The sequence below is a fragment of the Callospermophilus lateralis genome, unplaced genomic scaffold (genome assembly GCF_048772815.1).
Source record: "Callospermophilus lateralis isolate mCalLat2 unplaced genomic scaffold, mCalLat2.hap1 Scaffold_116, whole genome shotgun sequence".
Lineage (NCBI taxonomy): Eukaryota > Metazoa > Chordata > Mammalia > Rodentia > Sciuridae > Callospermophilus > Callospermophilus lateralis.
The window spans coordinates 478,397-550,485 of record NW_027511893.1 but is presented as its reverse complement, the minus strand read 5'-3'; the positions used below and the strand labels follow the sequence as shown (position 1 = coordinate 550,485).

General features: G+C 42.6%; 1 protein-coding gene and 1 pseudogene across 1 annotated transcript; both read right to left on the bottom strand.

Annotated features, from left to right (window-relative positions):
- Positions 1–27,757: 27,757 nt before the first annotated feature.
- Positions 27,758–42,107, bottom strand: LOC143640102 (endothelin-converting enzyme 1-like). Its single transcript, XM_077108033.1, has 7 exons — positions 42,044–42,107; positions 37,526–37,668; positions 35,995–36,109; positions 32,330–32,440; positions 30,308–30,406; positions 29,501–29,578; positions 27,758–27,939 (listed from the first exon to the last, which is right to left on the bottom strand). The coding sequence occupies exons 3-7, from the start codon at positions 36,019–36,021 to the stop codon at positions 27,832–27,834; spliced, it is 423 nt and encodes a 140-aa protein (XP_076964148.1). The 5' UTR covers positions 36,022–36,109; positions 37,526–37,668; positions 42,044–42,107; the 3' UTR covers positions 27,758–27,831.
- Positions 42,108–61,139: 19,032 nt separating this feature from the next.
- On the bottom strand, positions 61,140–62,111 carry LOC143386533 (lymphokine-activated killer T-cell-originated protein kinase pseudogene; annotated as a pseudogene).
- Positions 62,112–72,089: the final 9,978 nt, after the last annotated feature.

Here is a 72,089-nt window from a genome sequence, read left to right as displayed (position 1 = left end):
TGGTCAACAGGATGAAATGAGGGCGCATCTATCAAGAAGGATACAGTCCCTCCAAGGTGAATCTGAAACCCTCAGATCACAAATAGCTGAAGCTAAAACAAGCTGGAGACTCTTTCAAGTGAATGAGGAAGAACTGAAGCTGGCAATCAAAGGGGTGCCTTGTTTCCAGTTGACCCAAGGAGTCAGTTCATGAGAAGAGGACCTTTTTTTTCCCTCCACCTCTCCGAGGAAACTTGTATGGGAACCTGGAGATTATTTTCCACCTGGCCCGCCACCCACTCCATTTCCAATGCGAAGTGTCTATGCAGGGAGAGGGTTTTCCTCTCAATCTTCCCCCAAGAGTTGGAATTCAGCCTCTACACCCGCATTCTGAAAGTACAAGTGATTTCCCTGAAGGGTTCCTTCCACCTGCAAATGAGCCTGTTACTCAACATCCAGAACCAATCAAGAAACCTCATACTGTTGCTCTCTCTTCAAATGTAATTTGACTTTTCTCTCATTTTTAGTTTTTAAGTAACTGCTTTTACTTCAGTAATTGACTATACTTTGGCTCCAATTGAAGCTCAATGAAACTATAATTCTTAAGATAGTATTTTGTAAATAAAGATGGTTTACATAGGAAGCTTATGAGTAAATTATTCCTATTTTGTTTTATTCAAGAGTACAGCATTTAATCTGATGAACTCACTATTACATAAACAAGAATGGGAATTCTAGGTACTTGTGATCTAGCTGATGGAAATATATTTGAAACTCCCAACAAAGAAGTGTATTTAGTATGACTGTAGCAAATGTGAAGTGACTTTAGGCTTAATGAAAAATTGTCACTGATTTTCAGACTGGTTGGGCATATCAGCTAGTTTTTCCATATCAGAATAACTAGAGCATGGGAGGACTAAAGGAGGGAACACAACTAAACATGTCACGGAAATAGGAGACCTCAACTACAAAGAAAAATGAAGACCTCTTTTTTATATTTGTTGCTGAGAACATTACATAGCTCTTGAGATATCATATTTCCCACATTAGATTCAAGTGAGTTATGAACTCCCATTGTTACCCCATATACAGATTGCACAATCACATTGTTTACACATCCACATTTTTACAAAATGCCATATTAGTAACTGTTCTATTCTGCTACCTTTTCTATCCTCTACTCTCCCCCCTCTCCTGCCCTCCCATCTTCTCTCTCTATCCCAGCTGCTGTAATTTAACGTTTGGGAATTGGAAACCACACTTTAAACTCACTCTGCTCCCCATTTTCCCTTCTGTCAAATTACTCATCATCTTCTTCTATTTCTCCTCCTCCTTCTCCTCTTCCTCCTCCTCCTTATACCTTTAATTCATTCATCATACACTCATGCATTGCTTCATTCATTCACATTCATTCAACACATATGGTGTTGGGGATCCTACTCAGGACCTTTGAAAGTGCGAAGCCAGCACTCTAGTGCTGAGCCAAAACCCCAGCACCTGTCTTTTTGATTTTATGACTGTTTATATGAAATTCAGAATTGCATTCTGCTATGGTTCACGGATATGTGGATTGACCTAGTCCTTGTTTTCTCAGAGACATTTGGAAAATATATATGAATTATTAGGAGATTGAAATGAAGAAAAAAAGTGGAAATTCCCAAATTTCTTATTCTTAGATTCCATACTCTGACGCTGCCTACCTACTATAAAAACTTTTAAACTCTTACTCCCCATTTCTATATCATTGCCAACAAGTGAACATTCACTGCCCTACAACAAACCAGAGAACGCACATTGAACAATGTTTCCCCAGTAGAGACCAAGGCACAATTCTTATTAAAAGAATACCTTAGTCATGAATTAATAGTGAAAGCTTTATTTGAGTGTTAAATGTGCTCTAATTATGTGTTTGTGTTTGTTGATGTGTGTGTGTGTGAGGGGGGGTGTGTGTTTGTGTGTAAAACATGCACTGAGGTGTAAAATAAATGCAGGATTGCAACGGCCTTCTTAAAAATAAGAAGCAGCTTTATCACATTTGAAGCCCAGGGAAGAATCCGCCTGATACTTGACCTACAATTAATTGAAATGTGAAAAATTCAGGCCTACAAAAACAAAGCCAACAAACAGAATAAATCTAATCAGTCTGTCTCACCTGATTAGATGTCCCCTGCCATGGGCTGTGTAAAATACATGGAGGATCCCGCACTGATTGTTATCTAGAATGACTTCTGCCTGAACTACTATTGGAGAATAGTTGCTGATATACTGTGGTTCTTATACCAGTAAACTGGAATGAAGGTAACTTCAGGCTGCAAAGGAATCAATTGATTTTACTAACTGGTTTTTGGAAAACACTGCCACGAAAAATTATCAATATGTTCATAAAGGCATCTACATGTCTCTCCACAGGGGTTTTACTTAATGGGGGAGGGGGGGAGGTCTGGATATAACTTAACTGTCCATTAGTAGGTAGAACAATATAATGGGAATCACAGTGCACATACCGGTTTGAACTCAACCTAGGTATCATGGATTCATCTTTGTGTTATAGGCCTGCTTCTGAAAAACACAATGTAGAGCTCCAAAAGCAGAACGATACTTTCAGAATACCATGTTATGTTTGTAAATAGAGAGACAGATAGATATACAGAAATCAAAAATCTGAAAACGGTCTGGAAGTGTACATTTCAATAACTTACAATGTCAGTAGTGGGGGATTAATAGCAGACCAAGAAGACTGTATCTGCATGCGAAATGGTTCAATTTTTAAAGAGTTTTTTAAATGACAATGGACAAAAAATTCAAAGGGTTACAGTAAGTGTTGAGGAGTGACTTGGTAAAAGGAGCACAGAGGTGAGAAAGGATTAAGTAGAGTTCAATAGAATCAGGTATAATATCTGTACACAGGACTCCATGAACAGGAGCAAAGGGGAAACTTAAAGAAATCATAAGGACTAAGGGGAGATCAGGATTAGGGGGGCTTGTAGGAAGAGCTGGAAAAAACCAAAGCATGCAATGGGCAGAAAATGTGGAAGAAAAGGCCTCACAGGTGGTAAACTGATCCATCTCTCCCTGGTAGTTCAACTGTATGAATAACAGAGAGGCCGGCTAAGTGGGAAAGTACTTGGAAACTCTGTTCATACAGACAACAGAAAGTGCCACCAGAGTGAAAAAAGTAAACCTAGTAAGGCAGCTTAGCCCCTTCCCCTTGGTGTTTTATGCCGGCTATCTTTCTTGCTGTGCCTCTGTTCATATACACTGATACGTGTTAGGTCCAAAGGCAGTGACAAACATTGTTACATGTATTGAGGAATCCTCCCAGTTCCACAAAGCACAGCCATTTTACTTAGTGTTCTCAATACCTTCTTTTCGACTCTCATCTCGTTTGAAGAAACACTTTCAGAGGAAAGAAGTTCTCCCTAAGCCACATGTGTCCTTAAGTAAACTATGAATTAAGTGGTATTTCAAGGTGTTTGGGCTGATTCCTCCACATGGCCCGTGAAACCTAGAAAAGTGTCATTCACCAACAGGCATTACATCTTCAATGAGTCCTGTTCTTTGCACACCAGGGTCACCTTATTGTCCATTTAATGGTCAGAAAAACAGTGTTACAGTGAGTATCCTTTTTAGTAGTAGGACTAAAGTGTTTTGGACTCGCATGTTCAGATACTGAAAAGGCTCAGGGAAGTCCACTTGAAAGCTGGTCATTCGATACCGGTGCTGGAGAGGAAAACAAGCTACTCTCATTTGGCAACTTTGAGGCAGTGATACAGCTCTGGCCATGTAAGTGTAAATAACAACAGGTCTAATCATGCATGGTGGCCTATGGGCTTGGAACTTGCATGCTTACAAAACCAGTGATGACTTGTGCATCTTCTCCTTCGAACCTCATATGTGACTCATCAACAAGTCAAGTGCTAACTTGGGAGGAAAACAATGTTGGGATGTCCTTTTGGTACATCAAGCCATGAACTCGTTGTCTTAACATCAACAAAATAATTCACGTTCATGATTTACATCCATTTCAGAGAGTCATATCCATCCTTCTCTTGGCTATATATTTATAAGGACCAGCCAGCTTCCTTAGATGTTTTCAAGCCCAAGAAAAGTCCAAAAAAAAAAAAAAAAAACATCTGAAAGAAGAGTTTGAAGAATTTTCAACAAATACTAGTCTAGAAATGCTGACCTGAAAACCAACTGACGTTTTCAATACCCTCTTTTTGGGAACATTTTCTGTGCCGTGCTTCTCAAAAACGACTTGTCATAACTGATTTGTGCCCATGTTAGCAACTCTTCTGAAATTACTGAAAGTAGACTAATGTGAGAATTTCTCTTTAGAGATAATTCAAATTACTTGCGTAGGAAGTGGCAGCAGGTCTGGGGATGTTGTAGCTCACTGGCAGTGACCTTGCCTAGCTTGGGGCTGGCCTGCCATGGATTTTCACCCCAAACACTTGCAAGAAAAAAAAAAAAGGGACGGAAGGGAGAGAAAAAGTTGAAAGGGAGGGAGGCAAAGTTGGAGGGATGGAGGGAGGTAGAAAAGAAGGAAGAAGAAAAGGAGAAAAACCAGGAAGGGAGGAAGGAAGCAAGGAACGAGGAAATAGGGAGAGTACAAGGGCAGGGAAAGGACTGAGTCACTAAAACTAAAGGCCAAAAAAAAAATAAATAAAATAAAATAAAATAAAATAAAACAAAAGGCAAGCGACACAAAGACCAATATAGGCCTTGAAAGCTGTTTGAACAGTTTAGACAGCTTTAGAATTTGAGTGACATCAAACTGAATGTTATGATGACTGGATGGAATCTTCCTACTAAGCCCCGCCTTGGCCTGGCCTAAACCAAATCAAGGGGTGTGTGGCATGGGGAGGAATTCTCTCTGGCTGGAGTGGGAGGGACCTAAACCTGTGGCACTTGAGGATGCACTGGGTAGGGAAGGGGACAAGACTCCCCTGATGGGCAGTTGAGCACAACAAGGCTCCTGGGAGCCCTTGATCATGGCTCCCACCAACATACTCCCACCACCTGCCATACGCTCACACCCTGAAGGGGATCACAGTGGTCTGCTCCGTTGCCTGGTTCAGGTTGGAGTTCCTGACCAAACACCTGAGTGTCCGCAGCCTGCGTTGGCCTGCCTGGGCAGGCTGTGGTTGTGGTGGCAAGAGCCAAAGCCGTCTTGGTGTGATGGAGGAGCCAAGGGCTGCCTCTCAGCCATACTAGTGGGTGGTTCTGGAAGAAGCACCAACGGTTGTGGCAGCATTGTCCGAAGACATGAAGCCAGGCCATCTTCCTTATGGCTTTCCTTGGGAGTTGGTGATGTGTACAGCTCTTAGATTTTTGGCTGTTCTCTTACTTTTCTGGAGATGTTTTCAGTCGGTTAGTAGCAGGCTTTACGTGGGAAGAGAAAAAAAGCTGGCTGTAAATCTTGCGGGACTTATTGAAAAAAATTGTGGACTTCTTGAAAAAGTGAGCCTTGTTGAAAAAGAACATGAAGGCTTAGCCTCATCTTTAAAGGACTGCAGGTTTGAGAAGGGTTCAAGGGAAGCACAACATCTGGAGGCAACCTACGAAAAGCTGCATTGGTCCGAATCAAGCCATGGCGTTGAAATGCTCTTTCTAGAAGAAGAGCTCAAAGCACAGAAGGCTAAACATGGTCAACAGGATGAAATGAGGGCGCATCTATCAAGAAGGATACAGTCCCTCCAAGGTGAATCTGAAACCCTCAGATCACAAATAGCTGAAGCTAAAACAAGCTGGAGACTCTTTCAAGTGAATGAGGAAGAACTGAAGCTGGCAATCAAAGGGGTGCCTTGTTTCCAGTTGACCCAAGGAGTCAGTTCATGAGAAGAGGACCTTTTTTTTCCCTCCACCTCTCCGAGGAAACTTGTATGGGAACCTGGAGATTATTTTCCACCTGGCCCGCCACCCACTCCATTTCCAATGCGAAGTGTCTATGCAGGGAGAGGGTTTTCCTCTCAATCTTCCCCCAAGAGTTGGAATTCAGCCTCTACACCCGCATTCTGAAAGTACAAGTGATTTCCCTGAAGGGTTCCTTCCACCTGCAAATGAGCCTGTTACTCAACATCCAGAACCAATCAAGAAACCTCATACTGTTGCTCTCTCTTCAAATGTAATTTGACTTTTCTCTCATTTTTAGTTTTTAAGTAACTGCTTTTACTTCAGTAATTGACTATACTTTGGCTCCAATTGAAGCTCAATGAAACTATAATTCTTAAGATAGTATTTTGTAAATAAAGATGGTTTACATAGGAAGCTTATGAGTAAATTATTCCTATTTTGTTTTATTCAAGAGTACAGCATTTAATCTGATGAACTCACTATTACATAAACAAGAATGGGAATTCTAGGTACTTGTGATCTAGCTGATGGAAATATATTTGAAACTCCCAACAAAGAAGTGTATTTAGTATGACTGTAGCAAATGTGAAGTGACTTTAGGCTTAATGAAAAATTGTCACTGATTTTCAGACTGGTTGGGCATATCAGCTAGTTTTTCCATATCAGAATAACTAGAGCATGGGAGGACTAAAGGAGGGAACACAACTAAACATGTCACGGAAATAGGAGACCTCAACTACAAAGAAAAATGAAGACCTCTTTTTTATATTCGTTGCTGAGAACATTACATAGCTCTTGAGATATCATATTTCCCACATTAGATTCAAGTGAGTTATGAACTCCCATTGTTACCCCATATACAGATTGCACAATCACATTGTTTACACATCCACATTTTTACAAAATGCCATATTAGTAACTGTTCTATTCTGCTACCTTTTCTATCCTCTACTCTCCCCCCTCTCCTGCCCTCCCATCTTCTCTCTCTATCCCAGCTGCTGTAATTTAACGTTTGGGAATTGGAAACCACACTTTAAACTCACTCTGCTCCCCATTTTCTCTTCTGTCAAATTACTCATCATCTTCTTCTATTTCTCCTCCTCCTTCTCCTCTTCCTCCTCCTCCTTATACCTTTAATTCATTCATCATACACTCATGCATTGCTTCATTCATTCACATTCATTCAACACATATGGTGTTGGGGATCCTACTCAGGACCTTTGAAAGTGCGAAGCCAGCACTCTAGTGCTGAGCCAAAACCCCAGCACCTGTCTTTTTGATTTTATGACTGTTTGTATGAAATTCAGAATTGCATTCTGCTATGGTTCACGGATATGTGGATTGACCTAGTCCTTGTTTTCTCAGAGACATTTGGAAAATATATATGAATTATTAGGAGATTGAAATGAAGAAACAAAGAGGAAATTCCCCAATTTCTTATTCTTAGATTCCATACTCTGACGCTGCCTACCTACTATAAAAACTTTTAAACTCTTACTCCCCATTTCTATATCATTGCCAACAAGTGAACATTCACTGCCCTACAACAAACCAGAGAACGCACATTGAACAATGTTTCCCCAGTAGAGACCAAGGCACAATTCTTATTAAAAGAATACCTTAGCCATGAATTAATAGTGAAAGCTTTATTTGAGTGTTAAATGTGCTCTAATTATGTGTTTGTGTTTGTTGATGTGTGTGTGTGTGAGGGGGGGGGTGTGTGTTTGTGTGTAAAACATGCACTGAGGTGTAAAATAAATGCAGGATTGCAACGGCCTTCTTAAAAATAAGAAGCAGCTTTATCACATTTGAAGCCCAGTGAAGAATCCGCCTGATACTTGACCTACAATTAATTGAAATGTGAAAAATTCAGGCCTAAAAAAACAAAGCCAACAAACAGAATAAATCTAATCAGTCTTTCTCACCTGATTAGATGTCCTCTGCCATGGGCTGTGTAAAATACATGGAGGATCCCGCACTGATTGTTATCTAGAATGACTTCTGCCTGAACTACTATTGGAGAATAGTTGCTGATATACTGTGGTTCTTATACCAGTAAACTGGAATGAAGGTACCTTCAGGCTGCAAAGGAATCAATTGATTTTACTAAATGGTTTTTGGAAAACACTGCCATGAAAAATTATCAATATGTTCATAAAGGCATCTACATGTCTCTCCACAGGGGTTTTACTTAATGGGGGATGGGAGGAGGTCTGGATATAACTTAACTGTCCATTAGTAGGTAGAACAATATAATGGGAATCACAGTGCACATACCAATTTGAACTCAACCTAGGTAACATGGATTCATCTCTGTGTTATAGGCCTGTTTCTGAAAAACACAATGTAGTGCTCCAAAAGCAGAACGATACTTTCAGAATACCATGTTATGTTTGTAAATAGAGAGACAGATAGATATACAGAAATCAAAAATCTGAAAACGGTCTGGAAGTGTACATTTCAATAACTTACAATGTCAGTAGTGGGGGATTAATAGCAGACCAAGAAGACTGTATCTGCATGCGAAATGGTTCAATTTTTAACGAGTTTTTTAAATGACAATGGACAAAAAATTCAAAGGGTTACAGTAAGTGTTGAGGAGTGACTTGGTAAAAGGAGCACAGAGGTGAGAAAGGATTAAGTAGAGTTCAATAGAATCAGGTATAATATCTGTACACAGGACTCCATGAACAGGAGCAAAGGGGAAACTTAAAGAAATCATAAGGACTAAGGGGAGATCAGGATTAGGGGGGCTTGTAGGAAGAGCTGGAAAAAACCAAAGCATGCAATGGGCAGAAAATGTGGAAGAAAAGGCCTCACAGGTGGTAAACTGATCCATCTCTCCCTGGTAGTTCAACTGTATGAATAACAGATAGGCCGGCTAAGTGGGAAAGTACTTGGAAACTCTGTTCATACAGACAACAGAAAGTGCCACCAGAGTGAAAAAAGTAAACCTAGTAAGGCAGCTTAGCCCCTTCCCCTTGGTGTTTTATGCCGGCTATCTTTCTTGCTGTGCCTCTGTTCATATACACTGATACGTGTTAGGTCCAAAGGCAGTGACAAACATTGTTACATGTATTGAGGAATCCTCCCAGTTCCACAAAGCACAGCCATTTTACTTAGTGTTCTCAATACCTTCTTTTCGACTCTTATCTCGTTTGAAGAAACACTTTCAGAGGAAAGAAGTTCTCCCTAAGCCACATGTGTCCTTAAGTAAACTATGAATTAAGTGGTATTTCAAGGTGTTTGGGCTGATTCCTCCACATGGCCCGTGAAACCTAGAAAAGTGTCATTCACCAACAGGCATTACATCTTCAATGAGTCCTGTTCTTTGCACACCAGGGTCACCTTATTGTCCATTTAATGGTCAGAAAAACAGTGTTACAGTGAGTATCCTTTTTAGTAGTAGGACTAAAGTGTTTTGGACTCGCATGTTCAGATACTGAAAAGGCTCAGGGAAGTCCACTTGAAAGCTGGTCATTCGATACAGGTGCTGGAGAGGAAAGCAAGCTACTCTCATTTGGCAACTTTGGGACAGTGATACAGCTCTGGCCATGTAAGTGTAAATAACAACAGGTCTAATCATGCATGGTGGCCTATGGGCTTGGAACTTGCATGCTTACAAAACCAGTGATGACTTGTGCATCTTCTCCTTCGAACCTCATATGTGACTCATCAACAAGTCAAGTGATAACTTGGGAGGAAAACAATGTTGGGATGTCCTTTTGGTACATCAAGCCATGAACTCGTTGTCTTAACATCAACAATATAATTCACGTTCAAGATTTACATCCATTTCAGAGAGTCATATCCATCCTTCTCTTGGCTATATATTTATAAGGACCAGCCAGCTTCCTTAGATGTTTTCAAGCCCATGAAAAGTCCAAAAAAAAAAAAAAAAACATCTGAAAGAAGTGTTTGAAGAATTTTCAACAAATACTAGTCTAGAAATGCTGACCTGAAAACCAACTGACGTTTTCAATACCCTCTTTTTGGGAACATTTTCTGTGCCGTGCTTCTCAAAAATGACTTGTCATAACTGATTTGTGCCCATGTTAGCAACTCTTCTGAAATTACTGAAAGTAGACTAATGTGAGAGTTTCTCTTTAGAGATAATTCAAATTACTTGCGTAGGAAGTGGCAGCAGGTCTGGGGATGTTGTAGCTCACTGGCAGTGACCTTGCCTAGCTTGGGGCTGGCCTGCCATGGATTTTCACCGCAAACTCTTGCAAAAAAAAAAAAAAAAGGGACAGAAGGGAGAGAAAAAGTTGGAAGGGAGGGAGGCAAAGTTGGAGGGATGGAGGGAGGTAGAAAAGAAGGAAGAAGAAAAGGAGAAAAACCAGGAAGGGAGGAAGGAAGCAAGGAACGAGGAAATAGGGAGAGTACAAGGGCAGGGAAAGGACTGAGTCACTAAAACTAAAGGCCAAAAAAATAAAATAAAAAAATAAAATAAAATAAAACAAAAGGCTAGCGACACAAAGACCAATATAGGCCTTCAAAGCTGTTTGAACAGTTTAGACAGCTTTAGAATTTGAGTGACATCAAACTGAATGTTATGATGACTGGATGGAATCTTCCTACTAAGCCCCGCCTTGGCCTGGCCTAAACCAAATCAAGGGGTGTGTGGCATGGGGAGGAATTCTCTCTGGCTGGAGTGGGAGGGACCTAAACCTGTGGCACTTGAGGATGCACTGGGTAGGGAAGGGGACAAGACTCCCCTGATGGGCAGTTGAGCACAACAAGGCTCCTGGGAGCCCTTGATCATGGCTCCCACCAACATACGCCCACCACCTGCCATACGCACACACCCTGAAGGGGATCGCAGTGGTCTGCTCCGTTGCCTGGTGCAGGTTGGAGTTCCTGACCAAACACCTGAGTGTCCACAGCCTGCGTTGGCCTGCCTGGGCAGGCTGTGGTTGTGGTGGCAAGAGCCAAAGCCGTCTTGGTGTGATGGAGGAGCCAAGAGCTGCCTCTCAGCCATACTAGTGGGTGGTTCTGGAAGAAGAATCAACGGTTGTGGCAGCATTGTCCGAAGACATGAAGCCAGGCCATCTTCCTTATGGCTTTCCTTGGGAGTTGGTGATGTGTACAGCTCTTAGATTTTTGGCTGTTCTCTTACTTTTCTGGAGATGTTTTCAGTCGGTTAGTAGCAGGCTTTACGTGGGAAGAGAAAAAAAGCTGGCTGTAAATCTTGCGGGACTTATTGAAAAAAAGTGTGGACTTCTTGAAAAAGTGAGCCTTGTTGAAAAAGAACATGAAGGCTTAGCCTCATCTTTAAAGGACTGCAGGTTTGAGAAGGGTTCAAGGGAAGCACAACATCTGGAGGCAACCTACGAAAAGCTGCATTGGTCCGAATCCAGCCATGGCGTTGAAATGCTCTTTCTAGAAGAAGAGCTCAAAGCACAGAAGGCTAAACATGGTCAACAGGATGAAATGAGGGCGCATCTATCAAGAAGGATACAGTCCCTCCAAGGTGAATCTGAAACCCTCAGATCACAAATAGCTGAAGCTAAAACAAGCTGGAGACTCTTTCAAGTGAATGAGGAAGAACTGAAGCTGGCAATCAAAGGGGTGCCTTGTTTCCAGTTGACCCAAGGAGTCAGTTCATGAGAAGAGGACCTTTTTTTTTCCTCCACCTCTCCGAGGAAACTTGTATGGGAACCTGGAGATTATTTTCCACCTGGCCTGCCACCCACTCCATTTCCAATGCGAAGTGTCTATGCAGGGAGAGGGTTTTCCTCTCAATCTTCCCCCAAGAGCTGGAATTCAGCCCTCTACACCCGCATTCTGAAAGTACAAGTGATTTTCCTGAAGGGTTCCTTCCACCTGCAAATGAGCCTGTTACTCAACTTCCAGAACCAATCAAGAAACCTCATACTGTTGCTCTCTCTTCAAATGTAATTTGACTTTTCTCTCATTTTTAGTTTTTAAGTAACTGCTTTTACTTCAGTAATTGACTATACTTTGGCTCCAATTGAAGCTCAATGAAACTATAATTCTTAAGATAGTATTTTGTAAATAAAGATGGTTTACATAGGAAGCTTATGAGTAAATTATTCCTATTTTGTTTTATTCAAGAGTACAGCATTTAATCTGATGAACTCACTATTACATAAACAAGAATGGGAGTTCTAGGTACTTGTGATCTAGGTGATGGAAATATATTTGAAACTCCCAACAAAGAAGTGTATTTAGTATGACTGTAGCAAATGTGAAGTGACTTTAGGTTTAATGAAAAATTGTCACTGATTTTCAGACTGGTTGGGCATATCAGCTAGTTTTTCCATGTCAGAATAACTAGAGCATGGGAGGACTAAAGGAGGGAACACAACTAAACATGTCACGGAAATAGGAGACCTCAACTACAAAGAAAAATGAAGACCTCTTTTTTATATTCGTTGCTGAGAACATTACATAGCTCTTGAGATATCATATTTCCCACATTAGATTCAAGTGAGTTATGAACTCCCATTGTTACCCCATATACAGATTGCACAATCACATTGTTTACACATCCACATTTTTACAAAATGCCATATTAGTAACTGTTCTATTCTGCTACCTTTTCTATCCTCTACTCTCCCCCCTCTCCTGCCCTCCCATCTTCTCTCTCTATCCCAGCTGCTGTAATTTAACGTTTGGGAATTGGAAACCACACTTTAAACTCACTCTGCTCCCCATTTTCCCTTCTGTCAAATTACTCATCATCTTCTTCTATTTCTCCTCCTCCTTCTCCTCTTCCTCCTCCTCCTTATACCTTTAATTCATTCATCATACACTCATGCATTGCTTCATTCATTCACATTCATTCAACACATATGGTCTTAGGGATCCTACTCAGTACCTTTGAAAGTGCGAAGCCAGCACTCTAGTGCTGAGCCAAAACCCCAGCACCTGTCTTTTTGATTTTATGACTGTTTATATGAAATTCAGAATTGCATTCTGCTATGGTTCACGGATATGTGGATTGACCTAGTCCTTGTTTTCTCAGAGACATTTGGAAAATATATATGAATTATTAAAAGATTGAAATGAAGAAAAAAAGTGTAAATTCCCCAATTTCTTATTCTTAGATTCCATACTCTGACGCTGCCTACCTACTATAAAAACTTTTAAACTCTTACTCCCCCTTTCTATATCATTGCCAACAAGTGAACATTCACTGCCCTACAACAAACCAGAGAACGCACATTGAACAATGTTTCCCCAGTAGAGACCAAGGCACAATTCTTATTAAAAGAATACCTTAGTCATGAATTAATAGTGAAAGCTTTATTTGAGTGTTAAATGTGCTCTAATTATGTGTTTGTGTTTGTTGATGTGTGTGTGTGTGAGGGGGGGTGAGTGTTTGTGTGTAAAACATGCACTGAGGTGTAAAATAAATGCAGGATTGCAACGGCCTTCTTAAAAATAAGAAGCAGCTTTATCACATTTGAAGCCCAGTGAAGAATCCGCCTGATACTTGACCTACAATTAATTGAAATGTGAAAAATTCAGGCCTAAAAAACAAAGCCAACAAACAGAATAAATCTAATCAGTCTGTCTCACCTGATTAGATATCCCCTGCCATGGGCTGTGTAAAATACATGGAGGATCCCGCACTGATTGTTATCTAGAATGACTTCTGCCTGAACTACTATTGGAGAATAGTTGCTGATGTACTGTGGTTCTTATACAAGTAAACTGGAATGAAGGTAACTTCAGGCTGCAAAGGAATCAATTGATTTTACTAACTGGTTTTTGGAAAACACTGCCATGAAAAATTATCAATATGTTCATAAAGGCATCCACATGTCTCTCCACAGGGGTTTTACTTAATGGGGGAGGGGGGGAGGTCTGGATATAACTTAACTGTCCATTAGTAGGTAGAACAATATAATGGGAATCACAGTGCACATACCAATTTGAACTCAACCTAGGTAACATGGATTCATCTCTGTGTTATAGGCCTGCTTCTGAAAAACACAATGTAGTGCTCCAAAAGCAGAACGATACTTTCAGAATACCATGTTATGTTTGTAAATAGAGAGACAGATAGATATACAGAAATCAAAAATCTGAAAACGGTCTGGAAGTGTACATGTCAATAACTTACAATGTCAGTAGTGGGGGATTAATAGCAGACCAAGAAGACTGTATCTGCATGCGAAATGGTTCAATTTTTAAAGAGTTTTTTAAATGACAATGGACAAAAAATTCAAAGGGTTACAGTAAGTGTTGAGGAGTGACTTGGTAAAAGGAGCACAGAGGTGAGAAAGGATTAAGTAGAGTTCAATAGAATCAGGTATAATATCTGTACACAGGACTCCATGAACAGGAGCAAAGGGGAAACTTAAAGAAATCATAAGGACTAAGGGGAGATCAGGATTAGGGGGGCTTGTAGGAAGAGCTGGAAAAAACCAAAGCATGCAATGGGCAGAAAATGTGGAAGAAAAGGCCTCACAGGTGGTAAACTGATCCATCTCTCCCTGGTAGTTCAACTGTATGAATAACAGAGAGGCCGGCTAAGTGGGAAAGTACTTGGAAACTCTGTTCATACAGACAACAGAAAGTGCCACCAGAGTGAAAAAAGTAAACCTAGTAAGGCAGCTTAGCCCCTTCCCCTTGGTGTTTTATGCCGGCTATCTTTCTTGCTGTGCCTCTGTTCATATACACTGATACGTGTTAGGTCCAAAGGCAGTGACAAACATTGTTACATGTATTGAGGAATCCTCCCAGTTCCACAAAGCACAGCCATTTTACTTAGTGTTCTCAATACCTTCTTTTCGACTCTCATCTCGTTTGAAGAAACACTTTCAGAGGAAAGAAGTTCTCCCTAAGCCACATGTGTCCTTAAGTAAACTATGAATTAAGTGGTATTTCAAGGTGTTTGGGCTGATTCCTCCACATGGCCCGTGAAACCTAGAAAAGTGTCATTCACCAACAGGCATTACATCTTCAATGAGTCCTGTTCTTTGCACACCAGGGTCACCTTATTGTCCATTTAATGGTCAGAAAAACAGTGTTACAGTGAGTATCCTTTTTAGTAGTAGGACTAAAGTGTTTTGGACTCGCATGTTCAGATACTGAAAAGGCTCAGGGAAGTCCACTTGAAAGCTGGTCATTCGATACAGGTGCTGGAGAGGAAAACAAGCTACTCTCATTTGGCAACTTTGAGACAGTGATACAGCTCTGGCCATGTAAGTGTAAATAACAACAGGTCTAATCATGCATGGTGGCCTATGGGCTTGGAACTTGCATGCTTACAAAACCAGTGATGACTTGTGCATCTTCTCCTTCGAACCTCATATGTGACTCATCAACAAGTCAAGTGCTAACTTGGGAGGAAAACAATGTTGGGATGACCTTTTGGTACATCAAGCCATGAACTCGTTGTCTTAACATCAACAATGTAATTCACGTTCATGATTTACATCCATTTCAGAGAGTCATATCCATCCTTCTCTTGGCTATATATTTATAAGGACCAGCCAGCTTCCTTAGATGTTTTCAAGCCCAAGAAAAGTCCAAAAAAAAAAAAAAACATCTGAAAGAAGAGTTTGAAAAATTTTCAACAAATACTAGTCTAGAAATGCTGACCTGAAAACCAACTGACGTTTTCAACACCCTCTTTTTGGGAACATTTTCTGTGCCGTGCTTCTCAAAAATGACTTGTCATAACTGATTTGTGCCCATGTTAGCAACTCTTCTGAAATTACTGAAAGTAGACTAATGTGAGAGTTTCTCTTTAGAGATAATTCAAATTACTTGCGTAGGAAGTGGCAGCAGGTATGGGGATGTTGTAGCTCACTGGCAGTGACCTTGCCTAGCTTGGGGCTGGCCTGCCATGGATTTTCACCCCAAACACTTGCAAGAAAAAAAAAAGGGACGGAAGGGAGAGAAAAAGTTGAAAGGGAGGGAGGCAAAGTTGGAGGGATGGAGGGAGGTAGAAAAGAAGGAAGAAGAAAAGGAGAAAAACCAGGAAGGGAGGAAGGAAGCAAGGAAGGAGGAAATAGGGAGAGTACAAGGGCAGGGAAAGGACTGAGTCACTAAAACTAAAGGCCAAAAAAAAAAACAAAAAATAAAATAAAATAAAATAAAATAAAACAAAAGGCAAGCGACACAAAGACCAATATAGGCCTTGAAAGCTGTTTGAACAGTTTGGACAGCTTTAGAATTTGAGTGACATCAAACTAAATTTTATGATGACTGGATGGAATCTTCCTACTAAGCCCCGCCTTGGCCTGGCCTAAACCAAATCAAGGGGTGTGTGGCATGGGGAGGAATTCTCTCTGGCTGGAGTGGGAGGGACCTAAACCTGTGGCACTTGAGGATGCACTGGGTAGGGAAGGGGACAAGACTCCCCTGATGGGCAGTTGAGCACAACAAGGCTCCTGGGAGCCCTTGATCATGGCTCCCACCACCATACGCCCACCACCTGCCATACGCTCACACCCTGAAGGGGATCGCAGTGGTCTGCTCCGTTGCCTGGTGCAGGTTAGAGTTCCTGACCAAACACCTGAGTGTCCACAGCCTGCGTTGGCCTGCCTGGGCAGGCTGTGGTTGTGGTGGCAAGAGCCAAAGCCGTCTTGGTGTGATGGAGGAGCCAAGGGCTGCCTCTCAGCCATACTAGTGGGTGGTTCTGGAAGAAGCACCAACGGTTGTGGCAGCATTGTCCGAAGACATGAAGCCAGGCCATCTTCCTTATGGCTTTCCTTGGGAGTTGGTGATGTGTACAGCTCTTAGATTTTTGGCTGTTCTCTTACTTTTCTGGAGATGTTTTCAGTCGGTTAGTAGCAGGCTTTACGTGGGAAGAGAAAAAAAGCTGGCTGTAAATCTTGCGGGACTTATTGAAAAAAAGTGTGGACTTCTTGAAAAAGTGAGCCTTGTTGAAAAAGAACATGAAGGCTTAGCCTCATCTTTAAAGGACTGCAGGTTTGAGAAGGGTTCAAGGGAAGCACAACATCTGGAGGCAACCTACGAAAAGCTGCATTGGTCCGAATCCAGCCATGGCGTTGAAATGCTCTTTCTAGAAGAAGAGCTCAAAGCACAGAAGGCTAAACATGGTCAACAGGATGAAATGAGGGCGCATCTATCAAGAAGGATACAGTCCCTCCAAGGTGAATCTGAAACCCTCAGATCACAAATAGCTGAAGCTAAAACAAGCTGGAGACTCTTTCAAGTGAATGAGGAAGAACTGAAGCTGGCAATCAAAGGGGTGCCTTGTTTCCAGTTGACCCAAGGAGTCAGTTCATGAGAAGAGGACCTTTTTTTTTCCTCCACCTCTCCGAGGAAACTTGTATGGGAACCTGGAGATTATTTTCCACCTGGCCCGCCACCCACTCCATTTCCAATGCGAAGTGTCTATGCAGGGAGAGGGTTTTCCTCTCAATCTTCCCCCAAGAGCTGGAATTCAGCCCTCTACACCCGCATTCTGAAAGTACAAGTGATTTTCCTGAAGGGTTCCTTCCACCTGCAAATGAGCCTGTTACTCAACATCCAGAACCAATCAAGAAACCTCATACTGTTGCTCTCTCTTCAAATGTAATTTGACTTTTCTCTCATTTTTAGTTTTTAAGTAACTGCTTTTACTTCAGTAATTGACTATACTTTGTCTCCAATTGAAGCTCAATGAAACTATAATTCTTAAGATAGTATTTTGTAAATAAAGATGGTTTACATAGGAAGCTTATGAGTAAATTATTCCTATTTTGTTTTATTCAAGAGTACAGCATTTAATCTGATGAACTCACTATTACATAAACAAGAATGGGAGTTCTAGGTACTTGTGATCTAGCTGATGGAAATATATTTGAAACTCCCAACAAAGAAGTGTATTTAGTATGACTGTAGCAAATGTGAAGTGACTTTAGGCTTAATGAAAAATTGTCACTGATTTTCAGACTGGTTTTTGCATATCAGCTAGTTTTTCCATATCAGAATAACTAGAGCATGGGAGGACTAAAGGAGGGAACACAACTAAACATGTCACGGAAATAGGAGACCTCAACTACAAAGAAAAATGAAGACCTCTTTTTTATATTCGTTGCTGAGAACATTACATAGCTCTTGAGATATCATATTTCCCACATTAGATTCAAGTGAGTTATGAACTCCCATTGTTACCCCATATACAGATTGCACAATCACATTGTTTACACATCCACATTTTTACAAAATGCCATATTAGTAACTGTTCTATTCTGCTACCTTTTCTATCCTCTACTCTCCCCCCTCTCCTGCCCTCCCATCTTCTCTCTCTATCCCAGCTGCTGTAATTTAACGTTTGGGAATTGGACACCACACTTTAAACTCACTCTGCTCCCCATTTTCCCTTCTGTCAAATTACTCATCATCTTCTTCTATTTCTCCTCCTCCTTCTCCTCTTCCTCCTCCTCCTTATACCTTTAATTCATTCATCGTACACTCATGCATGGCTTCATTCATTCACATTCATTCAACACATATGGTGTTGGGGATCCTACTCAGGACCTTTGAAAGTGCGAAGCCAGCACTCTAGTGCTGAGCCAAAACCCCAGCACCTGTCTTTTTGATTTTATGACTGTTTATATGAAATTCAGAATTGCATTCTGCTATGGTTCACGGTTATGTGGATTGACCTAGTCCTTGTTTTCTCAGAGACATTTGGAAAATATATATGAATTATTAGGAGATTGAAATGAAGAAAAAAAGTGGAAATTCCCCAATTTCTTATTCTTATATTCCATACTCTGACGCTGCCTACCTACTATAAAAACTTTTAAACTCTTACTCCCCATTTCTATATCATTGCCAACAAGTGAACATTCACTGCCCTACAACAAACCAGAGAACGCACATTGAACAATGTTTCCCCAGTAGAGACCAAGGCACAATTCTTATTACTAGAATACCTTAGTCATGAATTAATAGTGAAAGCTTTATTTGAGTGTTAAATGTGCTCTAATTATGTGTTTGTGTTTGTTGATGTGTGTGTGTGTGAGGGCGCTTGTGTGTTTGTGTGTAAAACATGCACTGAGGTGTAAAATAAATGCAGGATTGCAACGGCCTTCTTAAAAATAAGAAGCAGCTTTATCACATTTGAAGCCCAGTGAAGAATCCGCCTGATACTTGACCTACAATTAATTGAAATGTGAAAAATTCAGGCCTAAAAAAACAAAGCCAACAAACAGAATAAATCTAATCAGTCTGTCTCACCTGATTAGATGTCCCCTGCCATGGGCTGTGTAAAATACATGGAGGATCCCGCACTGATTGTTATCTAGAATGACTTCTGCCTGAAATACTATTGGAGAATAGTTGCTGATGTACTGTGGTTCTTATACCAGTAAACTGGAATGAAGGTAACTTCAGGCTGCAAAGGAATCAATTGATTTTACTAACTGGTTTTTGGAAAACACTGCCATGAAAAATTATCAATATGTTCATAAAGGCATCCACATGTCTCTCCACAGGGGTTTTACTTAATGGGGGAGGTGGGGAGGTCTGGATATAACTTAACTGTCCATTAGTAGGTAGAACAATATAATGGGAATCACAGTGCACATACCAATTTGAACTCAACCTAGGTAACATGGATTCATCTCTGTGTTATAGGCCTGCTTCTGAAAAACACAATGTAGTGCTCCAAAAGCAGAACGATACTTTCAGAATACCATGTTATGTTTGTAAATAGAGACAGATAGATATACAGAAATCAAAAATCTGAAAACGGTCTGGAAGTGTACATTTCAATAACTTCAATAACTTACACTTATGCCTTAACACAGAGGATTTCTTTCTTCAGGGACAGAGACTGTGACTTTCACCTGCACTGCTGTGTGGGCAGCACAGAGCCTGGCACATGGGAGATGGATGCTCCGTAAACAGTTAAGGAGGGAGGTTGATTGAGTCTTTGAATGTTCCTCTACCCTGTCAGATTTGGGAACTACCATCTGCCGGGGTAAGTGGGAGCCCTCTGCCACCTAAATTTCATTTTATTTGTTTGTTTTGGTACCAGGGATTAAACCCAGGGGTGCTTAACCACTGAGTCACATCACCAGTCCTTTTTATTTTTTACTTAGAGACAGGGTCTTGCTAAGTTGCTGAGGCTGGCTTTGAATTTACAATCAGCCTCAGCCTCCAGAGCTGCTGGGATTCTAGTCTTGCCCCACCATGCCAGTCCACCCAGGAGTTTCAGAGTGGCCTTTCCTGATCCTAGGGGAAATTGGATCCTTCTCCCTGACACTGTAACTGAGAAATGTGGGCGGAGGACTCAGTGCTGTCCTACTTCTGCGGCTTGGGCATGGGGTTTGGAACACAATAGATCTTGGCACAAATCCGAGTTCTGAGAACTTAATTGAATTGCTTCACCCTCTGGACCTCAATTCCTCTCCTCTGTGCGTAGGGCATGATGATAGTTCCAATGTTCCTACAAAGTTGCAAGGTGGAAAGATCCAGCACAGTTCTGGACTCACATTAGACTGTCATTCAATGGGAATCCCCCTCCCCCTTCAGCTCTTTCTTACTCTGATCCAGCTGAAGCTCTTTGGGGAGGGGAAATGCCACATGGCTCTGTGGTAGCAGCACAGAGCTCTAAATCATAGGCCAGAAGGGCACAGCGGTTAAGAGCCCCAGCCTCAGGGCCAGGTTACTTGGGTTCCCATCTCAGCTTACTAGCCGTGTGATCTGAACTTCAGTTTCTATCTGTAGTGTAGTCATGATGATGCCAGCCTTGATCTTCTAAGAGTTTATAAATGAAAATGTGGAAAGCACCCGTTGGGGGTGAAGGTCAGTGGTAGAGCACGCTAGGACTGCATGAGGCCCTGGGTTCCATCCCCAGCACCAAAATAAATCAGAGCTCCCGATAGATAGGAAGCTCTCAAGAAACCAGAATGCAAGCCAGCTCTTGTGTTGAAGAAGTCTCCTGCTAGACTTGGTCTGGTCAGCCTCGTAGCTGCCCCGTGACAGGACCTGCCACCATGACTTGAGGTCTGCAAGGACTAGAATCTCTGGATTACCATTCCTTGCTGACCCTCACTCCACTCCTGGCCTGGAGGTGAGGAGAAAACTGACTGCAGAGGTGGCTCAGTGTACTGGGTACCATGGTTTAAATAAGCCTCCAATGTTCTGGAAATCTCATCTCCAGAAATCTTGATAATGGTAATTAGAGGTGGAGATCAATAGATGGAGATCCCTTGCCTTGCAATGATTAGAATTAGATGAGGTCACAAGGGTGGGGCCCCAAGAATGGCAGTAGTGGCTTTATTAAAAGAGGAACAGAGACCAGAGTTAGCCTGCTTGCTCTGCCTTACTGTGTAAGGCACTCCGCCATATTCTCCTGCAGCAGGAGGCCCTCATCAGATGCCGGTGCCAGGCTCTTGGACTATAAGAAATAAATTTATTTTTCTTATAAATTACCCAGTCGGTGGCACTCAGTTGCAGCAATAGAAAATGGACCAGGACAGTGGACTGTGAGGTCAGGCTCAAACTAGGTCTGAATCTGTTCCACCTCTTCCTGGCTCCTTTACCCTCCAGATCCCAGTTTCCCACTAGGAAGGACAATGTCCCTCTCACAGAGCTGATTTGAGAATTACAGAGGATCCCACATGCAAAGCCCTGACAAAGGAGCCAGGCCCCGGAGTGGAAGCTCAGGGGAGAGTGGTTCCCTGCCCCGCCTTCTGGGATGGTGCTCTGCCCCTTCCTGGCTCTGGCACTGCCCACTGTGTTCAAAAGTGGCTGCTGCAGCTGTCATTTCTGAAAATATATTCCCTGGATGCTTTCTGTCTTTTCATCCAAGTCTTTCCCAAATCCTTCAACAATCTCAAATTGGGGGTTTCAAAACACACATACACACACACAAAAAAAAAAAAAAAAAAAAAACACCCCTCAAACTCTGACCTCTGTGTGCCACCAAGTTGGCAAATGTCCCAGAGGATCTTTCCACTAGTCACTGAGTTAGACATTCTGTTCCCTCGGTCAAATTCACTCATATCTGACAAGATCAATAAGGGAAACAAGCAGCAATGATCAAAAGGGCCCACACTGGCTCTGGAGGCAGCTCTCACAGCAGGATCTCACACCACACAAAAGTGCATGCAGGGGGTGTTTTATAAAAGCTCCTCTACTCACAGGCAGCCCTCATGCCCAGAGACACTGAAAAATATGGTTCCCATGACAACGTGCTGCAAATGTTCTATATAAATGAGTCTGTGTGCTCCTGTGTGTGTACATAGCCACACAGAGAGGCACGGAAATAAACTCTTGGCATGATTTTTTCCTTTTCCAAACACAAAATAACTTGCAAGGATTGATGGCTGTAAGGAAGAACAAAGCTTTTTGAACCAACATTTTTCCAATGGACTGGCTCCCAGGGATTTCCAACCGTTTTAATGTGGGTCTGTTTTGGTTCCTGCACCTGAAATATAGTAGATTGTCAATAAATGATTGTTGAAGGAATGAATAAATGATGGATAAATGGAAGAAAAGAAAAGAAAAGGAAGGAGGGAGGGAAAAGAAAAGCCTGGAATATCAGGGCTGGAAAGGCTCCTACTAAGAATCCAATCCCATCTTACTCCCTGTGTCTCTGTTGGAGAAACTGAGGCTCAGAAAAGAAGGATTCTTCCTTTCTTCTGCCCCAACAGAATTATTGGCAGAGGATAGTAGCATAGACCCAGGCCTAGAAATTCATTAAATACTTAATAAATATGAGTTAAATTTCTATAATAATACACATGTATTGAACAATTATTATCTGTCAGCCCTGCATTAACTACATGCAGACAGTATCTCATTTAAAATTTGCACCCACGCAAGGGATAGGTTAAAATTCCCATTGAATCCAGGGGTGGTGGTGCATGCCTATAATCCCAGCAGCTCAGGAGGCTGAGGCAAAGTACCAGGAGTTCAAAGCCAAAAGCCAATCTTAGCAACTTAGCAGACTCTTTATCTAAATAAAATACAAAGGGGCTGGGGATGTGGCTCAATAGTAAAAGTGCCCTTGGGTCCAATCCCTGGTACCAAAAAAAAAAAAAAAAAAAAAGCTCGTTTAACAGAGATGGAAACTGTTTATCCGAGAGGTGACATCACTTTACCTAAGTTATAGAGTCAGTATGCGGTTGAAGGAAGGGGGAAATTAAACTCAGGACACTCAGATACCAAGATTTGAGCCTCTCTGTTCAGGACCTCTCTCTAATTCCACTGCCAAGGATAATTAGCTGCCTTCTTGCAGAAGTTGAGGGCTCCAGGGGTAAAATAACTCGCCTAAGACAGGAAGCTGAAGAGGAAGGACTTGAACTCATATTTTCGAATATGTAGTCCAGGATTCCCTCCAGTTTCCTTCCTGCTTTTGAGAGTCAGCCATCTAATTGAGCAAAGGAAGGGGACCCCCTCTGGCTGTCTTTGCCTCCCAGGACTCAGTTCCCCCAAGGACTCTGCTGATTCTAAGCGTCTCTTTGGGTTCTTGCGCCGCCTAGTGGTAATATCTTAAAACTGCATCAGACCTAACTCCAATGAACCAGCCCAAGCCCTCTTGGGAACCAGGTGTTTGCCCTAGTTCTCTGGAATAAAATAGAACTGGTGCTTAGGTCCAAGTTTAGGCTTCTTGCTGCCCTGGACGTGCCACATTCCCCTTTTCTCCTCAGCTTCCTGACTGGCCTCCCTGACTCTATTCCAGACCTCCTCCAGTCTGTTCTCTGCATAACCAGCCAGCTTTAAAAACCCAAAATGGACCATGTTATTCACTCCATTCCCTGCTTATACTCCCCATAGTGGTTTTTTTTTTTTTTGGTGGTGGTGCTGGGGATTGAACTCACTGCCTAGTGCATGCAAGGCAAGCACTCTACCAACCAGCTATATCCTCAGCCCCTATACTCTCTCTAGTGTCCATTTTCTGAGGATGAAGTCCATCCTCTTATGGCCTGCAGGACACAGTCAACGGTCCCCACCTCTCTCTCTCCCTGCCTCCACCCTGTCTCTCCCTGATCTTTAGCCTCACTTGTCTTCTTCCAATTGCTTGTGTCTGTCGGAGCCACTTCCTAAGTCAGCCTTTACACACACAGCACCACACCTAGCCAATTCCCTACCCTGTACGTGGAAAATTCTTAAGTTCCTGCTTGTGAAGCTGAAAGATGACTGCCTCAGAGATGCACTGTTTTGAACCTAGGCCTGACCCTTGCTAGGCAAGTACTCTACCCTGAGCTGCACCCCCAGCCCAAGAACGCACTTTTGTATTCCCCTGCAATGCCACTCCCAGAGTGCTCTTTGGACTTGCAGTTACTTGTGCAATGACTGCCTTTATTGTAGTTAACAAAAACCCCATCTCACTCAATGGGGCACTCCCAGCATCAGGCACAATTCCTAGACATGTAGCTTCTCAATATTTGTTAATGAATGAATGGATTAAAATGAAGAAAAGGAAAAACCTGATAATTAGTAAGCTCTATATGCCACAAAGTACTCTAAATTATGTGTGTGTGTGTGTGTATGTGTGTATATGCATGTGCACAACTGGGGAATGAACCCAGTGGTGCTCTACCACTGACCTGCATCCCCAGAACTCCCCCTTTTTTTTTGAGTCAGGGTCTCTAAGTTTCCCAGGCTGGTTTTGAACAAGTGATCCTCTGCCTCAGCCTCCTGAGTCACTGGGATTACAGGCACAAGCCACTGTGTCGAAAGAAAAGACCTTATAACCATTACCTCACATGAGCTATGACATGGCCATTATTAGCTTCATCTTACAGGTGCAGAAACAGACTCTGAAAATTTAAACTGGTGGGGCATAGTGACATGTTCCTGTAGTTCTAGCCACTCAGAGGATTGAGGCAGGAGGATCATTTGAGCCTGACCAGGCACTGTGGCGCACGCCTGTATTCACAGTAATTTGGGAAGTTGAGGCAGGAGGATTGCAAGTTCAAAGCCAGTCTCAGCAATTTATTGAGGCCTTAAGCAATTTAGCGAGACCTTGTCTCAACATAAAACATAAAAAAGGTTGGGGACATGACTCAGTGGTTAAGCGCCCCTTGGTTCAATCCCAACCCTGGTACGAAAACAAACCAACAAACAACAACAACAAAAATCCATAATGCATCCATTGCTGGGCATGGTGGATCATGCATGTAATCCCAGTGTCATGAGAGGCTGAGATAGGAGGATCAAAAGTTTAAAGCCAGCCTCAGAAATTTAACAGGTCCCTAAGCCACTTAGCAAGACCCTGTCTCAAAATTAAAAAATGAAAAAAGGGCTGGGGACGTTGCTCAGTGGTTAAGTGCTCCTGGATTCAATTCCTAGTACTTAACAAAATAAATAAATAAAAACAAAAACCTTACTATAAGGCTATTAAAAAAAAGAATGCATACAAAAACTAGTGACATCTGAATAATGTCTGTATTCTGCTTAAAAGTATTATACTGGTACAGTTTTTTGAGTTGATTATATCCAGTTTTGACATTGGCTATATTTATGCAGGATAGGTGAAGGGTACATAGGAATCTTTATGCAAGTTTCTGCAACTTCCTGTGAGTCTATGATTATTTTATTTTTTTAAATTTGTTTATTGGTGCATTATAATCATACATAATAGTGGGATTCATTGTTACACATTCATACATGCACACCATAATTATTTTAAAATAAGGATTATATAAAATGAAAGCATTTTTCTGTATCCTGATTGTGGTTACATGATTCTATAAACATCTCAAAACTCATTAAACTATACATACAAAAAGTCAATATTATCATACATAAATTTTTAAAAATGTGGTCAAACAAAGACTTCTTCAGATTAACAAAAGCTGAGAGAATTCATTACTACCAGAACTGTACTATATGAAATCTTCTTTTAAAAAAATTTTTAATTGTAGATGGACACAATACCTTTGTTTTATTTATTTTTATGTGGTGCTGAGGATTGAACCCAGTGCCTTACTCAAGCAAGCGCTCTACCGCTGAGCCACAACCCCAGCCCCTATATGAAATCTTTTTTTTTTTTTTTAAAGAGAGAGTGAGAGAGAGAGAGAAAGAATTTTAATATTTATTTTTTAGTTCTCGGCAGACACAACATCTTCGTTTGTATGTGGTGCTGAGGATCAAACCTGGGCCACACGCATGCCAGGTGAGCACGCTACCGCTTGAGCCACATCCCCAGCCCCCTATATGAGATCTTAAAGGAAGTTCTTCAGGTGAAGGAATGATAGTCAACAGGCCCTTGTATCTACCGCAACAATGATTCACAGAAATGGCTAAAATGAAGCAAATCTAAAAGACAAGTTTAATTTTTTTTTTAAACTGGGCATGGGTGACATGTACCTGGAATTCCATCAAATGGGGAGGCTCAGGTGGGAAGGCTGCAAGTTTGAGACCAGCCTGAGCAACTTAGCAAGACCCTGTCTCAAAATCAAAAATGAAAATGGCTGGGAATGTGGGTCAGTGGTAGAGTGTCCCTGGGTTCAATCCCCAGTACCCAATTCTAAAAATAAAATGAAAATAAAGTAAATGTATTATTATTGGTTCATGGCCTTGGACATACTAGTTAATCATTCTACCACTGAGCTCTATCCTTAGCCCTTTTTTTTTTGCTTTTAGAATTTTATTTTGAGGGCTGAGGTTGTAGCTCAGTGGTAGAGCGCTTGCCTTGCACGCATGAGGCCCTGGGTTCGATCCTCAGCACCGTATAAAATGAATAAATAAAAAAAAATAAATAAAATAAATAAAAAATAAATAAATAAATAAATAAATAAATAAATAAATAAAATATTCAAAAAAATATTTTGAGATATGGTCCTACTAAGTTCCCTAAGCCTACCTTGAATGTGTGGTCCTTCTTCCTCAGCCTCCTGAGTAGCTGGGATTACAGGTGTGCTCCAACCATGGCCAACTCAAACAAAAATAATTTTTTGTTTGTTTGTTTGTTTTTGGTACTGGCAATAAAGCCGAGGAAGAGACCCAGAGGCTGAGCGTTGAATGGTGGCTTGATCATAAAAGACGGACTCCCCGACCAGGCCAGGTTGGAGGACCCACCTTCCAGACCTGGGATGAATACATTTGTTAAAGGAGTCCCAGCAGCTTCCCGGAGCCCTGGCTCTTCTCTGTAGTTCAGAATTTACAGGGGGAATTCCTGGATTTACGTGGAGCTGTGATCCCTAAAGCTAGTAAGACTGTGGAATCATGGGCTGGCAGGGGTCAAGCAGTAGCCCTTGACTTGCCAAAGATGAGGAACACACAGAGACTGTAAAAGACAGCATAGGTGAGGCTGAGATCAGAATGGTTGGCCTTCAGAGCCCCAGCACTGGCCGGCTGGCTGCAGCATCCCCAGAGAAGACAGTCGGCCAACTTCTTACTTGACCTGTATGGGCAGGAGAGTTCTAGGCCGAGTGAACACAGGTCTAACTTGACTCGCCAGAACGGGGAGCCATGGCCTCTGAGTCATTCCCAGGCTGGGGCCAGTTACAGACTCAGAGACCCAGCAGCCCCCGAAGGAAGGAGAGGGTAGGTCCCCCAGGAAGGACTCTGCTATGTTGCCCGACACTTACACCCTTTATCTTTCTCTTGGTTTCTCCCCAGGGACCTAGGACTGTGTATTGGGGAAAAGGAAACCATCAGACTCCCCAGGGGCTTCTGGAAGCCAGCTCTGAACTAACCCTCAAAGCCACTGTGCTCCACCACCCGTGCCAGGGCCGTGGAGGTCAGGTGACAATGACTGTGCTCCTCTGCTGGCCAGCCCAGCGGGTGCTCGGATCCACCTGTGGTGATTTCCCTAGTTCTGGAATGCGTGTGGAAGGGATGGACGCGCCACTGGCACAATCCCGGCCATGGTTTTCTGACCTGAGACATAGAACGGTCATTTCTTGCCTCAGCCTCTTGAGCTGCTGGGATTACAGGCATGTGCCACCACACCCAGCGGCTTTTGGTTTCTTAATTTGAAAAGAGGGCCTCTGTGACAGTCACACCTGGCACCTGACAGTGGGTGAGGAAGGCAAGCTCAGTGGGGTGCATCCCTATGGTGGGGAACCAAGGCCTTCCTGGCCGGGCCTGGGGGACTCACTGGTCTCTGTTGGGGGCTTTCCTGAGCTGGTCAGCGGTGACCCTCCATGAGAAGTTGAAAAATCGCATGGCGTTCTCGAAGTAGAGGTCTGGAACTGCCGTGTACTGAGGAAAGAAGCAGAGACACAGATGGGAGCAACCCCAGAGGAAAGTCAGAAACTCAGACCCCACGAGGTGAAGGGATGGGTAGGCAGGCCCAGGGCCAGAGTGTGGGCTCAGAGCTGCAGGCTCTGCCCCTCTGAGGCTTCTAACCTGCTGGGCCCAGCAACAACTGTCTTCTTCAGGCACCTGACAGTGTCACAGTGCTGCAGGATGCCCCATCAGTGGTTCCCTTGAGCAAGAAGTATCTCCATCACTGTCCTACAGGACTGTGATGATGGGTGTGTTCTCCGTGTGTTTTCCACCTACACTGGCCAATATGGTAGACTCTGGTGACAGGTGGCTACTGAGCATCTCAAATGTGCTAGTGTAATTAAATTTTAATTAACTTAAGTTTTGATTAATTAAATAGCCCCCCATGGCTGGTAGCTAACAAATTGGACAGCACAGATTTAATGAACTACACTGGAATCTGGCTCTGAAATGTCAGGGGACAGGCGTTATCACACCCCCCACCCCTGGGCCCGGCCTCTCAGCTCCTACCAGGTGCAAAGCCCTCCCTCAGGTCCACTCCAGATCTTTATGGCATACCCAAGGGCTGTGGTAAAACACTGGGCCCTCAGGGGCAGGCCCCTGTCTGTGGGCCCTGCCTGAGCTGTCTCCAGGAGACTCTGGGTCTTGCATCAGGATGACCCTGGGGTGTCTGAAAGTATTCTCAAGAAACATGGCTGCGGAATGAGTCTCCTATTCTCAGAAGTAATTTTAATAGTCTTAGGTTTTAAATAGAACCATGATGAGAGGTTATTATGATTTCAAAAATGCCTGAATTTCACTCATGAGAAGATAGCAAACTATCATTTGGGGCAAAATCACAACCCACTTAAAGGGGTGATGTGCCGAAGGTTCTGGCAGCAGGGAGGCAGTAATCCCCCTCCGCCTCAGTGGAGCTTCACTGTGCATTTGGGATGGCTGCCTCCTCTTTCCCATCCCCATCTCAAGGTCAAAATTTGAGTTCCAAGTTTTCTCTGAGGAGGTTGGGGTACGACCCTGAAGACAGGTGGCCGTTCTGGGGCAGGAGCGGGGGTGTGAGGGGCTTCACTTTCTCCCCCCACCACCGTGGTGTTTTAGGGCTACGATGCTGGCCAGCTGACCCCAGCCCTGTGGGCTCTGGGCTCAGGGTCAGGTACTGCACCTTTTAGGATCTGCTTCCCCAAGTCTTTTATTTTTTTTTAAATTTCTTAGTTGTAGATGGACACAATATCTTTATTTTTTTATTTATTTAATGTGGTTCTGAGGATTGAACCCAGGGCCTCATGTGTGTGAGGCAAGCGCTTTGCCACTGAGCCAACCTCAGCCCCGCTACCTCCCCCCACCCCATTTTATGCAGTGCTTGGGTTGAACCCAGTTGGAGTCATGATGCGAGGCCAGTGCTCTCCCGCTGAGCTAATCCCCTGATCGCTGTCATGATGCCAGGTCAGCCTCCCTGCCTCCAGAAGCCCTGGGCGCCCCGCCCACCTTGGACCCTCCCCAAGTGGGCACTTGGGATAGCAGGGCGTAAGCCACTCACGTCGTTGAACAATTTGTCCAGTTCCTTGGGGTCCATAATGAAGTTGGGGTAGCCTATCATGTTGTAGATGGCGTCCGCCTGGATGGGAGGGACACAGAGGACTGAGCACCCGCGATGCTGACCAGCTGGCCCCAGCTTTGTGGGCTCTGGGCTCAGGGTCATGCCAAGGGGCGGGGGATCAGGCTCCTCCCCACTTAGGGCTTTCACATCTTTTTGGAAACATTCCCCCCTTGCCTAAGTTATCTTTTTTTTAATATTTATTTTTTAGTTATAGGTGGACACAGTATCTTTTTTTTTTTTTTTTTTTTTTTTTTACTTTTATGTGGTGCTGAGGATCGAACCCAGTGCCTCACATAGGCTAGGTGAGCGCTCTACGGCTGAGCCACCACCCCAGCCCCCAGTTAATCTTTTGGGTTTCTGATTAAATGTTGCTTCCCCAAGGGAAGCTGCTATGGTCCAAATGTGTCCCCAAAGTTCAAGTGTTGGAACCTTTGGGAGGTGATGAGGTTCTGAGATTCTGAGGCTATGTCCCCTACTGCTGGGGGACTGGGAGCTGTGGAGGGAGCAAGCACCACAGTGGCTTGGTCCACCTCTCTTGTGCGTGCTCTCCTGCCTGTCCACCTTCAGCCAAGAGATGTGTGACACTGGACTTCAGGCTGTCCCCCCAGCCTGCTAGACTGGTCACAAGGCAAGACAGCATCCATGCGTGCCCAGGGGACAGGCTGGCCTCTCCTAGCCCTGCTCTCTCTCTGTTGCTCTTGCCCGGTGCAGGAAGCCTGGGTGGCCCGAGCTCCCGGGCGGCCTCACCTTCTCCTTGGCTGATTTCCGGGTGTCCTCATCCATCCACTTCAGCATGCTCAGGCTCTCCTCAAAGGCCTTCTTGATCTCCAGGATTATCTTGCTGGCCTGAGGAGACAGATGTTGCACCCTCAGCTCTGGGCACTGGCCCCCTGGATGCAACCAGTGCCCCAGGCAGGATGACACTGGACCCGAGGTCAAACTGAGGTTGGCTCAAGGCCTCGGGTTCTGCAGAGTGGGCTAAGAGGGTGGCCATGGCTGTGCTTCCAGACCATGTTCCTAACATGGACAGACATCCCTCGAGACGAGACGGGCCTTCCATGCACTGGTCTCTGTGGCCGAATGAGCTTGGACGTGCCTTGGGGAAGCGGAAAGGTCTGCAGGAGGACTTTTCGGAGCCTTTAGAGTGGTAGAGTGCTCTTTTGGAGCCGTCCAGAAGACATGGCCTCTCCCAGGCTGATGGGATCCTTTTTGATGGAATAGAGCTTTAACACCCAGAGAACTTGATCTGAGAGGCACTCAGAAAGGTCTCAGGGCACAAATGGCAGCTGTTGAGGGTGACGATGCAGGGCAGACCCGGGGGCCAAAGATAGAAGATGGAAGATTCTAGGGAAGGGGAAGGCAAGAGCCATGGGGCTGGGGCCAGACAGACCTGGACTCAGATTCTGCCTCAACAGATTAAAAAAACAAAACAAAACAAACAAACAAACAAACAAAATATATATATATATATATTAGTTGTAGTTGGACACAATACTTTTATTTTACTTATTTTTATGTGGTGCTGAGGATTGAACCCAGGGCCTCGCATGTGCTAGGCGAGGGCTCTACCGCTGAGCCACCACCCCAGCCCCTGCCTCAGCAGACTGGAAGTGCAATGCTGCCCCTTGACTACAGATACTAGTTACGCAAACAATACCATTAGTGATAAACTATCGCTGCCATTGACTGTAGCTTATTTTGGGCCAGGTGTTCTTTATGTGTAGCATCTCATTTTGTTATGGCCAGGCTGTGTGGGCAATGACCACACAGATTCCATTTTGCCCTGAGACCCCACATCATGTAAGAAAATCTTCTCCCGTGGGAAAGCCCCGTCTCTGCACCCATCAGTGAGCGGTTGCCTAGCACGGCATGTTAGGCGACACAGATGGCAATTCTTATACAACGTAAAAGTGTCCCCTCTTCAGTTCCCATTTTTCTTGGACAAGCTACCCTGTCAGAGGTGTAGATGTTAGTAGCCATTCTTTAACTTGTTCTCAACTAGGGACGTTTTGGCCCACCCTCTTTAGTGCTTATGATTTTAGATCTTATGATGTTTGCTTATGGATCTGAATCATAGCAACAGCCACTTATATGTTAATATGGTTTTGGACTACAAAAGGTGTGCTCGAACCCTGGGAGGGGTCGAAGGGTGTGGACTAGCAGCCTGGCCCTTGGCCCGCCAGCTGGTGGATCCAGACATCAACTGGTGAATAAAGGTTCCATCTCTTGCTTTAAGATCGACTTGGTGGTTTATTGCTGTCTCACCTTAACACCCCTCTGCAGAAGGGACAGCCCCACTTTCATGTCCCAGGTGAGGGGAGAACACCGCTCAAGTCACCCAGCCAAGTGACAGAGCCAGAATCTGAGCTGGGGGCTGGCTGTCTCCCTAGCACTCAGCCATGATGATCCTCTACCTGCTTGAATAATTCTGTCACCCTCAGAGTAAGAAAAATGTCACTTCCAGGTCAACATTACCTGGTGGGGTCCTTCGCAGACCCAGGAGGTGGAGATGGCTGTGGTAGCCTCATGGGGTCACTGGGAAGATCAAATTAAATAACACAAACAACTGGCCTGGCCTCAACCACGGAAGTCATTTAGCAAGTCACGCCCTGCAGCCTGAGGAAACGGCCTCTGAGTTAAAGAAGGCCCCGGGATCCTGTGGCCTGGAGCAGGAAAGGACCAGGGCAGAGCAGAGTGTGGGCTGTCAGGCTGGGGTGGGGGGCGCCCAGTAGATGCGATGCCCACTCTGTCCACAGGGGAGGTACTTACTATGTTCTTCCTGTCCTCGGCGAAGGTCGCTTTGACAAACATGGGGCCCAGGGCAAAGCCCAGGTTGTTTTCCGTGTCACTCACGCAAAACTTCCAGTGAGGAAGGCAGGTCTGGAAAACACGAGCGCAGAGGGTCACTGGGCACAGTCCTCCTTCTCCCAAGGCCTGCCTGGGAGGTGGCGCCATCGGGGGCCTGTGCTTCCCCCCAGAACTCCAGGGAGACAGACCTCTTCTGACCGCAGAAGTTACTTTAGGCCACCGACACCCCTCATGGCCACCACCTACTGTCTCCTGAGTGCCAGTCTCCATGATTGGCACTTCACGAAGGTCTGCCACTGAGCACCCCTAGCGGGCAGGGATGAGCCACTGGATAGACGGGAAGCAGAAATTTAGTAAGGGCAGTCACTGGTCCAGCAGGTGACAGTAGGTGACAGGGGTGCCACAGGGATGGGAACTCTGACATGCCTGGCCCTCCATCCAGGGCTCCCGCCAACTCCACCTGGTCCTGCTTCCTGGAGGACACAAGGAATCTTGGAGGCGCAGAACCTCGGGAAGCTGCCCATCCACCTGAGCAATGGGAACCTTCCTAGAAGGCCAGGGGCCCAGCCCCATTTACAGCCTCCTAGAGACAGAAGGCCACAGTGACATCGCAAAACTTCAATGTCGGCTTTTTTTTTTTTTTAATGTGCTAAGGATGCCAGGCAGTGCCTCACCACTGAGCCGCACGCCCACCCCAACCCCAGCTCTTTCCTTATATTTTATTTTGAGACAGGGTCTCTCAATGCTCACTGCGCAGACTGGCCTTGAATTTGCAATCCTCCTGCCTCAGCCTCCCCAGCAGCTTGGACCACAGGTGTGTCACTGCACGGGGCTTAAATTGGTTCTTCCTCAGTCTCACCCACAAGCAGTGCTAGCCCACAGGATGCCTCAGTATGAACCAGAAATGGTCTTGGGCTGCAGCTCCCCAGATAAAGAGCTGATAAAGAGCACTGGGAGGGTTTCAGCCCACTGGCCCCCTGCCTGGCCATCCCCCCATGGAGAGTGTGAATGACCAGGTGTGATGACCCTGCTTATGGAAACCGGTCCAGCTGCAGGGTCCTCTTAACCCTGAGGAACAGGCGTGACAACCAGCTTGGGGCAGCCTGCTTTACACCAGCCCTACTGCGAACAACCCAAATGCACATCGGCAGACAGATGAATAAACAAAATGTGGTGTTTTTCTACAGCGACATACCACTTGGCAGCACGGAGGAACCAGCTACTCAGAGATGCCACAACATGATGAATTCCACAGACTCACTGAGCCAGGCAGCCAGGCAGGCAGCGTAGGACTCGGCTGCCCATCTGCAGCACCTCGGGGAGACGCAGGGAGGGGCCCGAGGGCATGCCGGGTAACTGGGCCATGGAAACCTTCTCTGTCCTGACTGGGCTGGTGGTCACACACACGACTTCATTGTCACAAATCAACCAACTGTATCCTTCACCCACACTCTATGCATATGTGTGTGCATATTGTTTTTAAGTGCCAGGGGTTGAACCCAGGGCTTCACACATGCTAGGCGGGCTTTCTTTCTTTTTTTCTTAATGGGGTGCTACGGATGGAACCCAGGGCCACCCTAGCATCACACTAAACTGGTCTATGTCTCAAATTTTTATTTTGAGACAGGGTCTCCCTGGAATTACAGAGTGTGCCACCATGGCCAGGTATATTGAATACTCTATTGTATGTAAATTATGACTTAAATTTTTTTTTCTAGTCAAGAAGGAAGGGAAGGCCATTCTAGTCTAAGTGTAGCCCCTGGATTCTGCTTAGCTGTCGCAACCTGTGTCCGTTTCCAATGGCTGCTTTCTGCTCCCCTCTCCCTCCTGCCCGCTGCCCTGCCAGTCATTGGGCAGCCCACAGCTGGACACAGACTTGGCCTGGATATGCTGAGGCCGAGCACATAGTGGGTCACAGCTAGGGAGCCTCCAACTTTGAGGATGGGCAGAGGCTCTGACGGCTGGATCACGGGCAGATTCTTACTCATCTTCTGCCCGCGTCTCTGGAGAAGCCCATTCACTTTACACACATGCATTTGTCCCCTGAGTGACTCCCCTGCTCGGGGACTGTGCCAGTTCTCAGGAATTAGAGCTGAATCAAACGCAGGCCTGCCCTTGAGGACTCTGTGGAAATGCCCAGAACATCCAGCAGGAGACAGAGGTGCAGTAATGATGTTAACAGCCGTGACAGCACTGAGCGCCTGAGTGCCCAGGGTGTGTAGGCCCCACGCCTAGAATGCTCCAGGGAGACTAAGGGAGAGAAATGAAGCACAGAGAGGTTAAGTCACTGGCCCAAAAGGAGCACTCAGGGAGCAAGTGGCTGTGGTGGGCTTGAGCCCAGAGAGTCTGGCTCCAGTGACTTCCCGCAAAAAGGCCACTCTGACTGGCTACGACAAAGGTTTTGGAATGAGGAGAAAACTCTTTGAAAAAAGAAAGGGTCAGGCAGCATTCATCTGACATGGGGGCCACCTCCAGGCAGAAAAGGAGGGGCCAAGAGGCCCCTGAAGAGGCTGTGCGACTTGTAACTTCTTCACTGTAACCGGAGGAGCCCAGCAGGGAGTGGAGAGGGGTCCCTCCTCCCAACAAGAACTGTAGACTGTAGGCAGGTAGCACGAGGACAGCCGGCCAGGCACCCAGCAGAAGCTTCCACCTTTGGAACCGACTTTACGGCCTGAGGAAAAGGAGCCCAGGGATCAGTCACCCCTTTTCACAGATGGGAAGACCGAGTCCCTGGCCCATTTAAGTGGCCCGCCCAAGGCTGTGTGATAAGAAGCAGAACCTCCCATTCAAATCTCTGCCCAGCCTCCCCTGCTCTGCAGCCGGGGCACACCCAGCCATTCTCTGAGCCTTTGGTACATGAGGGAGGTCAGCCCTGGCACCTCCCAGGCAGGCAGGGCTCCTGGGCACAGACCCACCCCACCCATCTTGGTATTCCCACACTGGGCTTGGGGCCTGGCCCATGTGACAGTGCAGGAGTAACTGTTTGCTGGATGCATAAAAGAGAGGTGACGGCCTCATTCTTGGCATCAGAATTCCTACGGGAGGCAAGCTTCCCCAGCGGGAAGGAGGGAGGCCTGGGGCCTCCTACAGAAGGACCCGCAGAGGTTTGGGGGCACTCAAGATGGGTGGAGCTTACTGGGTCTGGGGCCTGGGACTCCTGCCCCGAAGAGAACCTGAGGCCTGGATCTGGACTGGGGTTCCCCCGACTACAAACAGGGAGGATAATAATCAGGGAACCCTCGTGAGCAGGTGTTTGATGTGTTTGATGCTTCTGAGGAAGAAGTCCCCACCTTTAGAGTCACAGTTACATAAGGAGAGTGCTGACATCTCCACAGCTGGAGTGTCAGAACAGAGACTACCTTCTCTGCAAACCAGCTGAGTTGCTAAGATTCCTCTTTGTGCTTGGCTTAACCACCTCCTTCCAGAAGCCTCTAAGCCACCTAAGTCCCCATCAGTGTTCCCATGACCCCAAATGGACCCTTCAGTGGCCTCTTCATTCTCCTCCTAGACTCAGCCCTCGTAAGTGCCACAGCCCTGAGGGTACAGTGGTCTTTCCAGCCCCCAACCCAGGGCAGAGCACACAGTAGGTGCTCAGCATGAACCTGGGAATCACTGTCACAGCTCACCTTCTTGGTCCCGTACATGACTTCCATGAACTTCTCATCGGCGTCCTAAAAGCGCTGGTCGAGGAAGGAGCTTGTTTTCCGCACCAGGTTCCAGATCATGTAGTTGTTCAGCAGGCTGGGGTGAGAGGACCGCTGGCTCAGAAATGCCCGGGGCTCCCGAACAGCCTCACCCCAGCCTCCTTCCTAGCCTATCTGGGTGCTCGGCTGGCGGCTGCCTTCCAAGCACATGGAATGTAACTCTCCGAGGAACGCCTGGCGCTCCACCTAGAACCCCCCAGTGTCCAGTGCAATCACTTGCATACCAGCAGTGCTCAACACATGCTGCTGCTTAGCTGCTTTGTGTCTGAACCTGTGAAGCTGCTGCCTAGAGACTTGCCTGGTGGTGTATGCTACAGTGGGGAGGAGGCTGCCATTCCCTGCTGAAGGCCAGACAGGAAGTAGAGGCCTTAGAGCAGCAGGGGCAGGAAAGGAAGCTCTGGCCACCAGGTTTCCATGAATGACCGTTCCCATGTCCCCCACCCACAGGACACAGGAACCTATCTGTGGCTGAGTCATGTTTGCAAAGATGTTACCTTAGTACAAAGATGTTCACTATATTGAACATCTAACCTCAACCGGAATCACCCTAAAAGCCTGACTACGGGGAGAGTGTGGCAAATATTGTATGAACAGTTGACGGAATACTATGCAACTATAAAAATGATCCTCACAGAGGGTTTGGGATGGCACTGGGAAATATTCATAATGAAAGTCAAGGCAAGGCTTGGAGCGGTGGCACATGCCTGTAATCCCAGTAGCTCAGGAGGCTAAGGCAGGAGGATAGTGAGTTCAAAGCCAGCCTCAACAACAGCAAGGCCCTAAGCAACTCAGTGAGACCCTGTCTCTAAATAAAATACAAAAAGTTTGGGGATACGGCTCGGTGGTTAAGTGCCCCTGGGTTCAATCATCAGTACTCCTACTACTAAAATAAAAATGAAAAGTCAAGGGAAAAGTAGATTATCCATCTAGTCACGTTAATGAGAAAGAAGAGCTATGGATTGGAAACCTCCCTTCCCTAACACCTTCTCTCCCTGATATGCACACACACAAACACCCCCCAAAATGACCAAGAGTAATATTTTGAATAATTTTACATTTTTCCTATTTTTCTGTAATTTTCAACATTTTTATAAGCCTTTGAAATAAAAAAATAAAATAAAATAAAAAACCCGTAAGTATTAACCAAAAATTATGGGTGGTATTGGCGGAGTCCTGTTCCATGACAGGCACGGTGTTAAAACATGAATCATTTTGAATCCCCTGCTTGGTAGGTGCTATCTGATCCCCATCTTATGGGTGACAGTATGACCCCGACAAAGGACAAGGGACATGCCACAGCTACACAGCTGGCTGAGGGCAGCAGGATTTGAAGCTGCCCAGGGGACCAGCACCCTCTGCTGCCTCTCAGGGAAGCTCACCAGGGTGCAGCACCCTGCGTCCGGCCGCCCTGCTGCCTCCTGCCCCTCCTGCCCAACAGGGCTGCCGGCCTCACCATCTGTCCGTGGCGTTGATGAGCGCGGAGGCCTGCTCCAGGTAGTCCTTGTCATAGACCACGATGGGCTCGGACGCGTTGATCTCCACGGGGTGGAAGATGGCGTTGAGGAAGGGCAGCCAGTTGATGGCCGGTGCCAAGGTCTGCGAGGGAAGGGGACAGCGTGAGGCTGGAGGGTGGCTTCTCCTCAGCCCCGTCTTTGGGTGTCCCTCAGAAGGTGTCATTGTGCCTCTCCCTGGGACCATGGTGCTGATGGAGCTCCAGGCAGAGGCAGCGTCCCCAGGAGCCAGAGGCAAACCTCATCTGAAGCGGAACCAGGGTGGGAGGAGAGGCTGCAGCAGCAGCAGGCACAGCAGCCGCCACCGTCACCACGCCCTTCCCATGTGGCATGTGCCACTGCCCAACTAACCAAGCAGTGGCCACAATTATCCCCATTTACAGAGGAAGAATGGAGCCTCAGACCCCTAACAGTTAAGAATCAGGAGCTGGACTGGGCTCCTGGTCTAGCTTCCTTGCTTATAAGCTGTGCAACCTTTAATAAGTTAATGTGCCCATCTGTGCCTCAGCACCTCATATGAAAAACAGGGATCATCATGACAATGAGTCCCGTGTATCTGGTAACTGGGAGGGTCACACACAGAAGCCAGCACTGTCCCACTCAACAAGAGTATCAGCAGCAGCAGTCTGCTGCAGAGGATCCAACATTCAGGAAGGCCAGCATTGCGGGGGTAAATTGTGGTCCACAAGTGAGGCTGCCGAGTGGGGAGCTGGGACAGCAAAGTTGGTGATGACTGCAACAAGAAGGGAGAGGCCTGCAGCTCAGCCCTGCACACACCAGGCCCCCGGCTATTTGCACTTGTTTGTTTTGGGGAGTTATTGGGGTCTGAACTCAGGGCCACTTTACCACTGAGCCACACCCCCAGCCCTTTTTATTTTGAGGCAGCTAAGTTGCTTGGGGCCTCACTAAGTTGCTGAGGCTGGCCTTGAACTCTTGATTCTCCTGCCTCAGCCTCCTAAGCTTCTGGGATTATAGGCATGCACCAGCATGCGCCAGCTCTGTTTTTTTTTTTTTTTTTAAGTATTTTTTGAGTTGTGGGTGGACAGGATGCCTTTGTTTTTATTTATGTATCTTTATGTGGTGCTGAGGATTGAACCCAGTGCCTCACCCACATTAGGAGAGCGCTCCACCACTGAACCACAACCTCAGCCCCAGCAGCTCTGTTTTAAGGTGACCCAAAAAAGACCCTGTACCCAAGGGCTTTCCAAAGAGAGACTTGGCTTTTCATAACTGTCAGCTCCCAACAGATCTCGCTTTCCCTTTGGCACCCCAAGGTGCCCTGCGCAGAGGTTTCTCCCCCAACACCTCCACGTCACGGCCAGCATCTCCTGCAGCAGCAGCCTCCAGCCATGCGAGCTATCCCTCTTGAGGTTGCAGATTTTTGTTATAAAGTCCTACAACATTTTAAAAATAAATTGTGGTAAAATATCTTGCACATTTATAATCCCAGAAACCCAGGAGGCTGAGGCAGGAGGATCTCGAATTCAAGGCCAGCCTCAGCAACCTAGTGGGACCCTGTCTCAAAATGAAAAATAAAAAGGCCTGGGGATGTGGCTCACCCAGCTGCAGATGACTTTTGCAAGACTTGAACTCTGTGCTTTCCACTTCCTACCCCCACCTGTCTCTGTGAGCCTGACGCCGGCCCAAGTGGCCCAACTTACGTGCAAACACATAGGATTCGGGCTTCAATGCTGGCATGTGTCCCTTGGTGTCACCTCCTCAAGCAGAGCTGCACAATGTGTCTGCTCTGGCCCTGTATTCCCCACACGCTCAGTTATTTTTAGTGTGCAGTTTTACAGAACATGAGGCTTTGGGCTGCATATCTCGTCTTTTAGCAAAGACGCCTCTATATGTCAGTCACTTGGATGGGCACCTGACTTAGCTAGCAATCCCAGAAATTACGATCATCGCTTAAGACCCACCAAAAGTGACCCTGGGCCTGGCAGATTTCAAACCCCATTCTCTATTCTCTTGAAAGGGTGAAATGTAAGACAAAAACGGGAAGTGAGAAATGCATTCCCTTCATACAGGAAAACCGTACCCATAAAGCCACCTAAGATCCACCCCGCCTGCTGGGACAGGCAGTCAGCCACAAGACCCCCAATTCACAGAGGCTGAGTTTGCTGATCAGGGAAGGTGACTTTCCTGAGGTTATATGGCTTACTGTGGGTGTATTTGGCGGGGTGCTGGGGATTGATCTCAGGGCCTTGAGCAGGTAAGCACAGGCTTTACCACTGGGCTCCACCCCAAGGCCATTGTTCCTGGGTTTGTTTGTTTATTTATTCATTTATTTTTATTTATTATTATTTCTTACATACATGACAAGGTTTATTTATTTTTATTTTTTAATTTTTTTTGGTTGTAGATGGACATAATACCTTCATCTATTTATATGTGGTGCTGAGACTTGAACCCAGTGCCTCACACGTGCAAGGCAAGCGCTCCACCACTGAGCCACAACCCCAGCCCCTGCTCCTGGGTTTAAGTGGACATCGTATCTATTGGGGAACAAAGATCTCAAAGGACAAATGAGGCTGGGGATGGAGCGGGGGCAGCTCCCAAAGGCGGTATTGTGCTGGTACAAGTCATAGACCAGGTCTCAGTAGGGGGCTGATTGGCATCATCCCTGGGTGAATGTTCCCACCAACACTGATGGCAAACCCCCACAGGGCTGGGAAGAGAAGCACACAGTGGGCCCTGAGCCAGCAAGCGCCAGCACAGCCCTGTCGCCCAGCTGTGACATGAGCTGGTGACATGAGCTGGGCATTAGGAGGCCTAGATCAGAGTCCCCAGCAGGAACCAGCTCTGGGCACTGTCTATCCTTTTCCTAAGATGGGGTCAGCGACCCTGCCCCCAGAGCTGACTGCCATAGGCCTCTCTGCCTGGCCTCCCCTGTGGCCCAGAGCCTCCCCTCTCCCTAGCAGGAGACTCTCAGGCCAATCTCTACATTTCTGTGGCCACAGAATTCAGAGGTGTGTGATGAGACCTTCAAACTGGGTCCAACAATCAGGGTCACCTGACTGCATGGCCTGGGGCAAAGACCTGGGAAAGTGGGTTAGTTTCCTGAATGTCACCAGTTACAGGGCTCACGAGAGCTTCATGAACTGAGGTGGCGGATCCTGGCACAGGGTGAAGCATCAGGTGGGGAAAGCCCAGGATCTGCTGCATCTGGGGCCAGGTGGCGCCCTCACCCCCGGGGCCCAGCAGCCTCCCCGCTGGACCATGTAGTTCGGGTATCCGGTCAGCCCTGGGACTCAACACTCCCAAACTGCTGTCCACTAGGCCAGGGTGGAGCAGGGCTGGCTGTAGTCCTTTGTCTGGGGCCAGAGGGACACACACTTCACCCAGGAAACCCAGTGGAAGCACGACTTCTGGAATGAAGCCTACGAGGCCCTGCACACACCAAGGTCCCCGCGGGGCAGGTGTACACTCAGCTTCCCCAGCCCCTCCCCACCGGGCCCCAGCGTCCTGCTTCTCTCGCCCACAGCACTAGGCAGGGAGACTGGGATTGTTTCTTAGTGTCCCCACTAGACCAGAAGCACAGGAAAGCAGGGCCCAAGGTGGCTCCTGATACATGTGTCAGATGGAGGAGGAAAAAAGGGCAGGAACTTCCTCCTCGAAGGAAGAAGGAATGGATGGGTGAGGAGCGGGGAGAAGACTGGCCAGTGGAACCCACTGCAGGCGCAGGGTCCGCCCCAGCAGAACAGCAAGGGCCACCAGGTGCTCCTGCCTGAGGGCAAGGAACTGGGAGATACGTGGAACCACTCTGCTCATTCCTCGGAGACCAACAGGGCCCAGGACAAGCGGGTCAGCAACAGCACACGGGCCAGAAAGAAGGAAGCAGTAGAAAGTCCACCCCAGGCCCTGGAGGCCTGAGCAGCCACCAGGGGGCAGCCTCGGCAAGGCTGACCTTCAGAGGGGACAGCAGGTCTCTGGTGACTCACACAGTTTCACAGAAAGTGCAGGTCTGACTCCCCGTTACGCTTCTGGATATTGCCTAGGTACATGGTCAAGAGCTGAGCCAAGCCTGAGTCCAAGGGCCAGCACCCCTGCCCTCAGGAGCCTCCGGGACCTGACCATGTCTCTCCATCTCCTGTTCAGCAAAGGGAGAAGCAACGTAGGAATCCACACCCCACCTTTACTTAGTGCTCTGTGCTGGATGACTGGGAATGCCCCTGTCCGTGTGAGCCTTACATCACAACCATGGAGCTGCTAGGGAAACGCTGTCACACGAAGCAGCCCGGCGAGGGAAGAAGCCTGGCTCTGGAGTCCCTTTGCACTCTGTGGTCACTAGCAGGTAATCTTACTTGTCTGAGCCCCAGTTTATCTGTAACCTGGGCATAAACACCTCCTCCCAAGGGTGGCTTTATGGTCATGATGAAGTTGGTATGACCCCTCCCCCCAAGAGCCCTGTCCGACTCCAGTGGCCCTGCACCTGCAGTAGCCGGTGCACAGGGTACCTGCAGCTCGGCGGCCGTCACTTTGTGGTAAATGAGCTCCTCGTCCCGACGCTTCTCCTGGGGAATGGTGATATTGGCCAGCGCCGTCTCAAAGTCCAGGATCTGCTGCATCTGGGGCCGGATGGCGTCCTCATCCCCGCTGCCCAGCAGCTTCCCAAGCTGGACCATGTAGTTCAGGTATCCAGTCAGCACCTGTAGGGCCCAGCACCCCCAAACTGTCTGTCAGTGGCTGTCACCTGCCACCCAGTGGGCCAGGTGAGGCCGGCCCAGCTGCGGCCCTGCGCATGGGACCCAGGAAACATGCTGGAAAATAGCTCTGGGGAGGATTCTGGCGCTGTGTGTCTTCACTGGTGTCCGTGGCGCTCCTGGTAAAGCCCACCGCCTCTGCACACACACAGGTCCCTGAGGCTGGCCCCTGCTGCTCTGGCCCTGCCTTCAGGGCTCGTCCTCAGCCATCTTCCTGTTCTGGAAATGCACCTTTTCTCAACCACCCTCTGCCACCACGTCCCTAGAGCTGAATCAAGTCCTTTCTCGGCTCCCTCTGCCCTGATCACAATGTATACAGTTGGCATCTAGTTGGGTGGTCCGTTAAGTAATGTCTCCCTCTCCTACTGGACCTCAAGCCCCGTGGACAGGTGAGTGAACCTCAGTGGGCCGGGCAGGGGAAGGGAGAGCTGTGAGCGGTTGGAGGTGATCTGGTTGTGGCTCTGGATCTCCCCACTTACTGGCTGTGTGACCTTGAAGAGGTCACTTCTGTGTCTGAGACTTATTTCTTCCTCTGTATAGGGCAAGGTAAAATGAATATCCATTTGACAGATGAAGAAAATGATGTTCAGAGAAGCTGAGTGACTTTGGGGTGACTGGGAGGGTTAGAGGTGAGGTATATATAAGGTCTGAGACCCTCAAATGGTGGGGGCTGCTACTGCCACCTCTCTACAATGGGGACAAATGACACCTAACCCCTGCCCTTTGTGCCCACAGTGCCTGCATATGAACTAGCAAGCCTGGGGGCATCCCTCCCCTGCCTGGGCTGCCTGTTGCCCATCAGGAAAGTGATACCCCTGTGTTCCCCCAGCTTCTAAGACCTGCCCAGGTATGCTGTGGAGGACACGGTGGGAGAACCACCGCAAAGACGCACTCACCTTCTCGTTTTCAGTCTTGTTCAGGCAGTAATCTCTGGAGGGCAGGCCCAGGCCAGACTGGTCCACCTAAAGAGGGAGGCAGAGTGAGAGGAAGGCCCTGCTTGTGTGTCTCCTGCGGCCTCTGCCTGCCCCAGGACTTCTCACACCAGGCACCGAGGACCAGCTCATGTTCCAGCAGGAGCACAAGCTGGTAGCCGAAGTCACAGATGGGATCACTCAGTGATAAGACAGACACGTTCCTGCCCACCTGTGGGGTCAGCTGCAGGGACCTGGGCCTTTCTGAGGGCTGGACAGAGCCTCCTTCCTCTTTAAACACCCCTTGGCTTCAGCAATGCACCCTACTTCTCTAAACCCTTCCCAAGTGGCGAGGAGCCAACACAGGTGACTTAACCTTAACCCAAGTTACTTAACCTTTCTGATCCCCAGGTTCCTTGCCCAGAAAGTTAGGGAGATAATACCTAACCTTCAGAGCTGGAATGAGGATTCAAGAGGACGGTGTCAGTACAGGGTTTCCTGAGAGTGGGGCAGGCAGAGGAGGGTCAATTCCTGATGGCTACCATTGGAACCTTCTGGCTATACCTTGACGCACCTTGGGTAGCTGCTATTATATAGTTCATTAGGGTGAAAAGGGAAGTGTAGCTCAGTGAGGTTGAGCCTCTTGCTAAGGTCACACAGTGAGTGTGTGGCACAGTTGGGGGCTGAGAACTAAGCCTTTATGACCCCTAATCTGGGGGCTCTCCTGGGTGTGCTGTTCCTCAGCCTTGGGCAGGCTCTGGTGGGAGAGATGGACCAAAAGCATTCCAAGCAGCACCACAGAGCCAGAGGCTAAGGGAGGGGACAAAGAGGTGGCTACAGCTGTGCACAGAAGTTGATATCACTCGTCACTTCTGAGGCCCACGATGAGCTGCCCACCAAGATGGGTAGTCTGCCCTCTCATAGTCTCTTGCCTATAAAAATCTCACTGTTTGGGGCTGCCAGAAATAACCCCGGCTTAGAAACCAGAGCCTGCTGCCTCGGCCCAGGGCAGGTCTCCCTCCACCCCAGGAGGCCACACCCTTTCCTTGGCCCAGGCCTGCTCAGTGGTGCCCCTAAATTCAATCCCTGTTACCCACACCCCAAATATCTAAAATAAAACAATGATGTCAAGCAATCTAAGTAAATTTTCAAGAATGAGTGAAATAATTATTATTATTTTTAAAAGGAGTATTATCTTTAAGGACAGACTACAAAGATTAAGGTGAAATCCTAAAAGTGACGAGAAGAACTCTGCTTTCAATATGGTCCAGAAAGCTCCTAAAAATAGCTTCAATAAATCCTGGAGGGCAGGGAGGGGGGAGAGGGAGGGAAGGAGGGAAGGAGGGAGAAAGAGAGGAACACAGTTAATCCTCAGTATATATGGGGTACCAGGATGAATGAGTTGCTCTTTTTAATAGGTCTTAGAGACCAGAACAGGTGAGTTTCCCATTCCAAAAGCTTTGTCCAGCAGGCAAGCATCCATAACCTCAAGCTATTACAATTACAACAGGAAACCCATTATCTTCCTGGCCTGAAGAAAAAGAGGACCCAGCCAGGACAGCCACAATCACCAAAAAGTCAGGACAGAATTCCAAAAGGAAAAAGACACCCCCACCAAAAAAAGCCAAATTTCTGGTATATATTTTCCCCAGTCTTTAAGCCCACATTAAAGGACAGGCCCAAGCCAGTTTGCAGCTGAGGACAGACAAACAGACAGAGATCTGAGCAGGTGCTATCCTCAGCCAAGTTAGAATTTGAGTTTAACAAAATTAAAGGCTCACTAAAACAAAGAAATAAAAAAAACCCTTGAAAACAACCTTTGAAAGAAACCAAAATTTCCACAAATAACACTGATAATATTTAAAATTCCTTGGTAAAAAATGTGATTCAATCTCAAGGGAAAAGATAGTCAACAGAGAGTAAGTTCAAAATGATAGGTTAAGATTTTTAAACAAGGACATAAAAACAGATACTATAAATGTGCTCAATGAGGAAAGGACACAGGAGGGTAATGAATGAAAAAAACAGTAATCTAAAAGAAAACAAAAACATTTTTTAAACAGCAAATTAAATATCTAAAATAAAATTTCCTAGAAGAGACACAACAGGGAAAAGAATAAGTGAATTTGATGACAGATGAACAGAAATTATTCAACTGAAGAAAAGATTAAAATAACCAGGGCTTCAGAGACCTAAGGGGAAGATATTAAAAAGCTAGCCATAGATAGTAATGACAGAACAGAGAAAACAGAGTAGGAAAAATATTTTCATAATGACCCCCCAGAAAATTTACAAATGTGACAAACTTGCCCATTAAAGACTCTACTCAGTCCAACTCATACAGGTCAAATACAAAGAAAACCAAACACAGGCATATCATAATCAAATTGCTGACAACCAAAATTAAAGAGAAAACTCAAAAATTACTAGGAAGGGATATATTTCATAGAGAGGAACAATTCAAATTACTGTAGACTTGTTTTCAGAAACTGTGGATGCTAACAGATGTGGCAAAACCATCCTTAAAGTGCTTGGAGATCGGGTTGGGCATGGACAGAAGAACAGGGAGAGCAAAAGTATCCTTCAAGAATAAAGGTGAAATAATGACAATTTCAAGTAAAAGAATACTTAAGAATTCATTCCCAACTAACTTCAGTACAAAAAACACTAAAAGAAGTTCTTCAGGCTGACAGAAAATGTTATCGGAGGGAAACCTGGATCTTGAGTAAGGAAAAAAAAAGCATCAATAAGTAAAAAGACTTTCTCCTTTTAATGTCTTTAAAACACAGCTGTTTAAAGGGAAAATAACATTATCTCATAGGAGTCACAATGCTTTTAAATATAATACACAAGGCAATAACAGCATGGAGATGAGCAACTGGACCCATAAGGTAAACAGACACGTAGGTCAAAAGATTTCTGCATTTTATGTGAAGTTGTACAATATTAACTCTCAATAGTCTATGAAAAGTTAATGATGTATTTTAAAATCTAAAGAAGCTAACCAAAACAAAAGACAGAGGCATTGTTAAAAAGTCAGTAAAAAACCTAAAATGGAGTCCAAAGAAAATCCAAATGTCAGAAAAAGGATGGAAATATAGTCAAACAAAATACACTTACATGAAACAAACAGAAAACAAATAAATTAGAAAGACCTAAATCCAGTCACACAAATAAAATATTCCATTTTTATCTAGAAGGAAGACAGAAAAGCAATCAAACATATTCCTCCTTTCAGTAAGAGTACACCTCATTGCTCTGTGAGCTCATAAAGTTCTTGCTGCTGTTCTTCTTGAACAAGGCAATTATATTTGGGTTTGGTGGTTAGAAAAAAAGGTGAAAATATTACAATTGCACTTACACATTAAACAAAAAAAGATACAATGCTATACCAGTGTGAAAACTGCATACAAAGGGTTTTTGTTTGTTTGTTTGTTTTTATAATACCCATTACGACCATAAGTCAGTACCAATAAAGCAGTTTCTGTATAACTATCAAGTACATTTTAGTGAATTTTTGCTGATTACCTAACACAATTTGCTATTTAAAAACAGCTATGTGAGCAATCTCTATTCTTAACTTAATTCCACAAACAATTCTATTCATTTCCCGTAATGAGGCCCATGTACTCCCTGTGTTCAAGTCTTAGACCATTAATTCCTATAATGGCAACACACTCTGCCTCTCCAGAGAAACTCTGTAAAAATATTCCTTTCATATTTTTCCTACATTTAAAAAAAATTCTTCCTTATATACACTTTGAATTACTAATCATTTATTTCTGGATTCATAAAATAAAATTCTACATTCACCATTTCCATTTTTGACCATTTACATACTGGTTAATTAATTTTCTGCTACCCAGCCTCTTCCTAGATTATACCAGCAAAACCCAGTGTCAGACACAAAGCACATTCTCAGTGGATATTTGTCCACAGGATAAATATTTCCGGTTACCAAAAGCATCATATATATATATATATATATATATATATATATATATATATATATATATATATATAATATTATATATATATATATAATATATATATTTATATATATATAAAATAAAGGCTATGCTCTTGTTCTTCATTTCTTACGTTTCTATAGCAGAGGTCAGCAAACTTTTGCTGTAAAGGACCACACAGCAAATATTTTAGGCAATCAGAATTCAATTGCTCTCCATACCAACTCCTCAATTCTACTACTATACCACAAAAGCAACCATAGACAATATGTAAACAAGTAGGAGTGGCAGTGTTCAATAAGTTTTATTTATGAAAATAGACAATGAACCATGGGCTATATTTCCCCCATCCCTGCACTAAGACATCAAACCTTATGAACCACTTGGCCTCCCTCAGATTTAAACTTTGGGTCTCTCTTTTATATACTTTCACTTCTGTTTCCAAAAAAAACCTTAAAAACTGAAAGCACCTGCCTTTCATTATGTGCTCTGATTTTATGTTGTAACCCCTGAATGGCTCGTTTAGTTTTGTGATTTTGTCCTCTATGGATAATAAATTTCCAAATGCACATTCCCAGTTTTAAATTCAATTCTGCATTTTGGATCCTGAGCCTCCAAATTTCTACTGAAAGCATTTATTTTTAGTAATTTGCCATCACTTAAAATATACAATATCTAAAGCCAAATTCATCAAATAACTTTCATTTATTCCTCCTATGCCTATGGACAATATCAATCCTTATTAATATTTCTAACACCACAAGTAGTACTATAATCATCCAAGTCAACCAGATTTGTAAACTAGCAGCATCTTTGATTCCCCTTTGCTTCTTTCTCCACCATCCTTATAATTATTTTTTTTTCTTATATCTCCTGAGTTACTTTTTACATTGGGCTTTTGTGACATATCTATTTAACTCCTGAGCAAGAGTCACTCTTAATCATCCTAAAACACAATTTCATAATACATCACCTGCTTATAATGTAATCTTCCTAAAATACTTCTCCAAAAACCCATTACTCCCAGATTTAAGAGGTAAATGAGCATTTTCAGTACTTCACTGTCAACAGAATCTCAAATTCTTCAATCTGAAAAGGAATGTTTATTCTAATCTGTTCCACAAGTGTTTATTGTAAACAGTGTTTCTAACCCTAAAAAAAAATATTAATTTTCTTACAATGGCACATGTTAGTGTCATCATCTAGCGAGGATTATAGGCACTAGGGTCAGAGATGCACAAGAATCACAGACCTTGCATTCAAGGAGTGAACTCTGGTGCCTTACCATTCAAACACTCTTGGTTACATCCAACTGTAATCACAAGGCAGATTAATACTCCTACATGGTTTCAGTCAAATATTTTATGGTTCTTTAGTGTTTCTACCTTTTGTCCATTTAATCAAATCTCACTAATACAATGCTCACCTTCAATTCCATATTTTTTGTACAACTTGCTCAGCTTCCCTAACCTTACTAACTTCACCTTAATACTAGTATCGTATTTATAAATCTGTGTCATACGGAATGGAAGTTACATTGTTTCTTGAATCAACACCAAATAATATGTCGCCTCAAATTAAGAATAAAGACCACACTTTCAGCTCTTAAACTGTTATCACCTATAATACTGAACGCATAAAAGCAGCAATAAAAAAGTTTTTATGTACACAATGACACTGCTACTCAATATAAAAACTTGTTTCCTAGTAGCGGATTTAAACTTTTACTTAACCTACTTACATTCATTCCAGTCCTGATAAACAGCTTGATTTTGCAAGGCAGCCTTTATAAAGGAAACAACTGATGACCAAGAATCAGAACAAAAATAAACAAACCAAAAGGCACTCAGCTGAACCCCTGACATTAGCACAGTGCTCTATGGAATAAATTAAAGCACTCATGCATATGTATTATTGTAACTTGTAAGCAAAAATTGCTGCTGTGAACAGATTTCTAAATTTTGAACTTAGTCTAAACCTTAAAAAAAGTAAAGTATTTTAAGAATGTTCACACTTTAGAAGTCAATAATTTTATCAATAAGCTATCCCAAAATTCATTTTATTTTAGAATAAGTTAAAATTAGTTGGAAAATTTGGCCATTATCTATGTAAATAAAGCCTCAACAATAAATTTACCAAACTATTAATCAAAGCAGAAACTAAACTCTGCAGAAATTAACAGAAAGCAAAACTTTACAACAGATTTTCTACATTTACAACATGAAATTAAAAATTACTAGATACATGGAGAAATAAAAATATAACCGTTAGGAATAAAGCATGCCATACAAACATACAGAGATGACACCAATGTTGACATAAGAAGAAAAGAATTTTAAAAGAGTTATAAATATTCAAACACTATAAGCAAAATATGGTTACAAAATAAATGAACAGAAACTCACTGTACAGCAAACTATTTAAAAATGGGATTCTAGAATCAAAAAATACAATACTTGAAAATTTCACTGAGTAAGCTTAACAATGGACTAGAACAGAAAATATGATAAGTGAAACTGAACACATCTCAATAAAAAGTTTTCAGTAGGAAAGAAGAAAATACTGCAAAACATGAATAGACCATCAGCTAAAAGGTCCAAAACATGGAGTATCAGAAGTAGATGGGAGTGAATAAACTGTCAAAACTTTCTCCAAAATCAGTGAAAAACATCAACTTGCAGATCTAATTTGCTGAAAAATCTCTATGCGGAACCATAAAGCAAATCTCACCAATTTGCACAATTGTCAAAATGCTAAACTACTTGTGTAAAAAAAGAAATCCTAAATTTCATCAGAAAGAAAAAAGACAATTTACAGTAAGGGGAAAATGATACCAAGAAACACTACTTCTCATCAGAAATAACGAAGGCTAGAAGGTAATAGGATGACAGACACCCTTAAAGGGAGAGGAGGAAAAACAAAAGTCATCTCAGAATCACAGACCATAAATGTAAACTGCAACATATACCAACTGAAGATTTTAGACTGAAGGAAAATGATATGAGATGAAATTTGGATTCACACAAAGAAAAGAAAAATACGAACAGCAAATATGTGAGTAAGGATAAAAGACTATTTCCTTTCATCTTTAAAATGCATGTGATTGTTTAAATTGAAAATCATAAAATCCTTTTGAAAACTTTATGGTATTTTTAGGACAAAGAACATAAAAGAGTTAATGGAACAATACCTGTTTAGATTCTTAATTTTATAATAATGACATAATATAAACACCAAGTACACTGTGATAAGAGTATATATTATAATCCCTATCAAAATCCCTGAAAATAAAGCAAGTATAACTAAAAATCCATTAGAAGGATTAAAACTGAATACAAAAACTATTTGATTAATCAAAAAGAACAGAGGTACCAAAATATTACTATGATGGAACTAAATATAACACACCAATGAGTACAAAATGTTAGACTGTAGAGCAACTAGAACTCTCATATATTTGGAAAATTCTTTGGCACTTTTTCAGGAAGTTAAACATACTTCTACAATTTGACCTAGAAATTCTACTCACAGTATTTACCCAGAAGAAATGAACACAAACAGAATTACACAGAACTATTTATAGAGCTTTGTTCAAAATAGTCAAATCCATGAAATAATCTTAATGCCTAGAGATACCTAAATGGATAAATAAATGGTTTATCAGCACAATGCAATACTACCATTTAGCTACAAAAAGAAAAACTACTAACAAACACAACTTAGTGGGTCTTTTCGATAAAAGAAACCAGACACAAAAGATATCCTGTATCATTCTACTTTTATAACATTGTAGAAGTGGCAAAACCAATCTAAATATGATTTAGATAGCAAAACCATCAAATCAGTGGTTGCTTGGGATGGGTAGGAACTGGCTGGAAAGGGACATGAAAGATTTTTCTTTTTTAATATTTTTCAGTTGTTGATAGGCCTATATTTATTTATATGTGCCTGGGCTTTTTCACCCCAGAGATGGAGGATCCTCTTACCAGATGGAGTTCTTGACCTTGTGTTGCTGCGCGTTGGCCTCTGTCCCTGGCAGCCCGGGCTCAAGGGCTGGCAGAGCCACCCCTGAGTTGGGGGCGCTGGGGGGAAGCTGCTGATGGGCATCAGGCTGCTGTGGTGGCGGCTGCTGTTGTTCCTCTGCCATCGCTGCTGGAGGGGTGGGGGAGAGGAAAGGAGGGAAGATGGCGGCGCCGGGAAGGGTGAGGGAAGAGACGGGGAGGGGAGGAGAAGGGGGGAGGGGGGAGGGGTGGAGGGGGGAGGGGGTGGAGGGGGGAGGGGTGGAGGGGTGGCGGGGGGTGGAGGGGGGAGGGGTGGAGGGGGAGGGGGGAGGGGGAGGGGGGAGGGGAGGGGGAGGGGGAGGGGGAGGAAAGAGACGGGGAGGGGAGGACGAAAGGGGGGGAGGGGTGGAGGAGGAGGAAGGAAGCTGGATAAGCTAGGCCTATACCCCAGGGCTCCAGTAAGTCGCTTTCGCCTGCCGCCTGGGGGACATCACCGGGGAGACCAAGCGGCTCCTCACAGCCGGGCGCTTCACCGCGGCAGAGGCATGGCGGCGCCCCTCAGCCCCCCCCCGCTGCCTTCTCCCGTCAGCGGCTGGGGCTGGGGGGTGAGGAGGGGGACGTCTGAAGCCGAGGTGTTGGGGCAGGCTCCCGCCAGATCCGAGGAGAACTGCCGCTCGGAGACTTGGCGGCCTGGCCTTCCTTCCTTGTCCCCGGGGCTTTCTACTTCGAGGTCCCCACGCTGCTGTAGCCCCAAGCTCCGCTCCACGCCACGCCCCACGTCACCGCCGCCGCCGCTCGCTCCCGGCCCCGCCCCCGCCGCTGCCCAGCCAGCCCCGGAGCGGCCCAGCGCGCGCAGCCGCACTGCGGCCCAGCGCGCGCAGCCGCACTGCGGCCCAGCGCGCGCAGCCGCACTGCGGCCCAGCGCGCGCAGCCGCACTGCGGCCCAGCGCGCGCAGCCGCACTGCGGCCCAGCGCGCGCAGCCGCACTGCGGCCCAGCGCGCGCAGCCGCACTGCGGCCCAGCGCGCGCAGCCGCACTGCGGCCCAGCGCGCGCAGCCGCACTGCGGCCCAGCGCGCGCAGCCGCACTGCGGCCCAGCGCGCGCAGCCGCACTGCGGCCCAGCGCAGACTGCACTACACCTACCGCTGGGCTGGGGGGCGTGTGGACTAGTGTGTGCGGTGCATGGGGCAGGGGTCCGGGAGGGGGGCACACGGGCGCGGAGCACGCGGCCGCGGACGGTGGGCGCGGGCCGGTGGGCCTGGGGACCGCACCTCCGGGGGGCCGTAGCGGTGGAGGGGAGCAGGAAAACTTGGGGGAGGTGCTGGCAAGAGAAAGAACTTGCGTGAGGAGGAGAAACCAAATTGAATAATATTTAGCGTGGATTCTTTTTTTTTTTTTTTTTTTGATATCTTCAAATCAAGTAAAGTGAAATTGGTCAATATCCCCGCAAGAATGTAAAAATACATTCTTGGATAACCAATGTAGTAATTAGCCTCAGAGAAGTTCAGATACTATATCCATGAAAATAATCAAAAGTGATATTAAAACTTAAAAACTTGATTTTTAAAAATTATTATTTTTTAATTGTAGTTGGACAGAATACCTTTATTATATTTATTTTTATGTGGTGCTGACGATGGAATCCAGGGCTTTGCATGTGCTAGGCAAGCACTCTACCACTGAGCCACAACCCCAGCCCCCCAAAAAACTTGATTTTTGATATGAAAAATTGAGAAGGTATGTATCAGCAATAGATTCTCTTTGAAAGGATGACTGTCAGATGAACTTCGACAAAATAAATAATGAATTCAAGATGTATGAAGAGGGGCTGGAGTTGTAGCTCAGGGGTAGAGCACTTGCCTAGCATGTGTGAGGCACTGAGTTCAGTTCTCAGCACCACTTGTAAATAAGCAAAGGTCTATCAACAACTAAAAAACATTTTTTTAAAAAGTATTTAGATATGAAGTTCAAGAATCAGTGGAGAAAGTATTTAACTTGTTGTCTGGATATGGCATATGTTTAAAATTATTAACATAAAATTAAAATCTAGATTAGTTATTGGTAAACTTTTTCTGTAAAGGGACAGATAGTTAATAACTGGTTTTGTAGCCCGTACAGTCTTTTGTTACAACTTCAACTCCGCTGCTGTTGTGTGAAAGCAGCCATAGATAAGGTGTAAATGAATGGCATGCCTGTGTTTTAATAAAATTTTATTTGCTAAAAGAAGGAGCAGGAGGACAACTCCTGTTCTACATAATTGCAACGTAAGAATGACAGGGATAAGCCATGTTGAACAGATAGGAGGGAAGTTCTAAAACCATGATACACACTCACATACACATTCAGTTTGCAAGAAAAAAATTCAAATCATCAGTAATTATACAACAAATGGATGAAATTTCTTCAATAGAAAGAACCCAAAATTTGGTGAAACAACATCTATTATAAATTATTTAGAAGCACATCTAAGAAGGAAGTTGAAAATAAAAGAACATGCAAAAATAAATCAGGCAACTACTACTAAAAAGAAACATGATAACCATGCTGGACAAGAAAGAATTTGATGTGAAAGGATTCAACAAGATAATTCCTATTTGGGAATAATACCATTCCATAAGAAGCTTTGCTAATAATGAACCTTCATAAATCTCACATTATAACATCAAAAGTCACAAATATAACTTCTAAGTAAAAACTGGTAAAAATGTAAGTAGAAAAGAAAAATGCACAGCCATTTTGGAAGACTTTAATACATATCTCAGAAAGTAACAGATTAGGGAGAAAAAAATTAAGGGTAGAGAGACTTTGAATAACACAATAATGAAATGATAGTATAAAGGACTTTGTACACAATAAAGAGTGAATGCACAATTTCTTCAAACACACATGAAACATTAACTAGTTGCTAAAAACACAAATAAATTGTTAATGAATTCCCAGATAAGAAATCATGTTTGATCATACTGTAATAAATTTTGAAATCAATAAACAAATTAGTAAAAATTATAACCTTAGAGATAGAAGCCACTTCTTTAAATAACTTTATTAAAAAGAAATTTGACATGCTCTTATTTAGAAATGAAAATTCCTAAAAAGTGTTGGACATGACTATGCAAACCAGAATTATGCTAAGTGATCTACATAAATTGTCTTTTTATTTTCACAATAATCTTGAGAGTTTAATTCCATTATCGTCTCATTTCACAGATGAGATTGAAACAAAGCTTTGTTAAATAAGCTGCCCCAGGGCACACAGTCCATAAATAACAGAGTTGGTATTTATACCTAGATAGTGTGATCCAGAGCCAGTACACTGAACCACTACAACAAGAATGACGGTGAAAACAACACAAATTAAAATCCACAATACTCAGAAGAAATGGCTAACCAGGAACGCAAAAAAATATAAGGGAAAAGAAAGGAAGTGTATTACTAAAGAAAAACCCAGAAATAAATGGGGGAGGGGTGGGTTGCAGAAAAAAAGCTGAAAAGTTTACTCTTTGAAAAGAACCAAAATGTTAAAAGTCTGGAATGTAGTGGGGGTGGGGAGAAAGAATATCAGCATTAGAAATTACAGTATGGAGTAGTTTTCTTTTTTTTTTTTTAATGGTTATAAGGATTTAACCCAGGGGTACTCTCCACCTCTGAGCTACATCCTCAGCTTGTTTTTTAAATTTGTTTCGAGACAGGGTCTCACTAAGTTACTGAGACTGGCCTTGAACTTGCAATTCTCCTGCCTCAGCCTCTGGAGTTACTGGGATTCCAGGTGTGCACCACTTCTCCAAGGTGAATATGAAGTTTAAGCTAGTAAATTTTTAAAAATATATTAAAATATTTTTTATAAAATATAAATCATTAAAATTGAGAAAATAGATCCAACAGGAAATATCCACTTTAAAATAACAAACAATGATGTAAAACACATGGAATATTTTGAAAAGGTTATCAAAAATCAATCTATAAAAGGGCCCTGTCTTAGTCCATTCAGGTTGCCATAACAAAATGTCTTAGACTGTGTAACATACAAACAACAAAAGTGTTATTGCTCACAGTTCTGGAGCCTGGGAAATCCAAGATCAAAGCACCAATATTCAGAGTTTAGCTAAGGTTTCTGTGCTTCATTAATGCCTCCTTCTAGTTGTGTCCTCCTGTGGTGGAAGGGACAAATAAGTACCCTCAGGCCTCTTTTGTAAGAGCACTTATCACATTAATGAGTGCTTTGCCCTCATGGCTTAACCACCTCCCTGAAAGCCCCACTTCATAATAGCATTGCACTGGGGATTCAGTTTCAACTGTGTTGAGGGTTCAGGGGAGACACAAACATTCAGACTATAGCCAGTCATCAAACACAAATGATTATAAAAGTAGGGAACAAGTAATTCCTAGGCTATATTAATTAACACAAAATATGCAAAAATAGAAAGCTTGCTGATTCACTTATGTGGGTGCTGACATGGCCTGGCTATTAAAATTTTATAAGGAAAACACACTCATTCATGAACACAGATATAGAAATTCTAAGTATTAGCAAAATGAACACAGATTTTTTTAACTTGATTTAAAATTTTTTTATTAGTACATTGTACTTATACATAATAGTAGGGTTCATATTTACATGATCACACATGCATGGAATATAATTTGTTTCCTATCAGTCCCCAGTACCTCTTCTTTCCCTTCCTTTCTCCCCTGCCCTCTCACCCAGATTCCCCCTCCTCTACTCCATTTGCCTTTCACCCTTCTGTTTGCTGTTTTTATAAATTGGTATTTTATAGGTATAGACAAAGGTGAATTCACTGTGGTACATTCACACATGCATACAGCATAATTTGGTCAACCTCATTCTTCTGTTCTTCCCCTTTCCCATCTCTCTCCACTTCCCCCTCAACGTCTCTTCTCTATTACAATGATGTCCCTTCCATTTTCTGGTGTCCCCCCCTTTTCTAAATTCTCTTGTTTTGCCATAACTTCTGCATATTAGAGAAAACATTAGACTTTTGACTTCTCAGAATACATTCTTAAAATATAAGTAGGATTTATCTCAGGTATCCAAGGCTGATTTGAAATTCAGCATATATTAATGTAAATCATTATATTCAAATTAAAGAAAGTATAATTATCTTAAGGAGAGCAAAAAATATTTGATGCAACTGGACACTCGTATTTTTATGTTATATAATATTAGTTTTATTTTATTTTTACAGCACTGGGGAAAATCCAGGGGTACTGTACCAGTAAACAACAGCCCTTTTTATTTTTATTTTTTAAAAACTTGAGGCGCGACTTGCTAAGTTGCCCAGGGTGGCCTCAAACTTGTGATCTTCTTGCCTCAGCCTGTAGAGTTCCTGGGATTAAAGGCACTTACCACCACCTGTGGCGACACTAGCATTTTTAAGAAGAAAGCAAACCATTTTAGTTCAACAGAATTACAGAGAAATTTTCTTATCTTAATGAGTGTTATATGCATATACCAGCCTCACATCTAATGATGAATAAATGTTTTCCCACTAAAGCTTGTTCAATATTATTGTGAGAGACCTAGATAGCGCCATGTGAAAAAAAAGAAAATTTACAAGTGGCAAACTAAGAGAAAATATTTTCTATATTTATTAAAATATATTTATTATTCATAATAAAGTCCAAAATAATCAATTAAAATAGGAAGACTAGTAAAAGCATGGGGCAAAAAATATAGTCACTTTCACAAGAAATGTAAATGATGCATAGAAATATAACTTAAAACAACAATGAGTTTCAGGGGTTTTTTGTTTGTTTTGCCCTTACTGGCAAAATTTTAAAAGATTGATACATTCAGTTATAAACATGTGAGAAATTAGATATTTTTATGGACAGTTGATTAGAATATAACCTGTAATATCTACTTCAAGACAATTTGGCAAAATGTACCTAAATTTTTGCACTATAATTTTCCTTCAGTTAACAATATTATTTCCACAATTTTAGCCTACAGAAATTAATTGTGCATAGTGCAAATCAATATATTGTAGTGTGCTCTCAGAATATTGACATATGCTTCTTGAAGTATTGTTTCAAATAGTGAAAAATTAGAAATAATTGAAGTTTCAATTAGTAACAAGATGATTAAATTATATGACTTTTATAGTTTGGAACATTATGCAGCTTTTTAAAATTGAGGATGATGTGCACTAAACATACAAAGAGCTGGGAGACGTATTTTGAAAAGTAAGACTAAATTATAAGCAAAAAAATGTTTTTAATAATTTTTTAGTTGTAGATGAACACAATATCTTTATTTTATTTATTTATTTTCATGTGATGCTGAGGATCGAACCCAGTGCCTCATACTTGCGGGCCAGTGCTCTGCCACTGAGCCAAAATCCCAGCTTGCAAAAATGAATTTCTTATATTACATTCACATAGATAATTAGGACTTATGCTCACAATTGTAGTCTCTAGGGAGAACAGTGAGAAAGAGTAGGAAATAATGGCAAGATTAATGTCTTACTGTCAGTATTTTGGTATTATTTGAATCTTTCAATGAAAATATGTTTGTGTAAAGTTTTTGACTTTTAAAATTTTGGTTGCAAATTAAGATAGACAAAACATGCACAAATGATAAATTATCAAATTATAATAAGTTTTACATATGTATTACTCATGTAACCACGAAGATACAAAATATTTCTGCTACCCAGAATGCTTCATTGTGCCTACACCATAAGTAATCACTATTTTTACTTTAATCACCATAGATTATTATTTCTGACCATGAATTTTGTAGAGATGAACCCATACTGCTTTTTCCAATTTCATGTCTTGTCTTTTCTCTGGTATCATGTCTTGTATACTCATCAGTGTTAAAAAATTCTTATTGCTGTATGGTATTTCATTGTATAAGTGTACCGCAGTTTATCAATTCTGCTGTTGATAGACATCTGAGTTATTTCCAGTTTATGGCTATCATAAAGAAAACTGCTGTGAATGGTCCTACACATTCCTTTTGCTTTACATATCTATACCCCTCTCTTATATACCTAGTATTAGAATTTCTAGATCATAGTGGAAGTTTTAGTAGACCTCAGCAGTTCAAACTGGTTGTACAAATTTACACTCTCATTTGTATTATATAAAACTTCCTATTCTAGCTGCTCCATGGCCTTTCCACACTTCATATTGTTAGTGTTTTTCATTTTAGCTAGCCATTATGTTGGGCTTATATTGATACCTCTTTATGGTTTATTCTTATTTGTAGTTTACTGATAAATAATCACGTGGAACATCTTTTCATGACATATGTCGATATTGATATTCTCTTTTGTAAAATGCCAACTCAAATTTTTTGCTCATTTTGTTTGTTGATTTACTTGCCTTTTCCTTATTGATTTTTAAGCATTCTTTAGGTATCACAGATATGCAACATATATGATATGTGTACATATCCCTACTGATACATATAGCAAATCTTTTACTAGATTTTGTCTTGCTGTTCCATTCTCTTAATAATGTCTTTTGATAAACAAAACTTCAGAACGTTATTAATATTTTCTTTTATGATTCATATTCTTAGGGGTCTTTTTACTAAAATCAGAGCCAAGTAGTTGCAGTTGGAGACCCTAGGGCCCACAAAGCTGAAAATGTTTACTATCTACAACCCCTCTTGTAGAATATTACTGTTATTTTTTTCACATTTAGGCCTACAATCCTATTGGAATTAACTTTTGTAAATGGTGTGAAATAGGCTTTGCTCCCATGAATGGAATAATGCCATCATTTGCGAGAGGGTTTCTAGTAAAAGCAAGTTTCTCTCTCTCTCTCTCTCTCTCTCTCTCTCTCTCTCTCTCTCTCTCTCTCTCCTGTGCACACTCTCCCACTATGTGGGTCTTTCTGCGCTGTTATAATGCATCAAGAAGAGCCTTACCAGATGCATCCCCTTGATTTTGGACTTCCAAGCCTCCAGAACTGTGAATGAAATAAATTTATTTTCTTTATTAATTACCCAATATTTGGCATTCTGTTATAGCAGTAAAAGATGGATCAAGACAGTAGAGTTAAAGTCTGTTTCTGTCATATGAATTTCCAATTGCTCCTCAGCACAATTTATTGAGAAAAAAAAGAAATCTTATCACCACAAAATTGCAATGGCATCTTTGTTATGCATCAGGTTACTATATATGTGTGGCCTATTTCTAGGCCCTTCTCTTCTACTGGTCTATTTATATATTATCACATAAATACCCCTCTGTCTTAAATAGTGTAGCTTTATAGTAAGAATTTTTAAAAATCAAATTAAAATTTTTTTCCTCCACATTTTTTTTTTTTTGGTATCAGAGATTGAACTCAGGAGCAATCAACCACTGAGCCACATCTCCAGCCCTATTTTATTTAGAGACAGGGTCTTACTGAGTTGATAATCACCTCACTATTTGCTGAGCCTGGATTTGAACTCACGATTCTCCTGTCTCAGCTTCCCAAGACCCTGGGATTACAGGCATGTGACACTACATCTAGCTCTCCCAGCACATTTTTTATTGGTGCATTATAATTGTACATAATGGTGGAATTTGTTGTTACGTATTAGTTCATCCACACAATATAATTTGGCCAATATCACTTTATGTTAAATGTTATTATATGATGGTAGTAAATTCTCCAACAATGTCTTTTTCTTGATTTCTTGACTATTATAGGCCATTTGCATCCCCTTATAAATTTTAGATGCCCCTAATAAATTGCCACAGAAAAACACAATGAGATCTTGGCTGAGATTGCATGGAATTAATAAGTTAATTTAGAGAGAATTGGCATTTTTACAATATTGAATCTGCAAATCCATGAGCATGCTATATCTAGTCTTCTATTTAGATCTTTAATTTTCCCTGAAATATTCTGTAGTTTTCAGTTTTGTGATCTTGCATGTCTTTCCTCAGATTTTTTCTAGAAACATGATGTTTTCCAATGAAATTAATTGCTTAAATATTATTTTATTTATTAATTCTTTTTGCAAATACATATATACCTTAGGTTTTATATTCAGTGATCTAAGTGAATTTACTAATGCTAATTGTGTATATATTATTTTGAGTTTTTTTATGTTTAGAGCATGTCATCCAGAATGACAGCTTTAGATCCTTCTTTCCATTACTTATACCTTACAATTTTTGTTGTTGTTATTGCCTTCTTACACTCACAAGAACCTACAGAGGCAATGATTAATAGTGTAATTAAATATACTTGAATTATTTCTGAACTCAGAGAAAGCACTTGACATTTAATCATTAGATATGTAACAGTAGAATTTTTATTTTTATTTTTTTTTCAGTATGAAAACTATCCTTTATTTTGTATTGCCCTACTTGAGTTCTATTATTTTTATACAATCTTGATTAATAAATAAAAACTAAAAAAGGGATCAGTACAGAAAATACATTAAGTAAATTAAAGTAAACAACTAAGACTGGGGAGATCCAAGACAGCAAGACAAGCCAAGGAATCAAACTACCCAAGGAGTTTTCTATTGAGTCATTTTTTTTCTTCAAGTTCTAGTGACCACTTAATAAGTACATCAGCCAAAAAACTAGAAGCAAATGCAGGCTTTTGCACTGTATAAAGTGCTAATTTTAATAGATTCATAAAAAGAAAATATGTAACAATGATCATTAGTAAAAGTTATGGTCATCCAATTCAAATTAATATTAGACAGTTTACAACATTTATTGCTAGTGTTTTAGCTCTATATAAGCAACATTTAAGGAACTGCAGAGCTAGTTTTTTAAACTTCACAGAAAATCCAGTATAATACTGAGTGCTTATCATGCAAAAAAATAGCCTTAAGAAGTAATTCAAATGTTAACAGTACTATGGTCCTACAATAGGCCTCTTTCAGAGACTAGTAACTGTGTAGATCATCATAGTGACTATATAAATGTATCCAAATAAACAGAACAGTTATAGACACAAACCACACATGGTGAGGTGGTCATGAACATGGTCACTGGCCATCTAGTTCTAAAGCTTCAACAATGTGTGCAGCAGAGGAACGATCTTTAGGATCTTCATTAGTGCATACAGAGAATAGTTCAATTACTTTCTGGAAGGATTCATCCAGTTCTTCCATATTAATAGGTAGCCTGGTTCCCAAAGCTGTATAATATGCCTCATCATTGAAGTCACCTTCATCAAAAGCTTAATCTTCATCATCATCATCATCATAAAAATTAAAGTGTGGAATAGATAAAGTCATCATTTCCCACAGAGTAAGGCCATATGCAAATATGTCTGCCTTATCAGTAATAATACCATTTTCCTCCAAAGCTTCCTTGGGCTTTCATGGCTCAGTACCAATGTAACAGGCCTCAGGATCAGTCACAGTCATATTTTCATCCAATGGTAGAGAGACTCCTACATCACAGATTTTAATTGTTTAAAAATCACCTTTAATTACAACATTTGAGGACTTTATATCTCCATGAAGCAGTTTCTTTTCTTGGTGCAAATTCTTTAGCCCTCTTGCCATGTTCAAAGCAACCTTCAAAATTACAGCTGCTGGAAAGGCATCCTGGCTGTCTTTATTTTGTTCCTCTGTTAAATCATTTAGAGACTTTTCACCTCCATACTCCATAGCAAGGCACAGACTGCCATCACTGGCTTCAGTAAAAGCATGATAACCTACAATGTTTGGATGATGAAGGCTTTTCAAAATCTTAGCTTCATCAATCAGTCTCTTTTGGTATATACTCCGATAATCATCACTGCAGATGGGATTAATCTTTTTCACAGCCCAAAGAGAATGAGACAAACCTCTTGGAAATCTTTTCATTAGGTAAACATTTACCCCAGTCCCAAAGTCAAGCTTCTGCATAAATGGAGAGGCAAGGATAGTTATATATGGAGTTGAACATAACACAGATTTCCTTTTTTCAGATAATTTGCTTGGTGTCTTGAAATTATCAGTTCCTTCCATTGAAACAACCACTCTAGGTCAGGTAGCTCTCCAATCCGCACCAGCATTGCTCACCTTCGGCCCTAGAATTTTTATATATAACCTTTATCATCTTAAAGAAGTCCTCTTCTGGGGCTGGAGTCTTAACTCAGTGGTGAAGCTACAAAAGAAAAGCCTCGCATGCATGAAGCACTGGGTTCCATCCTCAGCACCACATAAAAATAAATAAATCAAATAAAGGAAATTGTGTCCATCTACTAAAAAATAAAAAAAAATAAAAATAAAAAAGTTTTCTCCTATCCCCAATTTGCTGAGTTTTCTTATGAACTAGTGGCTAACTTAATTGGAGGTCTTTTTGTATTTGTTGAGATGGTCCTATGGTTTTCACCTTTATTATGTTGATAAGATGAATAATACTGATTAACTTTCAAAGTTTAAACCAATTTTTACTTCTGAAAAAAAGCCAAATTTGGTCATAATATATTATTCTTTGTATTTATTCTGTGGATTTAACTATCTAATACTTTGTTTTAATTTTTGTACATATGTTCATAAGTCTTATAATTTTCTCTTCTTGGAATGTCTTTGTCATATTTTTGTGTCAGGGTTATGATAGCTTCAAAATGAGCTAGGAAAAAAATTGTTCTCTTTATTCCTTAAAAGAAATTGGGTAGGACTGATAATTATTTATTTCTTAAATATTTTGATGAAATTACCTTTCTGAAAGACATCAGACTTGAAATTTTCTTTGGGGATAAATTATAGATTTAATATGTTCAACAGTGATTCCGATTTTATGATTTTCCTTTGATCAACTAGATAACTTGGGTTTTATTAAAAATTATTTTGCATAGTTTGTCAAATTTATCTGTATAAAATTGTTTAAAATATCTCTCTATTCTCTTTTATGTCTGTAGGACCTATATAGTTTTATTTCCCTTTAATTCTGATATTAGTAATTTATATTGACTATTGTGAATTGTGCTGCTATTAACTTGGTTATGCATACATCACTGTAGCATGATGACGTCAGTTCTTCAGGATAAATACTGAGGAGTGGTACAGCTGGGTGATACAGTGGTTCCATGCCTAACTTTTTAAGGAAACTCCATACTGATTTTCATATTGGTTGTACAATCTAACATGCCACCAAGAGTGTAAAAGTGTTCCTTTTTCTCCACATCCTCTCCAGCATTTTTATTGTTTGTATTGTTGATGACTGCCATTCTGACTGGTGTGAGATGAAATCTCAGTATAGTTTTGGTTTGGATTTCCCTAATTGCTAATGATGTTGAACATTTTTTAATATCTTTGTTGGCCATTTGTATTTCTTCTTTTGAGAAGTGTCTGTTTAATTCATTTGCCCACTTATTAATTGGGTTATTTGATTTTTTTTGGTGTAAAGTTTTTTGAGTTCTTTATATATTCTGTAACTTAATCCTCTGTCAGTAGAATAGGCTAACAAAGATTTTCTTCCATTCTGTTGGTTTCCCTTCACATTCTTGTTTCCTTTGCTATGCATAAGCTTTTTAATTTGATGTCATCCCATTTACTACTCTTGGCATTATTTCCCAAGCTTTAGGAGTTCTATTGAGAAAGTCATTTCCTGTGCCTATATGCTAGAATGTTGACCCTATATTTTCTTCTAGGAGTTGTATAGTTTCTGATCTAATTCCTATGTCTGATCGATTTTGAGTTGATTTTTGTGCAAGGTGAGAGCTAAAGGTCTAGTTTCATTCTTCTACATATGGATAACCAGTTGTCCCAGCACCATTTATTAAATGGCTGTCTTTTCTCCAGTGTATGCTTTTGGCACTTTTGTCAAGGATCAGTGACTATATCTGTGTGGGTTTGTATCTGTGTCTTCTACCCTGTACCACTGGTATATGTATCTTGTTTTTATGCCACTACCATGCAGTTTTTGTTACTGTAACTCTGTAGTATAATTTAAAGTCAGCTACTGTGATGTCCAGCATTGCTTTTTTGGCATAGAATTGCTTTGGCTATTATGGGCCTTTTATTCTTCCAAATGAATATAGGACTCTTTTTTTCTTGTTCTGTGAAGAGAGTCATGGGTATTTTGATGGGAATTGTATTGAGTCTGTGTATTGCTTTTGGTAGTGTGGCCATTTTAGCAATATTAACTCTGCTTATCCATGAACATGGGAGATCTTTCCATCTTCTGAGGGCTTCTTCAATTTCTTTCTTCTTGTTCTATATTTTTCATTGTAGAGGTCTCTCAACTCCTCAGTTAGATTTATTTCTAGTTGTTCCCCTGCCTCCCCCAGGCTACTGTGAATGGAATGGAATTGTTTTCATGATATTTTTCTCAGCAGATTCATTGTTGGTATATAGGGAAGTTATTAATTTTTTATGTTGATTTTGTAACCTGCTATTTTGCCAAATTTGTATATTAGCTCTAGTAGTCTTTTAGTGGAGTTCTTTGGATCTTCTAGGTATAGGATCATATCATCTGTAAATAATGATAATTTGACTTCTTTCCTTCCTATTTCTATCCCTTTTATTTCCTTCTCTTACCTAATTGCACTGGCTAGTATTTCTAGTACTATATTATTAAACAGGAGTGGTGAGAGTGGCTGTCCTTTTTTTGTCCCAGATTTTAAAGAAAATGCTTTCAGTTTTTCCTCATTTACCCTGAGTTTGGTTTTGGATTTTTATTTATAGCTTTTATGATGTTGAGATAGGTTCCTTCTATCCCTACTTTTTTCAGTGTTATTTATAATAAATGGGTACTGTATTTTGTCAAAGACCTTCTCTGATCTATTGAGATGACTAAGTGATTTTTGTTCTTAATTTTATTTATTTAATGGATTATATTTATTGATTTGCATATATTAAACAATCCTTGCACCTCTGGAATAAACCAATTTGCTCATGGTGTATAATCTTCTTAATATGTTGCCAAACACGATCTGTCTGCTAATATTTTATTAAGTATTTTTGCATCTCAGTTCATCAGGAATATTTGTCTATAGTTCTATTCCTTGGTGACAAATCTCAACTTTTAAATTTCAAAGTTGGCACACAAAAACCAAAAAGAAAGGGGAAAAATACCACACTCTGAGACACTCTGAAGGTACTGCAGTAATCTTAAAACATTTCTCTTTGAAATGTTTGGAAAATCCAGAATAAGGAGTCAAACAAATTTAGAGGTCAAAAATAGAATTCTTGCTGGGTATGATGAGGCAGACATGTAATCCCAGGGACTTAGGAAGCTCAGGCAAGAGGATCACAAATTCATGGCCAGCCTCAGAAATTTAAAAAATGAAATAAAGGACTGGGGAAGGGGATATGGGTCAGTGGTAAAAAGTCCCTGAGTTCAATCCCCAGTGCTAAATAAATAAATAAACCTTTATTCTAGCTAATAAGTATTTATTTTGGGAATTAAAAGCAGCAGCCAGAAGCATTAGAGGAAGAGAAATAATGGAAAGAAATAGACTCCTTTCCATCTAATGTGAGCCTCAGGGCTAAGAATAAAAGGCTCCAGGTGAAGTGTCATGCATTTGTAATCCCAATGATTGGGGAGGTGGAGGTAGGAGGAAAGGCAGAAAGTGAAAAGGACAGATATAATAAATTATAGTTTATATTTTGAAGAATCAGGATGGCAAATTCCAGGCTAACCTGGACAGAAAAGAAAAAAGAGTGGGGGCTGGGTATGTTGCTCAGAGGTAAATCTCCCTGGATTCAATCGCCAGTACACTTTTCCCCACTCCCCAAAAGGGCATGTTACTATTTTTAATACAATTCTAAAGAATACTAAAATAGGCTTGTGTGGACAGCCTATCTTGTGTATTTATTTTAAGCAAATGTGTTATTTCAAAAAGAAAACAAAAAACAGAAACCAAATGTGTTCAATTTTGCTTTTCCTGTTTTAAATGAATTAAGGTCTTTTCCCTCCCCATTTAACCAGTATCATTCCTCTCCTCTAGGCTTGGGGCAAAACAACACTTACAGATTTGCAAGAAACATAGCATCTTTATTTATGCAGATTTCGGGCAATTTTTATAAGTGAAATAAGCCAACTCAAATGGATGTCCGTTTCACTTCTTCTGGGCTCTGATCTGGGCACTCTCCAGTCAGTCACTTAATAAGTAGACCTCGATTTCATTTTTCAAACCTATTGAAACAGGAGCGTTGCTAGATGATTGCCAAAATCCTTTGGAACTTTTCCACTCTTAAGAACTGTCCCTTGAGGTTCCTTTACTTGTGTTCAGCATCGTGCGTTGTCACTTCAATCCACGTTCCAGCCTCCAGAGACAGGCTACCGTGGGCACCAGGAGTTTGCTCCAGAGGCTGTGGAGTGGCCGCATTCTCCGGGACACTGGCAGATCCTGTCGCAGGCCGGTTATTTTGGAATCCGAGGCGGGAACCCTTCCAGTTCAAATTCCGGATCTTGAAGCGCCACCCGGAGCCCCACCCTGCTCGGGTCTCAGCCCGAGGCTCCAATTGCACTTCCGAGGTTTGGCGGGACCCGGGCGGGGCTTATGTCATGTGACAGGACTGTGTCCCTCCCGCCCTCCCGCTTCCTGCACCGGACAGTCCCGGTGGCGCCTCCTCCTTCGAACGTGGTGTCCCCGCAGCCGCCACGCTCTCCCGGACTAGGTGCTGCAGCCATGGCTCCTGGCCAGCTCGGTGAGGCCCTTGCGGAGCCGCGCTATCTGCGAGCTTGCTTTGCAGCTCGGTGTCCCACCATGACTGTGGCCGGGCGGCCACCGCCGGCCGGGCTGGGCAGGGCTGCGGACCCCTCTGTGGGCTTCGATCAGTGCCCGGAGCCCGCTTGTCCCCGCGCAGCGTCTCCTTCTCCGGGCTCGCCAGCTTGCGACCCAGGTGGCTTCGGGGCAGGGCCTGCCTGTCGTAGGCCCAGACGCTGGCCTTGTCACGCATGAGTTTCCTCCCCCAGGCCTTGGAGAAGCGATGTAACATACTGCAAATAGTGAGCAAAAAATGCCTTCTCTTTCAGCCTTGTTCAGTGTCTCTGACAAAACTGGCCTTGTGGAATTTGCCAGAAACCTAACGTCTCTTGGTTTGAATCTGGTTGCTTCCGGAGGAACTGCAAAAGCTCTCAGAGATGCTGGCCTGGCAATCAGGTAAGGCACAATTTAGTTTTTAAGGTAAGTCCAGGCAGAAAGTGATCCATCCAGAAAAGAATGTAATCCAGGAACCCTGAATAAAACTCCTTATACTGAGTAACGCTGCAAGGTTGGAGCAGTCCTCACCCACTTCATGAAAGAGGAAAATGAGCCTCAAAAGTTTAGTAACTTAATAGATCTAGAGTCAAGTAAGGTGTATGATTGGAACCCAGGTAGTTTCAGAACCCCAGATTAATTTAGGTGGGTCATCTATTATGCACGATGAACTCAAAAGTTATAATTCCGTCTGTTCACGTGATTAACTGTTTAATAAAGCTGTTTACATTTTGAAGAATCACATTTACTTCCCCTTGGCACCTCCCCTAACAGAATGAAAGAAAGAACAAGTCATTCATTGGCTCATTTATTACCTTACTATGCAGTGGAAGGAGATGTCCAGAAGATAAAGCAGAAGGCCATTCCAGACCTCAAGAAACTTGCATTATGGCTGGAGAGGAGGGAAGGCCACTGAAAGGCGGAAAATGATAAAGGACAGATATAATAAACTGTAGTGAGAGTTCAGAGGAAGGCCATATCAACCTCAGAGAGATTTTAGAAAAGGGATGAAATTGCCTTTGTTGCTGTGTGAAAAGTTCACTTCTGGCCCTCCAGACCATGTCGATGTGGATTATCCACATTTTTCTTCATGTAATTCTGTGGTGCATGAGCAGAGCCTCCCTAGATGTACAAATTCAGATGCCAAGAGAAAGCTTTATTAAATAAATGCTTTCTCTAAAATTTTTTTTGTCCTTTTCCAGTACTGAGAATTGAATCAAGGGTGTTCTACCACTGAGCTACTTTCCCAGCTCCCTACTACCTCCTACCCCACCACACACACTTTTTACAAAAGAAATTTTGAGACAGAGTCTCACTAAGTTTCCCAGGCTGGCCTCAAATTTGGAATCACCCTGCCTCAGCTTCCCAAGTAACTGGGGTTACAGATGTGTACCTCTGCACCCTGGAGCTTCTCAAATCCTTTTTACATCTTAACACTGAGGTAGTAAAAGTGGCTTCTGATTCTCAACATGTTGATGTATTCCTTCCAGTGTTTTTATAAGCATTTCCTCTCTTATGTGAGGTATGTGAGAATCACAGAAAGCTGGCAGGTCTATTTTTCTGAAGAGCAGCAGGATGAGACTATGAAGTCCATATATCTTCTTTCCATTGGGCTGAGTTGGGGTCAGTTCTCATCTGCCCCCACCTTTTTCTCCTTCAAACCTTGTGTTTTGGAAACATTCTAGGCATAATGAATATAAGGTGTAAAATAATAATAACCTCTTATGTGTGTGCTATCGAGTTTAAATAGTCATCAACTTTCCAGTGTTATTGTTATTTCTGTCTCTACCTACTCCTCACTTACCCCCATTATGATGATAGCTTTTCTTTTTTTTTAAATTGAGAAGATCGATATGTTTCTATCCTGTTAAAGGGTGAGAATGTTCTCCATGAATGGTTTTTATAGAGCCCAGCACAATAAACTTCACTGAATGGAGTAAGACAAGTGAGAGGGGTATGTTTTGTTGTTTGTTTTTTTGGTACCAGGAATTGAACCCAGGGGTGCTTAGCTACCCAGCCATATCCCCAACCCTTTTTATTTTTTTTTTATTTTGGGCTCTAGAGTCTCACTTAGTTGCTTAGGGCCTCTCTAAATTGCTGAGGCTGGCTTTGAATTTGTAGTCCTCCTTCCTCTGCCTCCAAGCCACTGGGATTACAGGAATGTCCCACCATGCCCTACCTGAGGGGTGTTTTATGTATATTAACTCATATAGTCCTCCCAGTAACATTTTTGCTATGGGTGATATTGTCGCTATTAGGCAATTAAGAAAACTGAGTTACACAGAAATCTGTACGGGGTTGGGTATGTAAGTCAGTGGTAGAGTGTTTATGTAGCACGCAAAGAGGCCAGGATCTTTCCCAAAAAGGTAACTATTGTCTTGTGTGGTCAACTGGTGAGGTTTCAGAGTATACAATAGTAAATAGAGAAGACTACATGTGTTACAGACAAATTCTTGAGTACAAAGGAATAACAAGCTTTTTAACCCCACATGTTTATTTCTAGGAATAAATCTGCTATCTCTGTTTTAAGTGATAATCTTTAGTTGGAAGAACTGAATTTTATTTACTAAATTTATTCCTGTGTAGTGTACTCAGGAAATCTGTATCCTATTTTCAGAATTTGCTGTTCTAAAATTTTATTATTTTCTTCCTACAAATGCCATATATGCTGATTGCAGAAAATTTTTTAAAGTGTGGAAATCTATAAAGAAGATAGTAAAAGGGCTTATAATTCTCAACATGTTAATGTCTTTCTTCCAGTGTTTTTATAAGCATTTACTTTACTTCATAGCTTACACAGAAGATACAGTTTTGCTTCTTGCTTTTTTTTCCCCTTGCTCATATATATTATGGGCCTTTTCCCACATCATTACAACTTATAATTTTGCCAGAGAATGTTTATGTGTTTAGCTTTCTGGAGGTCAGCTTGACTGATGTGGCTTAATATTTTAAAATTGCCCTTTATATTTTGTGATCTCTGTTATCATTTTTCTATGTAGTTTTAACATTTACATAGTATTTAATGATGTTTTGTATCACACCCACACTGCTTCTTTTCCCCCTTTTTTATGGTATGAGGAGTTGAACCCAGAGGTACACTATTCCTGAGCTTCATTCCAGTCCTATCATATTTTAATTTTTTTTTTGAGATAGGGTCTCACTAAGTTGCTGAGAAACTCTATAAGTTGCTGAGGCTGGCCTTGACTTTGCGATCCTCTTGTGTCAGTTTCCAGAGTAGCTGGGATTTTGGGCATGTCTTGCCACGTCAGGCCTTACCTCACTTTTCAGAACAGGTTTCTTTTTCCACTTGTTTGATATGCCACTTTTATGCTTTTTTAATCATAAAACTCAATTCTTATTTCTACTTGGTTAATTTCTGAGATAAGAATATTTTTAATGCTTCTTATTAGATACTGCCAAATTGCTTCTCAGGTTGCATCTATTTCTTAATATTTAATAAGTATGGTTTATGATTCAATTTCTGGATTCCTGAAAAAAATGTAAAATTAGTGCTTTAGTATACTGGTTTTCCCCAAACATACTTCAGTTAGAAAATAGAATAACATTTATTTGGAAAGTTAATAGAATTTTATGTAAGAAATGAAATGTACCTGGCCAAGGTGGTGCAATCCTGGAATCCCAGTGACTCCAGAGTTTGAGGCAGGAGAATCAGAGGTTCAAAGCCAGGCTCAGCAATTTAGCAAAACCCTAAGTAGATTAGTGAGACCCTGTCTAAAAATTTTAAAAAGTTCGGGGAGAACTAGGAATATAGCTCAGTGGTTAAGCACCTCTGGAATCAATCTTTGGTACCAAAAAATAAGAAGTCGAATATTGTGAGAAACTTAGGACACTGGAATAATTTTTTTTGTTCAATTCAGGCTGTGAAAAAAATCTCTTGAAATGAGAACAATAGACTTCATGGGAGCTGTTTGGATTATTGACAGTTCAGAAATAGTCCTAATATTCTGTTTATGTGTTTCAGAGATGTCTCTGAGATAACTGGATTTCCTGAAATGTTAGGGGGGCGTGTGAAAACCTTGCATCCTGCAGTCCATGCAGGTAAGTGATATTTTCAGTTTAAAACAATCAATGGTTTACAAGAATATTTTAAAACTTTATAGAACAAAGGAGAAAGAAAGCAAGTCATAAGCTGAAAAAAAATTACTGCTTGTTAGGTTATATTGGTTTTGTCACATCAACTGTCAAATTTCATACTGCATTAGAACCTGTTTAAAATCTGCCTTACCTTATTACATGATTAATTCAGATTGTTTACTTTTGCTTGCTCTTACTCTTGTCTTAGTAACTACTAATTTAGAGTGTTGTATTTCCTATTGGAGTTACTGAAAATATTTAGTTTTTATAGTACAAAGTATAGACTTTTAAAATCAGAAGATACCTGATTTTTTTTAAAAAATATTTTTTTAGTTGTAGATGGATCTTTATTTTATTTATTTATTCTTATCGGGTGTTGAGGATAGAACCCAGTGCTTCACACATGCTAGGCAAATGCTGTACCACTGAGCTACAACCCCAGCCCCCAAAATACCTGATTTTTAAAGGATATTTCTTGGAGTGCTTTATTCATTTGCCTGACACAGTTAATTGCAAATAAACAAAAATGGTAATAAATAGTATATTGCTACCTTGTCAGTTGCAGTAAAATTGGGCAAACAAAAACTGGAAGGCTAATGATCATCAGAAAAGCCGTTGACTTAGGGAACACCTGGACTGTGATGGATTTGACACTATTGGTATAAAATTTGTTTTGCAATTTTTACATTTTTTACTCAAGAACGGTATATTAGGTACTGATCCAAGAGATTTTTAAATATACTCACTATTATTTTTTGCTCAACAACTCTTAAACTGCATTTTGTATTTATATAATTAAGAGCATTAGAGGATTTAACTTGATTGATGGGACTTCATTAAATTAAGTACCTTCTTGTTTTCTGAACTTAATCTTTCTTTAACTTTGTTAAATTAGGAATCCTGGCTTGTAATATCCCAGAAGATAATGCTGACATGGCCAGACTTGATTTTAATCTTATAAGGTAAAAATCTGAAGTTGAACTTTTACCACATCAAGAAACAAAGACAAAGAATATGCCAAACCTGATGTTCTTCACTCTATTTTTCCTTCACTGTAAGCCTTGCAGAGTCCATCTTTCTCTCCCCTCCTCTTTTCCCCCGGTTCCTTTCCTCTACTAATACCTCTTCAGTTTTCCTGAGATCCCCTCACCTTTCTTTTTCTTTTTCCTCTTAACCTTTCACATATGAGAGAAAACAA

What these genes read in the sequence shown, in the direction of transcription:
- LOC143640102 (XM_077108033.1), bottom strand. Translation starts at nt 36,021, where the DNA reads ATGGAAGTCATGTACGGGACCAAGAAG. An exon ending in TCATGTACGGGACCAAGAAG is followed by an intron (nt 32,441 to 35,994) that starts GTGAGCTGTGAC and finishes CGTGTTTTCCAG; the next exon opens with ACCTGCCTTCCTCACTGGAA. An exon ending in TGGACAAATTGTTCAACGAC is followed by an intron (nt 27,940 to 29,500) that starts GTGAGTGGCTTA and finishes TTCTTTCCTCAG; the next exon opens with TACACGGCAGTTCCAGACCT.